Here is a 59888-nt window from a genome sequence, read left to right as displayed (position 1 = left end):
CCCAGCATTGTTCATAATGTCCAGCAGTTTCTTTAATGTCCTTTTCTCTGCCACTGTCACCAGAGTGTCCAGCTTCATGCCGACCACAGAGCTAGCCTTCCTGATCAGTTTCTCCAGCCTGGATGAGTCCCTCTTTGCTGTGCTGCTCCCCCAGCACACCACAGCATAGAAAAGTACTCCAGCAACCACCGACTGGTAAAACATCCTCAGGAGCTTCCTGCAGATGTTAAAAGACCTCAGCCTCCTGAGGAAGTACAGTCGAGCATGAATCAAGACGTCTTTGCATCCTGCTTACCACCTATTTGACCTGCTGCCCTCCGGTCAGCACCTCAGGTCAATCACGTCCCATACCTCCAGACTTACAACCGGCTTCCTCCTCTGGGCCATTTGGACTGTTAGTATAAGGTGTCCATTTCCTGACTGAGATTAGTTGGAGGCTGCACACAGGATTTGTAACAAGTCTGCAAAAACCAAGATGTGGTCCAATCTACCATGTGTTGGTGAGGCAGTAGCTCTATAAGCTTCTTTGACAATGAAGATGAAGATCAAGGGCTTCATTTGATCTCGTAGGACAGTCAAGACGTGTGAATCCAGTCAGGTAGGAGGAGAGAATTTTATGTCAATAGCACCTTTAGAATTATACTTACATATGCATGAATGTATGTGTGTGTGTGTGTACACACACACACACACACACACACACACACGTCAGAATCACTGTCCAGGATGAGGCAACGAACATCCACAAATACATCAGGAAGATGGACACAACTTACCATGTTCTTATGGAAGGACAGGCCCCCTGCACAGTGTGTAACACCAGCAGACAGAGGAAGTGGCTCACATTCACTAATCATGGCAGCATAGGAAGAAGCTTTTATGTTTAGAGGTAGGGGTGTACCACAGCAGTTAAGACCCCAGGTGCAGGCTGCTCTAGCAGCAGGGTGAAAGATGGTAGCAGGAAGGGCATACATGGCACGCCATATCCAAGTGACTGACGTAGTATACAGAACCATCTGTGCCTGGAAATCAAAACTTCAACATGGGTGGTCGAGAATGACAGCTAGGATTCTGTGGGACTTCCAGATACAGACATACAAACTGGTGACGGCTAATCAACCGGACATAGTAATGGCAGACAGGTAGAGGAAGACGGCCACAGTGAAAGATGTAGCTATACCGAATGACGATGATAATCAGGAATAAGGAACACAAGAAGCTGATGAAGTACCAAGGCCTGAGAGCAGAACTTGAGAAGATGTGGAGGGTGAAGTTAACAGTGGTGCCAGTGGTAATCACAGAACTCTTTGTAGTGACCCCCAAGCTAGGCGAGTGGCTCCAGTAGATTGCAGAAACAACATCCAAGATTTCTATCCAGAAGAGCGCAGTCCTAGGAACAGCAAAGATGTAGAGCAGTGGTCCCTTTTTTGCACCACGGACCGGTTTATGTCTGACAATATTTTCCCGGACTGACCTTTAAGGTGTCGTGGATAAATACAACAAAATAAAACCAGTACCAGAAAACCCAAAATTTATTCACAACACACGGGAATAAAACCCAGGGAAAACGAGTTAACGATTTAAAAAAAACCCAAAAAAACGATAAAAAGCAAGCACCCTGAAAACCATAAATATCACGCCCGAGCCTCAAGTCTTGCGGCCCGGAACCAAACCCGGGGGTTGGGGACCGCTGCTGTAGAGGATACTGGTAGAGGACCTGACCTTGAAGGACCGATCACTCTGAGGGGAATTTTTATAAGGACTTCAGTTCATCACACTTTATTAAAAGTTAATCAAACACAAATTAATCTAATGTTTTGTTCAAAGCTTACTAAATGAAACGATTTTGAGACAAATTGATCACTAAAAATATTAACATTAACTGCAATACTGAAACCACTGAACCCAACATGTCACCATGCATACTATTAATACATTAAAGAGATTATTTGTAGTTAATAGTTACATTACTTAGCAAATGAATACTGCAGCCCACCAGGCTGGAAGTAAACAAAGTTGAGAAATATACACGTGTAGCTTATCACACAGCAGGCAGTTACGCACAGCTGAAATACACAGAGCTTCACATAGCCATTTGTCTAACCCTATTAATTTCAGCAGTATAATTAAGTTTCATAGGACACACTGGAAAAAAGAATTTATTTAAGACCAAGTAGGTGCTATACTGAAATACTGACAAAGTAAACAAACAGCAAAAGGAGTTACTCTATTTAATGACTTGATATATTGCAAACATTTTTTCTTGTCACATATGACCTGTGGAAAAAAATAAAAATCAGCAAAATTAAAACTGATTTAATTTTCTTTACATAATCGGTGATGCTACATCATGTGTTTTAAGAAGATGGTGGACAGACTGACCTTCACAGACACCTGTTCAGGCTGAACATAAGGTCAATAATAAGAACCCAACTTATACTGGCCTATCACATGTTTCTATTAGTGTACATTTTGTTCGATATGAGGAAACATGAAACTTTTTCCTATTACAGGACAGACATGGAGATAATTAAGCTTAATTAACATGAGATAAATTATCACACAATTAGTTTCAAATCCATTTTGTTCACATCAAAGTTGAGAATTAAGTGAACCACTTATTTTCCCTTTAAAAAAAAAAAAATTATAATAGGCCTTTTTAGTGTATTACAGATTCAAAGTATCAAACAGCAATAGTCTACAAATAAAAGTTTCCAATATGACCTTTTTGTAGCAGTTCATAAGAATACAATACGCCAGAGAATACCTCCTCATCTACATGACACATATCCTACTTATTCTCCTGCTTTTCTCTAAACATCTCAAAGGCTCAATGTATAATGTAGGTAGTAAAGAAAAACAAACAAAGTAACTAACTGATACTTATTTTATCTGGTGGTTTTAATAATAGTGGTTAGTGCTATAGACAATTAAAAAATAAAAATAGTTATTTGCATATAACCAGTGGTGACTCTAATCAGGGTCAAAATTCCATAAAGTCACATGGTTCTGAGTTGGTCTTTATTGTCATCACATGTGAAATAGGTGATTTTAATATTAATGGTCAAAAGTTTTGGAACACCCCAATTATTTCAGTTATTTATTGGAATTCAAGTTGCTTAAGTCCAATGAATAACTTGAAATGGAACAAAGGTAAATGGTGAACCGCCAGAGGTTTACAAAAACAACACCAACACCACCCCTACTCCAAACTGAAAAATAAGGTACATTTCAGAGTTATACAAGAGGCCTTTTTTCAGGAAAACAAAAATGTGTTAACAATTTAAAGCTGTTCTACAGCAATGGTGGTTTATGGAGCCTTGAAAGCTGGTGCTACTAATTCCTACAGGTGTTCCAACTTTTCTGGATTACTTCCAACCCCTCTGTCTGCATAAAAGCAGTGTTGGAACACATTGTGTTACCATATTCTCGTGAGCATCAGTTGAAAAAGGCATCGCAATGGAAGAGAGACGGACCATCAAAATGTATGTCTTCCTACAGAGAAACTGCAAAGAAAGGCGTCAATGAGTACAGTTTTCTCCACCATCAAAAGTCACTCAGAAACTGGGGTAAACTCTGACATGAAGAGGTCTGGCAGACCCAAAGCCACAAATGAATCAGAGGACAAGTTTCTGAGAGTTAACAAGCTTGCATGATAGACGGCTCACAGGACAACCCAACCCTTTCGAGCACAGCTTAATAGTGATCGTAGCAGGCAAGTCTCAGTTTCAACTGAAGACTTCAGGCTGCAGGTTTGACAGGACGAGTTGCAGCAAGAAAGACACTGCTAAGACGTCAGAATAAGAGGCTTGCCTGGGCCGCGGCTACCACAACATTCTGTAGCGCCATGCAATAGCCTCTGGTATGTGCCTAGTTGGTCAGGGGTTAGCACAATCTCCAGACTTAAACCCCATCGAGCTGGTTTGGGTACCACACATTTATGGGAACTTATTTAACACATATGGGAAGAACTTTATGAAGAATATTTGATTTCTAATGTAGAAAGAAAGCCATGGGTATGTTCAGCTGTTATATCTGCCAAAGGCTTCTACTTTGATGAGTGAAAAATTTAGAATAAGTCCTTATTTGTACAAGGCTTTCATTTCAGAGTGCAATGAGACATTAAACTGAATCATTTTCAACAAAAACTGGAAAAATTGGGGTATTCTAAAACTTTTGACCAGGAGAGTAAAATTCTGTACACACGTTCCATAACCAATGTACTAAAATAAAACTCTTTGCAATATTATACTTTTACTGGAGCATCCATTTCTGATATAACACCAATGAAGATGAAGGAAACGATGAATATAGCTATGATATTGTTGAGATATAAGGACTAACTATCAGTGCTTTTTAGCTAAAATGTGTGAGGTTTGCTCAATGTTACTCATTCAGTGAAAAGATGTATCAATAAAACATCTATATGCATGCAAAGTAAGGTATTAGAGTATGGTATAAATAGAAAATCTTGATGTGAATACTCCACACAGTGAATATTAGCTGTAGTCATGGTTCTGTCGGGCAAGCTGCTACCTCACAGAAAGAGAAGAAGTGGTTTACAGAATATCTACAGCAATTAGGAAGCACAATAACAACCTCAAAACACAAAAGTGCACTCACAGTCACACCAGTAAATGGCAATACATCTAGAAAACAATGAAAAGCATTTCCCCATCAAGAAGACAAGCTCAACAACAAAACTTAAAGTCACAGTTTTCTTTTAAATTTCTGACACCCTAAGGTGCCTTTATGGTGCGCTTTGATTCAGAACAGTCCATGTCATAAACGAAAAAGGCAACATGACTGGTGTGAGATCCAACAGAAGTCCTCCATGAAAAAAGTACCGTGTGATCCTTTTATCTTATTTCTAACAAGATCTTTTGATGGGACAAGGTTATTTTTTTTCCACCACAATACGACACTTGACCATTTTTCACTTAACAAAAATGTATTTTTGAAGTCATTCGAGTGAGATACTGAAGTATCTCGATGAGCATAAAACGTGTTTTCTTGTCCCAGCTCTGCAGTGTAGTAGTTCGAGTCTGACTGAATTCCATTGTTTTCCATTTCAACAGCACACAGAGGGCCTACAACATGTCCCAGAAGTTAGAAAATCCACAATTTTCGTTGGGAATCTTTCTTTTCATTTACAGATTGAATATCCCCGTTGTAGGTATGTTCTCAGTAGTTGTGTGCACTTCTCTCCGGCTGCTGTCTATAGTGTGGCGATGACTGTTGTTCATATAAGAGATGCTTAGGCCTCAGAACTCAGAGAGGTCCGTGTTGGACTTGGAGGGAGGCGAGCCGCTGCACTATGCTCTGTGCGGAAACTGTAATCATACTTACATAGGGAGAGTTGCATATTATTACTAATTAGTATAGTCTAACAAATTTTCTTATTGTTCACTAAAATCATAATTTCATTTACCTATCTGCAAAATACAGTGTTGATTAACAATCATATACAGTAATTTATTAATCCTCTAGTGGACAATCTGTACTTAAGCAAATACTACTTCATTATTCATCTCTGGAGACCATAAATTATACTATGAGAAATGTAACAAAGTCTTATGTCTACTCACCTCCTTTTCAATCTCAGCCAGTGATTTAATTGTAATACCCATCAGATCCACCTGCTGCAGCTGTACATGGAGAACAGGAATGCTGAGATGTGTGAACAAGCTCAACTTCAAGCATGTTGCAATTGTGTGAGAGTAGTGTTGGGAGACTTGTATTACTACAACGTGACTTATTTGAAGGGTTAATTTGAATAAAAGTTTGCCATTTTTCTAGGTGCAGTCTGAACATTGTGATAGAGGCTCAACAAATTTATCAGCTCATCACCCAATAAAAGGTTTATGCCACAGCCGCCTTCAATGAACAGAATTGGTAATTTAGAGCAATACTGGTAACACTGCTATTAGCAAAATCCGTTTTTATGTTTCTGTAATAATTGATCTACCAGTATGCCGAAGGCCTTTAAAATATTTTGAATGCTAAAATATATATTTATTGCTACTATCCAGTCATTTTCAAATTTACCATTTCATAAATAAGCATTAAATATATTAAAGCATGTTACATACTAAGAAAAATTTAATTACTTTTAATTTGAATACCATCTGTCATTATGGAAAATGTTACTTAATACTAATCTCTTCCCAACAAGATGCAAGAGTTAATTTGTGCTAGCTAAGCAATAGTGGTATTGACAGTGTACCCTTTAGTGCTTCACTGAGATTTGGCTGAGTGAACTTTGAAGAGGCTCACTCATCACTCTGGATGGCTTGCAACGGCCACAGGATATCACCAGAGAGTGATGAATGAGAAAGGGAGGAGGAATAGCGATGTTTGTGAATGAGAAGTGAAATAACACTGGACAACACTTCCTGAGTGCTGATTGAATGAGGAAGAAACTACAAAAAAAAAAAAAAAAAAAAAAAAAAAAAAAGCTCAAGACCAGAAAAGCTCCCCACTGCTCAGGGACTGTGCAGACCAGCTCTGTGATCATACGCATGTTTATCCGTGGGAGACATCCTGTGTTGTTCCAGTACTAACCATTTCACACTTGTAATCTTAACTTCCCACCTGATGAAGACAATTAGGGAGGATTGTCCTCAACCACCTCGAAACTCTAGTAAGCATGCTGCTGCCAGACCCCTGTAGTTCACTTTACTCTACTTTTGGTAGAGCTGGGCGATAGAACGATAACGATATGTATCGCGATATAACTTTTTCTCGATAGAAAAATTAAACTATCGCGATAGACCTCGCCACTCTTGTCCTCTTAAAAAAAAAAGAAAAAAGAAAAAAAAAAGAACAGCCAATCCAAATTAAGTAGCGCAGAGCCGAACCAATCACAGCCGCAGCGTCACGTCACGTGACTTGTTACGTACAGCACAAGTGCCAAGCCGCACGTGTGTTTGTTTGGGAAGCAGCCAGCCACCGTACCGCCCGGGTAATGTAGGAAATGAGTGTGCCGACTAGAAAAATCAACCGAGCGTGACCGAAGGGAAAACAGATGATGGTTCCAATGCCGGAGAGATTGTCGAATGGAAGAGCCATAGAAGTTCCGTAGTGTGAAGGTATTTCGGCTATTTCAAGTCTGACAAAAAACAGAGTAGTGTGCACTGTAAATTGTGCCGAAAGCAAGTCTGGAAATACAATAAACTGGTGCATGCGCTACGTCCACACGTACCCGGGTATTTTTGAAAACGCAGATTTTTCTATGCGTTTGCACCTTTCGTCCACGCGTAAACAGCGTTTTTGGTCACTGAAAACGAAGATTTTTAAGAACTCAGTTTTTGCATTTACGTGTGGATTAGAAAAACGTAGAAAACGCAGCGTCAAAGGTGTGCGCATTTTTTGACGTCACACTGTGCGCCACGTTATTGTTTCGGTGAAATGAATTTCTACAATACTGTTAATTGTACTCTCTGCAGTGTTTAAATGCTTACATATACACACAGTTACTGTCCGTCCACACATACGACTCTGTTCTGCTTCTATGCCCCAGCTTTGTTTACTTTTTCCCACCGAGGCTTCTAGACTTCTGATTGGCCAACATTTCTGCACGGTTAGGAATCTAGCGCCACCTGCTGCTTTGGCATGTTCATAGCAGCGTTTTCCTTCATTTCTGCCTTTATGTGTGGACGGGATTATTTTTTTAAAACGAAAACGGAAAATCTCAGTTTTCAAAAATACCCGTGTACGTAGCCTCAGTCTCTGACTGGAAGCGCTAATTCGTCATTCGGCTTTTGTCAGACTAAAGTAACTGTTAAAACTGTTTGAAAAGCTAAGCTATACAACAAGGAGAGATTGAGAATTTCCTTTTAGTTCTCAGTTTATTTGATATTGACAAAAGTTAGTCAATTTTGTCTGTTCTTCTGTAAAACAAACTAAGATTTATTTTTAGAATTAATATTTTGTTTCTAAGTGGTATTGACAATTTAGTCTGTTTTGTTTGTTCTATTTTGAAACTTAAACGCTTTAGCGGCTGCCTTTTGTGTAGTTTGCAATATTTGCCTTTATTTATCTGAAAAAGTCTCATGTTCCTTAAGTACATCTACCCTGTTGAACTTATTATGGGAAATAAATATTTAAATAAAAACAAGCTGCTGATTATTTCACATTTTACTTGTGAGCAACGGCACATTTAAATCTTACAAATATAGTTATTTGGCTTATATCGTGATAGATATCGTTATCGCCTGAAATGAAAAAAACATATCGTGATATGCAAAAATCTTATATCGCCCAGCTCTACGTCCTGGAATTGAGGTGGATGATGCAAGCATCTACCTCAATAGATTACTGTCATGCCTAAGAATACTGGAAGCACTGTGAGGGTCATGTTTTTTGACTTCTCTAGCACTTTCAATACAATTCAACAGGCACTGCTAAGATTGAAAAGCTGAAAAGGAGCAGGAGTCGACCATAACCTTACTTTATGGCTATCGGGCAATTTTTTTTAAAAGCGGTTGTCTGATGGGGAGGTGGCCGCACGGAGTGGGACGGGAAACAGGTTAACAGTCTGAAAACGTGGGCCAGCTCTTTCCTGGCCAGTCCCCTTGACCGCATAGAAGAGGTGGGTGAGAAAAGGATCTAATGGGCATTATGAACAACATCTCTGACCCCCTAAATAAGATTATAGAGGTCCTGAGCAGCTCTTTCAGCAGTAGACCGTTTCAGCCACAATGTAGGGCGGAGCTCTATTGTAGGTCTTTCATCCTAACAACACAGGATAAATACTGTTTAAAAACAAATGTGTATTATTACCACTCTCACTGCACTTTAAGTACATATGAAAATCTTGATGTATTTTACTGTATACAGTAAAATACATCAAGTATACTGTATACAGTAACCATCTATAAATAGTATAGTATTTTTGCTTTTTTGTACACTACTCTTACTTTTTCATCTCTAATTTTCTTTTTATTACTTGTGCTGCTGTAACAAGTTATTTCCCAAGAGTTTGGGATTAAATAAAGTTTATGCCTATTTTTACTGTTACTCAGTTACATTCCTGAACAGAAAAAAATTGTTTTTTTGGTTTGTTGTTATGCTTGATTAATTTCTGACTTCTCAGTGTCCTGGCTTAAGTTTGGGGAATAAAAATATGAATTCATTTAAGTTAATTCTGTACTTTTTAGTTTTAAACAAGCTTTTCACAGATTTCTAAATTGTGGGTATTTTCTTGCTTTTATGACATGTGGGTGTAATAAATTTGTTAAGCACTGTATCCCTTTCTTGCAGGGTACAGCAATCTCAACTAAGAAATATATGTAATCTGATATTCACGTACCAAATACACATCAGACAATGTAATGAAGCTTAGTGTATGAATGTAAGGCTACTTACAGCTTTTGGGCAAATACTGTGGTTGTTGTACTCTTTTTGAGCAGAGATGTTAAAGCAAAACACTGGAAATTGATACAGGGGGACATGTTGGCAAAGTCACTAGGATTAAAACTTAAAACTTACATCAGATGAGGCACAGGCAAACTTCTCAGAGATCATAAAAGGCACCCCGTCCATTGCTGAAAGAGAAAGGTCAAAAAAACGTTACATAATTTCATCTCGTAAAAGAGATCAAGTAGTAACCCATACAAACCATAAACTGAATAACAGCAACGACTTGAGACTGTTAAACAAATGACAGTGTCCACATATACAGAGATGTGGACACTGTCACCTTCAACATGCAGTCTATTATGAAGAGAGAGCTTGAAAGCACACAAAAGTGAAGCTGTTGATGTGTCATTAGGGTTAGGGTAAAGGGCTAGGGAAACCATTATGTCAATGAAGGTCCTCACTAAGATAGTTGAACGGGGTTGTGTGTATATGTGTGTGTATTCATCTTTAAATCAACAAGGGCGACTGAAACTGTAAAGACCTGACCTGTAATAGCATACAGGTTGGAGTTCTGGTGCTCATAGTCTGGTCTGGTAGTATTTTTTCCTCTGAAGCTGGCAGGGAGGGTCATGGAAATATGCCTTGAAACAAAAAGAAAAACATTAAGCACCTCAGTAGTTCAATATATATGTGAAAGTGAGCCAAATAGCTAAGAGTTTAAAGAAACTATCACTATCCACTCCTGCTGTGTCAGCTAGAACTAATCCTGGACTGTCAAATTGCACAGCTAAGCAAAGGAAGTTGGGTTGTACATTAGAGCTGTATCCAAATTTTTGACTATGGCTTGTTGGGTAATTTCTCTTCATCCTAGAGTACTTATTCATACATTGTTATAATGTACTTAATTTGAAAATTATCTTTGCTACAGTAGCTGAAATATATATATTTTTGATGGTGGCTCCTCCTCTTTCACGGGTTTCTGCTGTGATCAATCAATCAATAGATGAAGTGGCTGATGTCCACAAATCCTACTAGTGGCTGGACAAAAACACGCCACAGAGGCAGTAATCATGGAAACACAGGAACAAGCTCTGAGGACAAGATCCATGGAGGCTGCGGTCTATCACATCAGGCAAGATCCCAGGAGCAGGCTGTGTAAAGATGCCTCGGAGAAATCCAGCATATAACAGCAGGGTGCAAGATGCTGGCAGGCAGGGCATTAATGGAACGCCATAACCAAGTGGCCGGCATTAGTATACAGAAAGATCTGAGCAGAGTACCTGGAAGTCTTGAGGTATAAATGGGAGACGCCCCCTAGGATGGTCAGGAATGACAGAGCCAAGATCCTGGAATTCCAGATACAGGCGAACAAAATAGTGGTGGGTAACCAATCAGACATAGTAGTGTTGGACCAGCAGAGGAAAACAGCCGTAGTGATAGATGCAGCGATACCGAATGACAGCTACATCAGGAAGAAGGAACACGAGAAGCACCAAGGACTCAGAGAAGCGCTTGAAAAGATTTGGGGGGGCAAAGGTAACAGTGGTCCCAGTGGTAATCGAAGCACTCCGTGCAGTGACCCAAAGCCTAGCCGAGTGGCTCCAGTAGATCCTAGGAACAAGATCTCTGTCCAGAAGAGCGCAGTCCTACGAACAGCAAAGATATTGCGCAGGACCCTCAAGCCTCTGGTAGAGGACCTGAGCTTAAAGGACAGACCACCCGCAGGGGCGAGAGGGGATTTTTTTAATATATAATGTTGTGCAAGATCTGAGAGAGAAAACTTAAAAAAAAAAAAATCCTTTTTAAATCTGTAACGTGCTCTGCTCAATTCTCAATTGTTCCATTAATATTAAAAGAAATTATGTTACTCATTATTTTATTATTTGAACTCTTAAGCACATTTTCTATAAAAGTTTAATTAAATCGCTCCAAATGGACAACTTGGGTTGAAGGAGTTTGAGACAAAATAAAAGAGGCAAGGCTAAGTTGGTTTGGAGATGTGCAGATGAGTATAGTGGTAAAAAGGATGCTGAGTATGGAGCTGCCAGGGAGGAGAAAAAGAGAAAGACCACAGATGTTTACTGGATTTGGTAATATGGACATGGAGGCATACGATCTGGAACAATTGAAATAGGAAGATGACAAGAAAGTTAAGGAAGTTCCTCCACTGATTCATTCAAAGGTGTAAAAATAAATATCCATTGTCAATTTAAACATATCATCATAACAATTTTTGTGACATCTGAAGATACATCTTCTCTGTGTTGGGGCACTCACAAGCGAATGAATCACTACTTGCATGTACAATCCATAACCTCTAGGCAATACCAAGATAAAGTGCTAATCTGTGCAACCTGTATTGTTACAGTGCACTTGCTTTGTTTTGTGTTGTATTTCTCTTTTAAGGTTACAAGAACTAATAAGAGATACATGTGAAGACAATTACATACAAGTACTAGCACATCATTAGAGTGAATTTACTTAAGCATGGGAGCTGGTGGGGCTGATCCTGAGCTGGAGGAATTCACATTCTGGGTGTTGTTGATGGTTTGTGTGTGTGTGGAGTCCTGGGCCCGAGGCACATTTCCCATGCGATACCAGATTCCCATGTTGTTGAGCTCTCTGTCAAACAATGTTAGAAGCATTATTAAGCAGAAAGCGCTGACACTAGTTCCAAGGTTAATGTAAACCTGCTAGTCAAAACGTGTGTGTATTAAATCCATGCCCTCCTTTCCCCTTCATACATTCTCTAAGCAATTATCCTAGAAATGTTTTGGGGACAAAGGTTTTTTTTTTTAATAAACACTTTGCCAGAAATGATTTGGATTCTTTAGCTCTCATGTGGAACACATCTGACATACTGGAAGTGTCTTTTCATGTAGAAAACTTTCTGATAGAAATGCCCTGAACATTCCATCATACATTAAAAATGTAAAAAAGATTAATGTGACTTGATTTCTGGAGTAAGTGGAAACTGTTATGCCAAATGGAGTGACTCCATTACAGTACAAACAACTTTTTTATTTATAAACTATTTTCTTCTGTTTAAAAAAAGAAAAAAAAGAAAACAAAAAGTTAAATTTGACTGGAAGTTGCAATGCTCACCCTATAAAGGTATACTGAGGAGGTGCCTGCTTGGAGCGTCCCAGGATGCGGATATCACAGATGGCTGCCTCTGTGGAGTCCCGTGGAATAAATTTGATGCAGAGTCGCCTCTTCCTGAAGGCCTGCTCCTCTGTTGCAGAAAAGACAAACTGACGGTCATTCCACAACAAGGTGGTTCATGAATAACAAACAATTCTTATTTCAGAGGTTAAAAAGATTAATTATTTTCACATATTCTTACCACACATTGAGGCTCTAAGTGTCTTTCCACTTGAGATAATAACTTACGAGTATCAACAGTTTCCTGGATTGGGATGAAACCCACAGGCAAAGTGTCCTTTATATCAATCAGCTTCATGTCCACAAGAACATTACCTAAATGGCTCTGCAGAGGAAAGAATAGAGTACAAGAATATGGTATTGAGAAAGGAGATGTTTATTGGAGAGGGGGTGGGACACTTATTTAACTGTTGAGGAGGTAAGTAAACTTACATTTTCTTTAGAGAAAACTCTGGTGAAGCAAAGGTATCGGGTCACCTTGGATTTGAAAAGTCCGTCTTTCCACAGGTCAGCATCCAGGCCATCTGTTGTTGTTGAGATCTATAAGCAGAGGGGGATAGATTTTCATTATTCTGAGACAAGAATAACAATATCCGTGGATGATCTCCTCAATCTGTACACTCCTTGCTGAGCTTTAAGACCATCAGGTCAATTACTCGTGGCCCAACCTAAGTTTAGGCTGAAGACCAGAGGTGATCGTGCCTTTGCTTCAGTTGTACCTAAACTTTGGAATAGCCTCCCTGCTTCTATTCGTGCCACAGACTCTATTCAATCCTTCAAATCAAGATTGAAAGCTTACTTATTTAACCTGGCTTTCCCGACCATTTAATACCCTTATTAAACTTATAAATAATTTTATTGCTGGTTTTTAACTTCTTAGTTGATATTTTGTATTCATGAACTGACCTTCCTCCCGATTTGAGGTTCGATACCTATTTTACTTAACTCTTCTGGTCTATTAGTGCATGCCTTCTATCTGTGCTAGTGCCCAATCTGTACTTTGTTAATTGATTTACGTTGATTCTCTGTATAATCAGGAAGCACTTTGGTGTGCCTTTGGGTTTTTAAATGTGTTATATAAATAAAACTGTATTGTATTAACAAGCTAAATTCCTGGTAGGTAACAGAAATTCAAATTTGGTTGATTGCAGTTGTGAAGGTAATAGTTGAAAAGATTTTCCTCATGGCCAATTTTTTAGTCAGCTAAACGAGGGAGAAAAAAAAAAAAAAAAAATCACTAAATCACTTGAGAAACAAAAAAACAAAAAAAAAACCTGTAAATTTAAGACACTCAAATATCAAGTTAAATTTGAGAACCGTTTAACGGCCAATGACAAAAACTCTGCAAACAAAGGCATTTGAAAACATTAATCACATTCTTCAATTATGAATCATGCTGCTTAACCGTGCAGGACCTCACATTGTGCATACTGACCACATTACACTCCAAACAGAAAACGAAGACGAAAATAAACCGATGTTAAATAAATAAATATTAAATATTATAATATAAACTTGCTATAAAAGATGTTCACGTATTATTAAAATATGACAAATTAACTTTTGAGAATCTAATGAATTGCAACTGAAAACTGTGGCACAGTGTTCCCGTCTATTCTGGACGATGCGCGCTGTTCAGAAATGCATAACAACTACTTCAATAAAAGTTAAAATCTAACAACATAGCACCTTAAACACTAAGTGAGGAGGAGGGACATCTTCCTGTATCCCTTAAATAACAAAACAAGAAACAAAAAAAAACGGGAGTCAAGAGGCGGCTTGTAGTGCATTTTGACTCCATTCTGCTTGTTTGGTGCAGCATTTGTTACAAAGACGCAGGCATCCCCACACCCACTCACTCACCCACTTTGTTTTTGAGTTTTTTGTCTCTTCTTGCCCCACACCACTTTCTCCTCTTTTTTCCTCTCTTGCCAGTCTTGCCTTAGACATCGTCATACTATACCATATATAACGTAATATGTGAAATAACACAGGAATAAGACAGGACAAGATATTAAGAAAAAAAATGAATATCTAAAATAGTAAATCAATAAATCATCCAGCAATTTTATTCCGCCTATCTGAAGTTGCAGGGGCAGGAGTCTAAGCAGGGAAGCCCAGACATCCCTCTCTGCAGCCACCTCCTCCAGCCTATACTGAGAAATATCGAGTCGTTCCCAGGTCAGCCAATAGATGTAATCTCTTGAGAGTGTTCTGGGTTTACCTCCCTTACCCTCCCGGTAAGAGAGGAAACACCTTTATCTTACACCTACACTGGCTCCTTTCATCAAGGAGCAGCAGCTCTACTCTGAACTAGGGCTGCCACAAACGATTATTTTGATAGTCGACTAGTCACCGATTATTTTTGCGATTAGTCCACTAATCAGATCATCATCCATTGGACGTAAAACTACAGCTTATTGCACCAGCGGCATCTGCTCTTATATAACTATCATTAGCTTACAGCTTTAAGTGTTTAAGGTATGTGCTAACTAAAAATAAAGACAAGATGATAGTTTATTAAATTTTAATGAAATTTGCAGATTGTTTCGGTGAAGTTTAATAAACTCCTTGCTATCTAAAATATAACAGGACACCGGAGTAAATTCTCGAGCATCTCACACTTCTGATAATCAGCTGTCTGCTTGACGTTTGCTCAGCTGTGTAAAAACTTTAACCTCAGCCAAACAGATTTACTCAGGAACAAATAAAATACTGAAAAAAGCCAAACAATAACACTTTTAAGTTATCTAAGTGACTTATATATGTTTAACATGAGTAGCGAAAGACGGCGGTGGGTTTGAAAATGATTTGCCGTGAGTCTGGTGTTCTCACGGGCTCTAGTGAGCCTTGCCCCCGGCTAGCTATCGAGCTAGTGGGCAGTGTTGGGAAGGTTACTTTTAAAATGTATTCCGTTACAGAATACAGAATACATGCCCCAAAATGTATTCTGTAACGTATTCCGTTACGTTACTCAATGAGAGTAACGTATTCTGAATACTTTGGATTACTTAATATATTATCGTGCTTTTTACAACAACGTGAATGTACTATTGCTGTGTGATTTATTACTATTACTGAAGGTCCGCGACTCCGAACTGTAGTAAAGGGACCTCTGACTAATACGGCGGGGTCCCTGTCGGCTCATAGCCGAAAAATAGCTTTACTTTGTTGTGTGGGTCAATTTTTCTTGCGAGAGACAGAGAGAGGCGTTGAAAGACTGCTCCAACGGAACTTATTGTTTTCGGAGGAAAACAGGAACACGGTGTACAGTCGAGTCTTAATAGCTTACTTACAACTGGGCTCGTCAGGCACTCTTCTTGGCTGCAGTGGTTATTATTATATTTACATGCTTCCAGCTCCCGTTTTTCCTCGACGACAACTCGTACCTTTCCACTCGCCTTTTTCTCCCTCCTCGCGCTCACAGACACATAACGTGTATGGCAGTGCATTCTCCCTGCAACACGGACTATACTGCCCATGATGCTACATTCTTTAGAGCTATGCTTGTAGCATTCTGCCTGTTAGCTTAGCACAACAACAACAACAAAAAGGTGCTCTCTCACCCAGGAAACACACAGTCGCAGAAAGAGAGAGAGAGCGTCGCCCTGTAACCATGGCAACCGTAACGCTGCCGCCTGGAACGAAAGAACGTAGCTGTCAAACAAAACCCAAACAGTCCTGACCCGCGACAAAATGAAACAGGAAAGTACCGCAGTGTAATCCATTTATTTCAACAAAGTAACTGTATTCTGAATACCACCTTTTTAAACGGTAACTGTAACGGAATACAGTTACTCATATTTTGTATTCTAAATACGTAACGCCGGTACATGTATTCCGTTACTCCCCAACACTGCTAGTGGGTAACAGACGTCTCCGAAAACGTTGGAGCGCTTTTGAAAATATGTGGTGTCTTGATAAACCGAGCAGATATTTGAGGTTTACACAGCTACATTCTCGCCTGAAAATATTTTAAACGTTTATTTTGTGGCCCACATAGAATAATAAGAGTAATGTTAAAACTAACTAGCTACTGCCATTGTTGGAAACTGAGCAAGGCCGCGCTATGAATTCTCGACTATTAAATTAGTCGTCGATGATTTTGATAGTCGACGTAATCGTGACTAGTCGACTAATCGTGGCAGCCCTACTCTGAACCCCACACAAATAATTGAACTATTAATCTTATTCTAACGGAAAGCCCATTTTCGTTACTCGTATCCTCAATCTTTTCCTTTCACTTATGAAAGAACTAACAACAATACATTAGCCCAAAATTAACAGATTAATGGAGTTTCTCAACAATGATGCCACAAATGGCAGCACATGGCTGTATAACATTTAGGCACAACAATTTACCATCACTTCGCATCAATTAAAATGATAGCAATTAGGTTAAATGATTACTACGTCTTGTACTGACTAGTGACAATAGCAACGATTAGTTGCTTGGTTAACAAGTCATGCACATCCCTTATTTCACAGGAAAGAAGGATAGTGATTCTGCTCCTCTTTAACTGTAAACTACCAGGTAAAAAGTTGCTACAAATGCTAAAGCAGCTGCTACTGTTGGCAAACACACACTGTCATCCACCTAATACATGAAGACTAATTCACAGCAAAACACTCTTAAGTCTGGGCTATCATCATATACACGGAGAATAATACATGTGTTTTTCCATAGACATTTGGAATTGGGTGAACAGAAAAAAAAAAGACAAAAGAAAAAAAATAAAAATAAAAAACAACCCAGAATCACTATTGGCAAGTTTAAAAAAAAAAAAAAAAAAAAAAAAAGGAATTTGTGCATCACTGAAGTTCAGTCACTGCTTATATTTTCCTAACAACCAGCTAACCATTTTGCTAACCAGAATGTGCACCAAATCAAAAACAGGTTTGTATGTCAGATGTTGGAGTTTATCCACGAGAGAAGCCCTCACTGGGAACACATGCGATTGTTGCTCAATTATTTTTGTCACAATAGAATATTTAAGAAATTAAATTAATTTAAGAAAGCATGTAAGTGCCTCCTTTCATGCGCACACACAAGTACATAAATGTGCAAATTAGATATTTCTGTTACTGCAAAAAATAAAATCTAATAGTGTGGGAAAAATTCTGGTATTTGGCAATTCTGACCAATCATTCTTGAGTTATGTTATGTTGCTTACCACATCATATCCAGTGGGTGCTCTATTTCTAGAGGCTACTACTCCGACTCCAGTGATTGGGTCCATTGGCATCTCTGGCAAAGCTTCAGAAAGGTCCCGAACCTCAGGCATCTTTATAGAGATCTGCAATAAAAATCCCCACAGATGACATTATTGGAAAACAGAAAGTAGGACAATGGGAGAACGGGAATAAACATCAGGATTGATTGGTAAGATAAGACATGTACTTTTCTCTGCTGTTCATACAGGGGAAATTTTTTTACTCTACTTACTGAGCTCCGATCTAACCGTTTTGAACTTATAGTATGGAATAATTTTTTGTACCATAAGTCACAAAGGGAAAAAATATAATCCGAGCAAATAATTTAATTTCTTGGGCACAACTCTGATGTGAATCCTGCTTGCTTAAATCATTAGATTTGTGACTGTTTGGAGGGGAAGCCCAAAGAAAGCAAAGAAAGTGTCCTAATGTGACTGGTCACTTTCATGGACAGCTCAGGTTACTGCATTAAGTGGAGTTACATTGTTGCAGCATCCGTTCCCCAAAAAACCCCACTGTTTTAAATCATATTTGCTTGGAAAATAAAGTTTTCCAATAAAGAAAAAAAAGGAAAAAAAAAAAAATCCAGATTCTTAAGTATCCATAGGATAGTGCCAAAAAATTATACGGAAAATGATAACATCAAGCGATAACAAAAGTCAATTTCAGTGAGAGATAAAAACACACATATATACAATAAGATGAGGCTAATAGAATATATTCACAGAAGTTTTTGTGATGGTGCAGTTTAACTGAACACTGCACTTTCACAAAAATCTAAACCTATGGGCTCAAAATGTGGTCATAAATATTTTGTACTTGTAAAAAAGATTTGTATGTGTAAAAAAGATTTGTGTGTGCATAAAAAAGAATTTGTGTGTGCGTAAAAAAGAATTTGTGTGTGCGTAAAAAAGATTTGTGTGTGCGTATAAAAGATTTGTGTGCGCGTAAAAAAGATTTGTGTGTGCGTAAAAAAGAATTTGTGTGTGCGTATAAAAGATTTGTGTGTGCGTAAAAAAGAATTTGTGTGTGCGTATAAAAGATTTGTGTGTGCGTAAAAAAGATTTGTATGTGTAAAAAAGATTTGTATGTGTAAAAAAGATTTGTGTGTGGACTTAGAAAAAAAACCCCTGCAAGTTACAAGTACGGATTTTTGACCCTATTTTTCTTCCCTTCATCTGATTGGTCAATGTCATGTCAATCACAAATGTAACAATCCAATCAGAGAACAGATGGGTTTGGCTGTCGGAGGGGCGCTTTTTTGAACTGCAGGTCCTTGAAGGGTGATACCGTTTGAAGCTGGAGGATCGCTATATAAATATCCGATAGCAGCTAGGTCCCCTAACTTTCAGTAGCTGTTGAAAGGAAAAAGTTGTGGTATATCAGTGGTTAGAAATAACATTATTACTTTAGGATTAGTTTAACACAAAGTCAGGGCTGACCCAGGACCATTGCTGTGAGTCACAGTGCGCAGCATAAAAGTCCTTTCACATCGGATGCAGGATACGCTGCTAATGCTAACTGCTAACTAAAAGCAAAGGATCCAGAATTTGTTATGCTGGCTGCTGGGCTCTGTGGGTTTTTGCAGCAGCTCTACCTGTACTAGATGCACCTGCTCCTTGTCTTTTCTATCTCTGACTTTATGTCCTCTACAAGAGTTTGTTTTTTTTGCTGGTTCTTCAAATGTTCAATAAAAACATGTATGCTAATTCATAACGAAGAAAGCTTTGTAATGAAGACTGTCATTTCCAAAACACTGCCCGCCCCCACCCCGCGGTCCGCAGCGCTGTTGAAAAGGCTGTGGAAGTCCCTGTATTAAACACGTAGACCTGTGACACAAAAATCACCAAACTTGGACGACCACAGACTGTTTTCCTTCGTGGTGATGAAGGAAAACGCTGGGTTGGCATGTAAAAGGGCATTTATTCCCTTCAAAGACCTGCAGTTCAAAAAAAGCGCCCCTCGACAGCCAAACCCATCTGTTCTCTGATTGGATTGTTACATTTGTGATTGACATGACATTGACCAATCAGATGAAGGGAAGAAAAATAGGGTCAAAAATCTGTACTTGTAACTTGCAGGGTTTTTTTTTCTAAGTCCACACACAAATTCTTTTTACACATACAAATCTTTTTTACGCACACACAAATCTTTTTTACAAGTACAAAATATTTATGACCACATTTTGAGCCCATATAAACCCTCGTATTACTGTAGTATTGTATCTTCTGGATGAGGTAGATGTGTGTTCATGTGTACATTTTTCTGCATCTGTGTGTGTTAGTGAATGAATAAGGCTTTAAGAGTATGTGGGGGCTCCAATGAAGAATAGTGAGCATTTGGACATTTACCCTGAGCTTTGATGCAAAATTTGGTGGGCTGAAAACAGGATATTACAATGGCGTAGATTTTAATAATGAATGCTAATAATTCACAGTGTCTAATATAACAGCCCCAGGTCAGTGACTGAGTTTTACTATCCCCTGTACATTTTTATTGGCCTGCAAAAAACAAAAACAAAACAAACAAATCCTTTATATTTTTAAATATTAACATTTTATTTCACTTCACTTTAATTTTGAAAAATAATTATTAAAAGACTGGTCTAGCACACCCCCTGCCCCTCTTTAAAGTCCCCTCTGCTTGCTGCAGGTATCACGGCGACAGAAAGTGGAATGTCAGCCGTCAACAAGCTGCGCATTTTAAACATGGTATCAAGGGAGTTTTTCCTTCCCACTGTTGCCAAAGTGCTTGCTCATAGGGGGTCATATGATTGTTGGGTTTTTCTCTGTATCTATGAAGCGCCTTGAGGCGACTTATGTTGTGATTTGGCGCTATATAAATAAAATTGAATTGAATTGAATAGAATATCAAGTTAACAGTTCAGCTGCATTTTTTAATGCAACTTCTGCAGCTTTACCAAGGAGGTTTCCTGTATAAAACAAACAATTGTGGATGGAGCAACTACAAAGTTCACTTTTCTTGATGTTGGAGTTTGTTGATTAGGTGGTTTGATGAATCCAGCCAACAAATATCTCCCCATTAACTGCAGCAGACCAATCTCCGCCTCAACCCAGTATCACAGAGAAATGTGTAATAGACACATCTCACTCCCACTTTTTCCCAGTAAAGGTTTTAATGGTGATTACAGGAATGGTTCTGCATGCTAGGAAAAAAATAAAAAACCTCTTTCTAATACACATGTACTTAAAGACTATTTAAATGAAGTAGTTCAAGCTCTGTTGAAGGAAAAGAGACAGAGTCAGTAATTAAAAAATTCAATTCAATCAGGAGGACACATTTGCTAGCTTTTGACCTTCTGTTGGATTCTGGTCTTGGAAGCTGTTGACGAGCTGCCCTCCATGGATCACTCTGCAGGTCATGCCCTCATATGAACCCTTGATCATAATAATAATAATAATAATAATAATAATAATAATGATGAATAATAATAATAATAATAATAATAATGGATTGAATTTATATAGGGCTTTTCGAGACCCTAAAAGCGCATTACAATTCCACTATTCATTCACTCTCACATTCACACACTGGTGGAGGCAAGCTATAGTTGTAGCCACAGCTGCCTTGGGGCAGACTGACAGACTGTTGACCATGTTGGCTGGGATGCTATAGTATCAGAGGAGTTTCTCGGTCCACACTGTCAAACACAACTATGACGCGTAGCACTGCGGTCTAATCTGTGCTTGATCAATTCTGTCGGAAGCCTGCTTGCTCATCCCACAGTAGCGACCCGATAGAAGACCTTGTCGTTCAAGGTTCAGCAGCTCACTGCTGAACGACATTTCAGACACTGAGATTCACCCTATAGCTGTCAGCGATCATGGTCCTGTATCTTTAACACTAATGCACAAGAATAATACTACGCCAAGAAAAAACTGGAGATTTAATATATCACTACTTAAAGATGAACACTTTATTAAATATTTTAAAAAAGAGTGGACTTCATATTTGGACTATAATGACACTCCCGAAACATCAGCTTCTGTTCTATGGGAAGCAGGGAAAGCTGTGATGAGAGGTAAAATAATTTCTTTCTCATCACATAAAAAGAAAAAAGAAAACAAAAATATTCAGGAATTAGAAAAAAAACATCAAATCACTAGAAGAAGCCTACGCGTCCCACCAAGATCAGGAAACATTGAACAAAATACGCAAAACAAAACTAGAATTAAATGAGATAATTGATAAAAAAAACCCCAAAATTCTTAGTACAAAGACTACGCCTACAAAATTATGAACATGGTAATAAATCCGGTCAATTTCTAGCAAACCAGCTAAAAATAAATAAAGAAAAAACAACTATATGTGCTGTTCAAGATTCATCTGGGAACACAATATATGATCCGATACAAATAAACAACATTTTCAGGGATTTCTATAAAACGTTGTATTCACCACAAATAAACCATCTAAAAAAGAAATTGATCAGTTTTTGGACAACATAACTCTTCCAAAATTATTGGACACTCAAGCAATGGCACTGGATTCACCACTGACACCAGGTGAACTCCAGGAAGCCCTGATAAGTATGCCCAATAATAAGGCTCCAGGTCCAGACGGCTTTCCTGCAGAATTCTACAAAGAATTCTGGTCGATTCTAGCACCAGTTTTCTACAGAACGTTGTTGGAAATTAAAGAAAAGGGCAGACTTCCATCAAATATGAATTCTGCAAACATTAATCTCCTGCTTAAACCAGGCAAAGACCCTGTATATCCCTCAAGCTATCGTCCAATATCCCTTATAAATGTAGACCTTAAAATAATCTGCAAAGCTCTCTCAAAGAGACTGGAGAAAATAACCCCCCTCTTAATTCATCCTGACCAAACTGGTTTCATAAAAGGTAGGCACTCATCAACAAATACACGTAGATTACTTAATTTGATAGACTACTCATACAGTAAAAACCTAGAAACTACAATATTCTCTTTAGACGCAGAAAAAGCATTTGACAGAGTTAACTGGAAATTTCTATTTGCAAATTTACACAAATTTGGTTTTGGATCCTCTTTCATAAACTGGTTGAAAATATTATATAATTCCCCAACAGCTTGTGTTAGAACAAATGACCAGACATCCTCCAGCTTCTGTCTCTTGAGGGGCACCAGGCAGGGATGCCCACTCTCCCCTTCACTGTTTGCAATTTTTATTGAACCCCTAGCAGCAGCAATTAGACAGAATTCAGTAATTAAGGGCATAAAATGCAAGAACGTGGAACATAAAATCAGCCTTTATGCGGATGATGTGTTACTCTTTCTCCAAAATTCACAAACCAATGTCTCTGGGGTGACTGAATTGATAAACTCTTTTGCAAGAATATCAGATTACTCAATTAACTGGTCAAAATCTACAGTCCTACCGATTAATTGCTCCCTCCATAATTCCTCTTCTACACCACTGCAATCGGGAAATATAAAATATTTAGGTATTAATGTTTCTCCCAAGCTTGCAGATCTAACTAAATTAAACCATATCCCAGTTTTAAAGAAGGTAGAAGATGATCTGGCTAGATGGAAATGTCTACCCATATCACTCATGGGAAGGGTTGCCGCTATAAAAATGATGGTCTTACCAAAAATAAATTATTTATTCTCAATGATCCCAACTAAACCGCCACAAGATTGGTTCAGATCTCTAGATTCATGTATGTCCAAATTCCTTTGGAAAAATAAACCCCCACGTATAAGCTTAAAAACACTACAAAAGACCAAGGATAAAGGAGGACTAGAACTGCCTAACTTTCAGTACTACTTCTTAGCCAACAGGCTTCAGTTTATCTCAGGATGGCTAAAACATACCCTCTTAGATGAACCTTGGCTAGATGTAGAACAAGCACTTTGCAATAATCTAGAGATCTCAGACCTACCATTTATCAGCTCAAACATCCAACGACATGAATGCTTTAAAAGCATCAACATCAGCTCTTCTCTGACAGCATGGTGGGAGTTTCTAAAATTGACGGCGTCTTCATTAATCCCATGCAAACGTACACCTATCTGGAACAACCCTGACATATTACAAAACAATAATATGATAAACTTTTCAGATTGGAGTGGTAAAGGAATCAAATATTTAGAACATATACTAGAAGGAACAGAATTTATTTCATTTGACGGACTAGTTACACAATATGGGATCAACAAGAAAAGATTTTTAGAATATCAACAAATTAAATCCATAGTAAAAAAGAAATTTAAACCGGGTCAAGTTGAACTACAAACACCACCAAGTGTGGTTCAATTTCTTACTCTTAAAACCCCCAAATTACTATCCAAAATATACAGAATGCTTTCTAAAACAGATGAATCAATATCACTTCCTATTGCAAAATGGGAAGCGGATTTATCAGTTAACTTAGACCAAAACTTCTGGTCTCAGATTTGCTTAAAAACCTTTCATCTAATTAGAAATCCCAGTCTTCAATTAATTCAATACAAAATATTACATAGAGTGCACTATACAGGTCATCGGATGTTCAAGATGGGCTTTACGTCTACCAACAACTGCTCACACTGCCAAACCAATTCACCGGACAATTATATCCACGCTCTTTGGTTCTGTCCACCAGTTCAGAAGTTTTGGCGCGAGATATGTGAAGACTTATCGAAGTGTCTGAAATGTAACATTCCAACTTCCCCCTTAGTGTGTTTGTTGGGCAGCTTAGATAATGTCACTTCAGAAAAGAATATCGCCCATATGGTTTTCACTGCCCTATGCATAGCCAAGAAAACAGTCCTCATGAACTGGAAAAATAAAAATAATCTTAATTCTAACCAATATAGAAATTATCTATTAGATTACATTAGTCTTGATACAGCCTCTGCCACCACATCAGATCAATTGCTCTGGACTCCTTTGATCAGCTCCATCACCTAGTGGGGGTGGGGGGTCATAGTTTGGTCCCGCCTTCACTGTTGTGATTGGTGTGGGGGTAGGGACAGGCTTAGGGCGTCGGGGGGTTCCCCGGAGGCATCTTCCTTGGGGGGCTCAACCCGGGGTAGCGGTCATGTCCGGTTAGGGGCTCTGTTGGCTCTCAGGTGACTGTTTCCTCGCGGCTGCGTGCAGCGGGGCTAGGGGAGGGTCTGTGCTGACGGACGTGGGTTACTGACCTGGTAGCCTGGCTGCCCCTGGGTGGGTCCGGGATGGGCGTGAGGTTCTGGGGGCGCTCCGTCTCTGGGCTGGGGCCCGGGCCAGGCCTCGGGGGCTTGGGTCCTGGTTGGTGTGTTGCCGGGGTTGTGGGTGGGTGGGTGCATGGGGGCCCAGCCCTGGAGCAGGGTGCCGCCGGTGCATCGAGCCACCTGGGGGGCTCTTCAACTGGTGGGGAAGATCGTCACATCTTGCAGGAGCTTTCCTCTCCTCAGGAACTCTCTCTGCAGGAGGGGGAGATACAGGAGAGGTGGAGGAAGATCTCAGCCTGGGTGTTTATTGTCTTATGTAGTCTGGAAGATGAGTGGATGGTGGGGTGGGTGCGGTTTTCTCTGTGGTGGGGTTGGGTGGACTGTCCCGGGCTCTGTGGGGCCGGGAGGCGCTGCTGCGCTGGGCCCCAGTCTGGATGGGCCTGGGCCCCCTTTCCCTGGCGGGTCGCGGAGTATGGGGGTGCCTACTGGGGTCAGCGGGGGAGCTGGCCCCAGGGAGGGGTCACTTGCCCCCCCCTTCCTTCCTCCCCATCTCCAGCTGCCTCCCTCTTCCCGCTCCACCACAACCACCCACACATGCAGGACCTTGGAGTAGGGGTATGTCACCAGGGGGGTGTCTGTCCCCACGTTGAAGTGAAAATAAAATAAACAATAAAAGGTGAATCAAATGGACCATTACGGCAAGGCTGGGATGGTCAATTTGGTAAAGTAAACCCGTTGGGCATCTTTCTTTGCCTTTAGACAACAATTCTGATGGCAAAAGAGCCAAACGGGACAGGCAAAAAAAAAAAAAGAAAAAAAAAGAAGACCTTGTCTGTTACTGACAGGAGTGCGATGGCCCTGTAGTTGTTACAGCTGCTGAGGTCACCCTTCTTGGGGTGGTTACTCCTCTTTTTCCCCCAGAGCTTCTAGACGAGTGTATACAGCAACTCCACTGGTGCTTCCAAATCTGCTTTGGTATATCGCCAGGTTCAGCAGCCTTCCTGTTCTTCATTAGGGTGATGGACTTCCTGATCTCTTCTCTGGTTGGTCTGCTGCAGTTAATGGGGAGATATTCGTTGGCTGGATTGATGTCTGGTGGATTTGGTGGTGCAGGTCTCTTCAGGAGATCCTCAAAGTGTTCAGACCATCTTTTCATCTGCTGCACTAGTCCTGTGATGGCCTTTCCCTCCTTGTCCTTGTTCTGGCTTGCTGTGCTTCCCACACAATTTCTTGCTTGTGTCGTAGAGCTGCTTCATGTTATCATTGTATGCTGTCTGTTCAGTGTCAGCTTCTAAGTCCATCTATGTAGTTGTTCTTATCCATCCTAATTAGGGCTGCCACGATTAGTCGACTAGTCACGATTACGTCGACTATCAAAATCATCGACGACTAATTTAATAGTTGACGCGTCGTTTGAAGCTTTGTAAGATCCTGAAAGATGCAGGAATAAGTAGTAGGATTTAAGAGTGTAATAACGGACTGAAACAGAAGATGGCAGCACTGCATGTACAAGGATGCCAGCTGCCGTTAAACCCCGAAGAAGAAGAAGCTGTGTCCCACAATTCATAGCGCAGCCCTGCTCAGTTGTCAACAATGGCGGCAGCTAATTAGTTTTAATATTACTCTTATTATTCTTTCTGGGTCACAAAATAAACGTTTAACATATTTTCAGGCAAGAATGTAGCTGTGTAAACCTCAAATATCTGCTCAGTTTGTCAAGACACCACATATTTTCAAAAGCGCTCCGACGTTTTCGGAGACGTCTGTTACCCACTAGCTCGATAGCTCACTAGAGCCCGTGAGAACACTGGACTCACGGCAAATCGTTTTCAAACCCACCGCCGTCTTTCGCTACTCAGGTTAAACATGATATATAAGTCACTTAGATAACTTAAAAATGTTATTGTTTGGCTTTTTTCAGTATTTCATTTGTTCCTGAGTAAATCAGTTTGGCTGAGGTTAAAGTTTTTACACAGCTGAGTAAACGTCAAACAGACAACTGATTATCAGAAGTGTGAGATGCTCAAGAATATACTCCGGTGTCCTGTTATATTTTAGATAGCAAGGAGTTTATTAAACTCCACCGAAACAATCTGCAAATTTCATTAAAATTTAATAAACTATCATCTTGTCTTTATTTTTAGTTAGCACATACCTTAAACACTTAAAGCTGTAAGCTAATGATAGTTATATAAGAGCATTTCTTTTTTTCAGATAAGTAGAGACTGTACTGGGGCTTAGATCATTTTAGTAATTGAGTATCTATTATTGCATCAAAAATCGAATAAGAAATACTTTTGTCTTATTAATGAGCAGTAATAAATATTCAAAAGACAAAAAACAGGTCTTTTAAAATGTTTAAATAGTTCACCTCCTCATAAGACCTTAAATATCTCCAAAATATTGTATATAACCAGATGCGTATCTTAATGATCTTAAAGTATGGTATCACTGTATTAGAGCACTAACTTACAAGAGCCAAGATATACCAAATTGAATCAAAAACTGTGACCCCAAAACTGTGCTATGAACAGAACCACAGATTTTGTAAACTGATCCATCCCCAGTAGATGTCAATAATAATAATTATAAATAGTAATTCAGTGTCTCTAAAGTTAGAAATATCCTGTCTCAGAGTGACGCTGAAAAACTAGTTCATGCATTTATTACTTCCAGGCTGGACTACTGCAATTCATTATTATCAGGACGTCCAAAAAACTTGCTGGAAAGCCTTCAGCTAATCCAAAATGCTGCAGCAAGAGTCCTGACAGGGACTAGAAAGAGAGAGCATATTTCTCTTGTTTTGGCTTCCCTTCATTGGCTTCCTGTTAAATCCAGAATTGAATTCAAAATCCTGCTCCTCACATACAAGGTCTTAAATAATCAGGCCCCATCTTATCTTAATGACCTTGTAGTACCATATCACCCTATTAGAGCACTTCGCTCTCGCACTGCAGGCCTACTTGTTGTTCCTAGAGTATTTAAAAGTAGAATGGGAGGGAGAGCCTTCAGTTTTCAGGCCCCTCTTCTGTGGAACCAGCTTCCAGTTTGGATTCGGGAGACAGACACTATCTCAACTTTTAAGATTAGGCTTAAAACTTTCCTTTTTGCTAAAGCATATAGTTAGGGCTGGACCAGGTGACCCTGAATCCTCTCTTAGTTATGCTGCAATAGACGTAGGCTGCCGGGGATTCCCATGATGCATTGGAGTTTTTCCTTTCTTGTCACCTTTATCACGCACTATGTGTTGATAGACCTCTCTGCATTGAATCATATCTGTTATTAACCTCTGTCTCTCTTCCACAGTAGGGCTGGGCCATATTATACCATTCACGGTAATACCGGTATAATGTTAGGCAACGATAGGAAAATGAAATATCGCGATAGAATATGAGTAAAACGCGCATGCGCAGTGCCTTTGTTTTCATACGCACATGGCCGATTGTTGAGTGAAACAGATGAACCAGAATTGGTTTGTAAAAATGGTGCAACTTCAGTGATGTGGAACTGGTTTGGTGTTTGTCCGTCAGATACAGACAAAGCACATTTTTTTGCAGAACGTGCAAGCGGCCGTCGTTATTGTCGTATTTGTCGGACTAAGATGCTCTTAAAGCTGGGAGTAATCTGGGTCCTAAACTCCGTCTTTTTCATGTCAAACAACACTGCAGCATCACTGCGAGTTAAAAACTGTCTAAATTCTTTCATCTTTAATAAAAACAATCAGCATTGCTGCTTTACCAGGTGTAACTATGAAGTTTAACTTCCAGGCATCTATGAAAACAAAATTTATTACATTTAACGGAGTTAGAAGTTAGCAGGAAGCTAGCGGAAGTTAGCTCGCTAGTTTCGCTAGTTACCTAAGCATGATATAGCATATTCTGATGGAGAGATTTCTGAAAAAAATCAAACGTACAGCTCTGCTATCACTTCCAACATAAATGAAGACAGGAAACTAAACAGCAGTGACGTTTGTAGGGTTACTGAAGTTGGGCTAGTTGGTATATAATGATGTGCTACGTGATCGCTAGCGACACAGCTATGTTAGCATAACATAAACAGTGAAGCTGGAGGACGAACACTAACACTTTTCCACTTATAAAAGTTAACGTAAAGGTTCCTCATGGTTAGAGACAAATGCAATCGCATGGCAGGATGCTGTAAACGGACCAAACTTCAGTCAGGAGAACAACTGAGATAATCCATCCACAATACGAGGTTAGTCATTAATATACTGCAACAACATGGGAATAGAGCAGCTGCCAGAGAATTCAACATTAATGAATCAATGGTACAGAAGTGGAGGAAGCAAGAAGAATGAGTTTAATAAAGTTTGATTTATCTGACTGCTTTGTTTCGCTTAATGTGCCTTATAATCCCGTGCACCTTATGGTCCGAAAAATACGTACTGCACACTGCAGTTTAATGTTGCAAATCACCTCTTTTTAACTTCAGTGGATATTATACATGGTTATGCTCAGGATATGTCAGCCCATTTCTACTGGAAATGCCTTTTGGTTAAACTTTCAGCAAGGAATTTGCATTTGCACTGTTACATTTTTATAAAGCTTTAATGTACATAAAAACCAGCTTCTTGTTTAAGTGAAAATAAATGGAAGGTTGTCTTTTTGTGCTAGTAATGTTGTGGAGTTGTATTTTGTCTCGCATCAATTATATCGTCAGTTATATCGTTATCGCAAATTTTCAAATATATATCGTGATAAATATTTTTGGCCATATCGCCCTGCTCTATTCCACAGCATGTCTTTTATCCTGTCTTCCTTCTCTCACCCCAACCGGTTGCAGCAGATGGCCCCGCCCCTCCCTGAGCCTGGTTCTGCCAGAGGTTTCTTCCTGTTAAAAGGGAGTTTTTCCTTCCCACTGTCGCCAAAGTGCTTGCTCATAGGGGGTCATATGATTGTTGGGTTTTTCTCTGTATCTATGAAGCGCCTTGAGGCGACTTTTGTTGTGATTTGGCGCTATATAAATAAAATTGAATTGAACTGAACTGAACTGAACTGTGTCCAACCAAACAACCCTCAGGACAATGGCTCAGAGTTTTAATGGCCCATGTACATTTTTATTGGCTTGTGAGAAAAAACTTCTATTGCCATATTTTTTAAATCTTGATGCAACTTATTTTACATAAGTCACAAAATAATCTGGGGTATAAACAAACGGCTTACGTAATAAGGACATAAATTTGCTTTTTTTGGTCTCCAGTGAGCTCCTCTGCAAAGGACTGGATTTCTCTTCTACGTCCTAACACTCAAAATTCCAGTGGTGCAATGAGATAAAAAGATGTCACTCAAAAGTTCTCCTCATACAGGACAAGTTACGCATTGATTCGTAGGTTTAACACAAATTACTAACAACAGCCATAACTAAATTATTTATTGTGCGACAATAACTCGACTTCGTTTGTCAACTCTAACTGTGAAATAATAAATAAGCGATCAAGCTAACAAGCTAGTCGGGTAACATAGTGCATCTTCCACACGCCAGCTGCAACCGACCACAGACGTCAGCTATGGTTTTACTGGCCAGCCAACGGTCTGTTATCCCTTGGATCGTTTAAGCGCTTATATCACATACCTCAGTCAATTACACCACCAAAGGCAGCTTCACGTATCACATTCTTGAGAAGACACAGGATTTGCAATAAATGATAATGTTAGCAATCTAACTGGGTTAACCACTTACCGAAACAGGCTAACAGTTGGATGTGAGAGGTTCCCGAAATTTTTCCTCAGTGTTCTGTTTGGTTAGGTCGTTTCACAGCTTTGGAAAAGCTCGCATTGTTAGAAAATTGCCTTATTCATCAAACCAGTGCTAAACACAACCTATTCTGTGCATATCTGCACAACAGTTTTCCAGCTAGCGGTTTCAGGAAGATATCATTGTTCGAAAAGCGGAAAGAACTCGTTCGGATTCGGAGGAGTCGTCGCGGTCTTCTTCTTCTTCTTAATATTTATTGGTTGGCAAGTAGCGAAATTCTTCTTCTTCTTCCCCTGTTTTTTTGGCGGTTGGCAAATAACTTCTAGGTGCAATACCGCCACCTTTTAGATTGGAGTATAGCACAGAATCTATAGTACCGCCAAATACATTTCTTTTTAAAATTCCCGTCTCCTTCAAAAATGTAAAAATATCAGCAAAAACTATATGCCCTGAGTCTCTTTGAAAGTCTCTTTGTTTCTTTTTGTAGTTTATTAGATTTTGGGAACATTTTTTAAAATCTTTTGAAAGCCTTATTCTGTTGTTTAACTGCTAATGTACATTTTTGTGTCCACCATGCAACAAATCCCAAAAGGTTGATTCTTTTCATCTGGGCATAGTGTTTTCAAATCAGAAACCTTGGAATGTTATAGGTGACCGAGTTGATCATACAGACAATTGGTACACCCTACACCCAGTAAACCATATACAGACTTAGTGTAGATTCCCCTGGTATGAGATGTGGTATGAGATCCAGTCAATAGCAGTTTCTTGTTCTAACTGCTTGAGACAATCTATCACCTTCTTCCTGTAACCACTTCCTGGGTCTCGTTTCAGGGGCTCATAAGTATTTTTGTCACTGAGCAGTGACAACATTTTCTCATGATAATCTTTCTGGTGCACAACCGTGCACCTACCCTTGTCTGCCAGATAATGTTATTGTCATTATAAGTGATGTGAGTGCCTTCCTCCCCTCCATGTTGATGTTGGATGCTGGGGGCTTAGCATTGCTGAAACAGGCTCAAACTTTCGTCTGTAGTCCAACTTACTTACCTGGATGATTGAGCATGTTATTATAGCTATTGTATTTTGATAACTGTTTAGGTATTCAGATAACTATTATTATTTTTTAGACACAGGAGAAGCTTCAATTAGTACACCCAGTTATGGAAAACAAAGTGGGGTAATTGCTGCAGTTTAGAACAGGTTTTTGTGTCCCAAGGAACCCAGGATGTTGTCCGGAGCATAGAGCCATAGAAGGTCTTCAGGAGTGGGCCCATCAATCCAAAAGACCTGAGCCCCTGCAGCAGGTACAGCCTGCTCTGTCCTTTCTTGAGGTAGTCCAGTATCCATGTTGTGAGATGATGGTCCACTTCTGAATTCTCCAGTTTGTCCTTAAGGACTGTGGGAATAATAGTGTTAAAGGCACTGGAGAAATAAAAGAACATGATTCTCACAGTGCTCCCAGCAGTCTCCAGGTGAGAGAGGGAACGATGTAGGAGGAGATTGACAGCATCATCCACTCCAATGCCAAGTTGGCAGGCAAACTGAAGTTGGTTCAGTGATGAGCTCACCAGGGGCTGAAGCTGAGCCAGGACCAACTGATCCAGGGTCTTCATCAGGTAGGATGTCAGAGCTACTGGCCTGTAGCCTTTGAAGTTCTTGGGACGTGGAGTCTTTAGCACTGGTACAACACAGGAGGTTTTTCCAGAGCTGTTGAACTCTCCCCAGCCTCAGGCTCAGTTCGAAGATGTGCTCCATCACCCCACACAGTTGATCTGCGCAGGACCTGACAACCCTTGAGGTGATGCTATCTGATGCAACACCAAAACCTCCGCCCCAGAGGGCGGACCCTGGGAGCACACCAACAGACACTCTAACGTGACAAATACACATATTATACAGCTTATACGGCATTCTCTTAAAATTATGCATGTATTAATAAATTAAGCACTTTATTTTCTTTAGCAGGCTTGACGAAATCGATAAATGTACTCACATCTCTTTAATGACTTTTTGGAAGAATTTAAACATACCTTCAATCATCCTTACACAAAGGAGGATGCAGCCAAATGCTTATTAAACTATTCCAGCAACAACACTGCTGAGCTGATGTAGCTGGGAAGGGTCTGATTAACACAATGGAAAAGCGACAGATGCAAATAATGGCATGTTTATATCGTGGCTCGTTGGAGCATTTCCTTGCGGCTTGTCCATCTCCACTAAATGCTGCCTGCAATACTGTGCAGTTAACACTGTCCAATCGATTTCAGTGCAGAACAAAACGAAATGAACTCTTTCACCATAGGCTCCCCCAGCCTTTGAGCCAATTGTCCAATTACTTTTGGTGTCTTTAAAAAAAGGGTGGCACATTTTAAGGACCTGAATCTTCTGAACTCTTCATTCCAGTTTAAAAGTGGATACCCTCAGACGAAAGGTGAGATTCTACATATTATGTCCATGTCAATTATATAACAATAATTGGAATATGTTTCAGTAAACAGGTAAAAAAAACACAGTTTCCAAATATATATGGACCTCATTTTAGGTCGAAGCACATAAAATGCCCTCCCTGACTGTCGGGTATATTTTTTACAATTATAATTATAACTAAATAATAATAATAATAATAATAATAATAATAATAATAATAATAATAATAATAATAATAATAATGTTAGACTTAATCAAATTAAGTCACATGATATTTTCATAAACAGTTATATTTTAATAAAAGCGTAATAAGGATAAAAATGTTGCAAAATATGTCGATGACTGAGGCTTTCTGTGAAAACGAAATCAGTCTTTTTTTTCTTTTATCACGAAGTAACGGAACCGGAAGTATAGCCGGGTTGGTTGTGGGTTGGTTGTTAGGCAGAGCATACCAGGTTGAGTTGGTTTGTATTATGACTTTAATGTGGAACATTAGTCGTGATGAACAGAGTTTCTGACTCTATTATGATTATGCTTGTATAATATGGAGAATGGTGGATGTTTCTTTCCCTTGGTGGATACATCTAAAGGTAAGACGTCGTCTTAAACAAGGGAGGTGCAACCAAATGCTGGTCGCGTTAGCTTAAATGAGCTTGCAAGCTACTAGATTGAACCGCTTCTGGTGAAATATTTTTCCAATCCTGATACTAAAAATAAACCTTTTTGCCACTCTAAGCAGGCGGACTGCGATTTAAAAAAGTATTACTTTGAAGTCAGCCGGCTACGATGGTTAGCAAAAAAGACAATAGCTACATCACCTATCATTAAAAACAGCTACGATGAATCATTACGTGAGGTGCTTGTTGCAGGTATCAAACAGTATCACTTGGCATTACACGCCATAACACATTTCGCTTTAGAGAAGAAGACCCTTAAGCTGTCAGCAAGGACAAACCTGACAATACACTACAGCTTTTCATTAGTTGCAGTTAGCGTCGTCTAGAAGCTCTTTGCAATTACTGGATCTTCTAATGTAAGATTAGGCCCGCCGCATACAATTTGAACTATTCAAAACCTAACAATATGTTATTAATAGTTTGACGTTTGTTTACTAAAGTTACAAAAAATCTTGGTGCTCTGGTCCTGATCCTTTATTGGACGTGTTAACGTTGGTATCTCATTCAACCTAGTTTGAGTGTGGGGTTGTTTTGGCCTGGCTTACAGCTCTTATTTACATGTTGAAATTATCAACATCTTTATGTTCAGTGTTAATATCACGGACATTCAAACTTCAGTTTTTGTTTGTTGGTATCAAAGTTCAAACCCATTTAAAGAGATTATTGGCAAAATGACAATCTTTGTTTTAACTGTTGAGACTTTTAAAGCCTCTTCAGCCAAGCTGAGGGCTATACTGTGAAGCAGGAGTTGGGTAAACTATGTGTGTTCAGTATATTTAGGGTATCTCTCCATTGTCTGGATTCACATATCCTAAAATTGATGATCAGGATAACCGATCACACAAAGCTGGTTATCAAGTCACTGTGTTAACGAAGGGTCTCCCCTGTGCATTCACACGAAATGTGTGGCACTGGCAGACATCTGACCAATCACAAAATAGGCGTTTCAGGAATCTTGTGACTCTTCTTCCATAGAAGATTATCCCTCTGAGTGATACCTATACTTTAGATATGTTATCAAATTGCATTAAAAATCTTTATCATAAAAATATACCAGTAAAATGCATCACTGTTTTTAAAAATGACGAGAAAACTCTTTACTTAATCTGGTGATTTGGCGCAAGCAATAATAATTTTAATTCTACTTAACAGTTTTATCACTGAGTGGGATTTTGCTGCCATTGATGATTTTTAAGGCAGCAGCTGCACATTAGAGCTCTACATCTTTAAAATAGATCCATTTAAACATTAAAGTTTACTGTCCCACATCAAACAGCTAGCTGTGTCCTCAACCTTTGATCGGGTGTAAAACAGCCTGTTTCAGTTTAAGTGTTGTTTTCAATAAAATGCATGCTCAAAAGAAATGTTTTGTCTCACTCCCATCCCTTCTTGTTGCATGTTGAAGCTCTACTTGGAACCTTGTTAAGATCCAACCATGCAAAATATGAAAAAAAAAAAACCCCTACTTTTTTTTGCCCATTTTTCAAGTGGTTAAACTTTTGATCTGGACTGCATAAAGAACAAAAACAAAAGATTGTATAAAATACAATATTAGTCCCTTAAAAGCAAATGCTGCCTTGGCAGAGGTTTGCTTCTTGTTTTAGTTTATTGTATTTATTTATTTAAACTGTGAAAGTTGGAAGTTAAAGTGGGCTTTGGGATGTGTGAATTGAGCTTAGTTTTTAAATATATCAGTTTTAAAAGATTGAGCTGAAATCCTACTTCTAGACTGCAACATGTAATAACAATTTCTTTGCTCTCCTTAGGGACTACTTTGCCTACCTTGGACCTGAAAAAATAGTCATCAAAAGATGGAAAAGGTGACACCTCTCTTGTCATCAGTCAGAGCTGTAACACTCTCAAACAGAGACTGATAAGAAAAGAAAAGGAACCCTTTGGCATACAGGCAAGAGGGTGAGAAGATTTCCAAAGCGAAAAGACACACTTAGCCAAACAGAGGAAATGGCATTCTTGGACAATCCGGCCATTATCCTGGCTCACATCAGACAATCTCATGTGACCAGTGATGATACTGGAATGTGTGAAATGGTGCTAATAGATCAGGATGTTGATCTTGAGAAGTGCCAGCTTTCTCTGGTGCCTGGTAGCAGCTTTGGGTCAACTGGGTCAGGCCTCCTGAATGAGGGGGGCAGTAGTGTGACAGACAGTCATCCCTGTGACCTCTCTCAGTCTATGGACATCACCTCCAGCTGGGACTTTGGCATTCGTCGGCGCTCCAACACAGGTAAACTCATCTTCAGACTTTAGCTTGTTAGTTGGGCCAGCTTTCTGTCAGACCTCCCTCCTGTCATTATGGTGGGAGGCAGCCAGAAAGCCTGTTCTGCTGCTGTTTGAAGGGGTTTTGTGTGGCTAATCAGGGCCAGTGGTTTCACTGAGTTAAATTGTGTGCAGCGCATGTGAAAAGCTTGGGATTACACTGTGGTTCATTGTGCATTTAAGTAATTTATATGATGTGACATATTGCATTAAATATGGTTATGGAGATGACAAATGACACAGCAAAATGAATAATCATTGACTATGTGTCACCCAGCTTCCGTGTGCTCCAAAATCAAGTGCCTACTCTATATAAAACCAAATTTCTGCAAACATTTGATGACAAAACCATGATGACAAAAAGTGAGGGAAACCCACTACTTCAGCAAATGTGGAATTTATTTTTACATTTTCAGTTTTCATATTGTTGTTCTTTGTTGGTGTTATTACCATTACTACTGTGGCTCCAGTGGATCATGGGCATGAATGTAATAGTAATTTGGCACTTTTAATAATGTCTTTAAACTTCATTTTTCAGGATGGAATGGTGATTCAGCATACGTTTTTAATGACTTACCTAAAGACTTTTAGCGAGTTTTACATTGTCATGGACTGAGAGGATGTTGACCAATAAAGAAGCTCAACTGAAATTTGTAGCTGCCCACATGCCCAGGTCCAATGTGGAAAATATCGCTATGGTCAGACAAGACAAAGCTTGAACTATTTGGCTTGCAAGCAATTCAGCTCAATTTTATTTATGTAGCACCAGATCGCAACAACAGTTGTCTCAAGGCGCTTAATATTGTAAGGTAAAGACCATCCCAATAATAACTTAGAGTTTTAGGTCAGACTACAATAACCTCAGTTTTTATGTGAATTTGGAAGCAGAAAATCAGGTCATCCAGGTCTTTATGTCTGTAAGAAATTCCTGCAGTTTAAATAATTTATGTATATTATCTGGCTTCATGGATAAATAAAGTTGGGTATCCCTGTGGAACTCCCTAGGTAACTTTAGTGTGTAAAGAAGACTCCATTTGCATTAACAAATTGGAGTCTGTTAGCTATGATTTAAGCCACTGCACTGCAGTACCTTTAATACCTACAGCACGCTCAAATTGCTGTAATATTATATTATGGTCAACAGTATGGAATGCTGCACTGAGGCCTAGGAGGACAAGCACAGAGATGAGTCCACTGTTTGTCCACATTTGTAACCTTCACTGAAGCTGTTTCTGGGTTACTGACCGCTTAAAGGCCTGTCTTACGTACTCAAGTCATAGAGATAGGTTGATTATGTTTAAGCTTAAAGCATTAATTAATGGTAAATAATGCTTCTTTGAGTAGTCTTGTAGGAATGGGGTCTAAAAAGCACAATTTTGGCTGCAGTGCTGAAGAGAAACCTAGGATGGTTCTTCTTCACTCAGTATAGAATAGTAAGATCTTCCAGCTTTACAGAGGGCTTTTTATAGAGCAAAAAACTAATCTTCCAGGCTAAAGGATGATCTTCTAAATGAGTGAGTTGCAATTTCCTCTCCAGCTTATGAGTTATGCTTTAAGGTGTGTATTTGAAAGTAAAAGGATGTGTGTTTTGAGGAGAAAAGATGAGGCTTTTAGACCCAAGAGCACTGTTCCAACAATACTTGTTTTTTTTTAAAAGTCATTAAAAATATAAACTGTACAATCAGTCCACAGTGGAAAAAGAACAGTCCATCCATTTGGACTGATCTATTTTCTGCTAGGTCTAGGCTACCCCTGCAACCAAGGCCTCCCTTTACCTGACCACCTCCTCTAACTCTTCTGGAAGGAGTATACCAAGACGGTGCCAAGCCAGCTAATCTCTGGGTCATACGTCTCCCTTGGGGCCAGACATGCTTTGGACACCTCCTCTCAGAGCCTTCCAAGAGACCTGAATGCCTGAACAAGCTCAAGTGTCCCCTTTCAATGTGGAAGAGCAGCGGCTCCACTGCAAGCCCCTCTCAAGTGGCCAAGCTCTTCAGTCTATATGAAGGCTGAAGCTCTGCTCTGCCATGATTCATGAACAAGATTGTGAGATATTTGAAGCCCTCCACTTGGGGTGGTAATTTATTCCTGTGCAAGAGTGGGCTGAGCAGGGAAAACATTACATAGGCTGTTTTTGTGCTTATGTTTGACTAATGGTGTGTCATCGTATTGCTGTAATGCAAGAATATTCCACTATAATACTGCTACTCCTGGCATCTTGTGGCAATATATTCACACTGCGAATTACATGGCTGCCATCAATGACAATAGCTCATTGGAAAAAAATGACTAAGCTATCCTTAACTTTGTTTGCAGTAATAAATACTGCTGCCTCGAAACTGCTCTCACAGATGAAGTTCTTTCTTTTTTTTTGTTTGTTTGTTTTTTTGACTCAATAGTCTCAGAAACACAATTGCAGTAAATTTCATTGAAATAGTGTGATATAATTTTGAGGCTATATTGCCTACCCGTAGTTTCACAAATTGTGTGTCCGGATATTTTGTCCTGTGTAAGAAGTTTGTTGTGTTGTCCTTATGTGGTTAGAATCACAGTAAAAATTGTGCTAATTTAATACAGGTCCTGTCTAAATGTGCTCTTTAGTGCTCCTGCTAGCCAGTATAAAAGCAATGTATTATATAATTTGAAAAGCCACAGCTAGTGTTGTGGTATAAGCTGAATAAAAAAATAAAAAAATAAATAAATGAATAGATAAATTTCATATCATGTGTGAAATTTAGTGTGCTACCAAGCACTGAGAAACTGATGGGACAACAATTCTTCTGAACCATGCTTAAGTTCATTTGTCCTTTTTTATATTTTGTTAATTATTCAAATGGATGAGTAACACAAAAAAACAACCCAATAAAAAAGTTTTCACTCTCAGTTTCAAAATTGCTGTATTTCTACTGTTGGAAATTACATTCAGCACTATAAACAAGACCAGAATTTAATAGAATAATTCACCATTTAGATTTGATTATCTTAAAGCACATGCTCTGTTTTTGCTTGCCATTTAATTACTGTTAAGCAATTAAATGGCAAGCACCCATCAGTATTTTACACTCTTAATGCAAAACGATGATGGTGCCCTCCTAACGTATAGAAAGCATCTCTACTTGTGCTTCCAAAACAACTTTGACACAACAGAAAAAAGGGACTTCGGGGCTGGGGCTGTTCTGCTGAGTCCAGTAATGGGATGGAGGCAGTAGATCTTCTGCATCCCATGGGTGAATGGTTGGGCTTGTTGCTGAATGTCTTAGTTAATCTTAATGGGATATGAGATGAGGACCTCAGGAGTTTTGGAGGGTAGAATGACTCGAAATAATGCTGCGAAGGGTACTTGGTCTCCAGTGTTGTCTATGCGGGGACATCAGAATCCAAAATTGTTAAAATAATCGATGTAATTAACTTCATTTGACAGTGGTATTCATTTTGTTGCTGATTGGGTCATCAGGGATATCCTCAGCTGAGACTATATGCCATGGAAAAAGACTATCTGGCTTAACAGACCTCTCTAACCCACGAGTCTTGCCACCCACCAGAATACAGACTTGGTTGTGTCATGTTCTTCTATTATCCCTATAATCCTAAAGTTTGGTGTTATAATCTAATCTAATCAGTCATCAATTGAGGGTGTTGGTGTACTATATTGTTTGTTTTGTAAAAATTGTCTATAGTGAGGTTAAAGTGAGTTTGCAACTACTTTCAGAAATTTTATTTGGAAGGAAAAGTTGGTTTTGGTGAAAGAGGGAGTCCAAAGGTAGACATTGTCTCCTTTTGGCTCCCTTGACTTTTGTATTAGGTTTTGTAGAGTGACGGGGATGGTTTTGGGTTGTGGGTCGAAAGCTGCAATCCTCTGAGACTTTCAGCCTTGACACTGGATACTGACCTCTTGTGGCTCTCATCAGGACTTCACCAAGATAGCTGTGACAAACCAGTGGCTGCTGGTAAGACACGGATTAACAACCATGCAAGTTTTATTTTATGCTAGCCCTTTTTGAACTGCTATACTTTTTTGTGTACACGACTGTATTTAAAGGGTTGGTCATATTATTAAAAAGATTTACATGCCAGATAGTCAGTGTAGCTTCATGAAAACTGGTCTTTTTCTTTAAAGGCTCAATTAGCGGTACTCTATATGGACAAAAGAAGTGAGTCACATCTCTTAATTTTTTAATTCAGGGGTATAAAATTAAGCACCTAGTCATTCTGAAAGCCTTTGACCCATTTCTCTCAAAAATGTTTATTCTAAAGAGCTCACTTAATTGGTTCTCAACATGGTACTGATATATCACCCTTCCAACATTTATTACCACTATTATTGTGGACTGTTGAGCTGCCTTGGCTTACCTTGGACATAAATTGATCTCTACTGTACTAACAACAAAGGAGCTTGCCCTGCACTCATGTTAGACTACCACTCCTTGTTCTTACTACTCAGAAACAGACCACTTACAGAAAGGGACAAACTGTAACTAAGATGGTTACAGTCTGGCCAAAAGTGGCTGAGTCTACCCTTAAGTGCTGTTTTGCCCGTACTGATTAGAATCCGTATCATCACAAAGCTACCCAGGGTTCCCACACAGAAATAGAAGTATATCCCTCTTCAGTATAAAAAGTTGCATAGTCTGTCACAATATAGAACTTAATAGACGTATACCAAAATAAGAAAACTTTGAATAAAGTTTGGATAAAGGATGACGTTTGTCTCTTGCTGATAGACGTACCTTGCATTTAGATTTGGCGGCACTCTAGCCCACAGATGCAGGTACAAAAGAGCACTGCAAAGAAAAACTATACATGACAAATTGATAATGCCCTCCTATAACACAATCACCTACGGAGCCCGTGGCAAAGAATATGTGCAATAACTGATCACATGAGCACAGACAGTTCCCGTATTGTCCATAATGCTTCACTCCCTGATGTATTAAACCATTTCTATGCCAATTTTGACAGACTCAATACAGAGACTCCCATCAAAACCCTGCCACCACCAGATGGCCATGTACCTCTGCCCTCTGAGGTCAGGTCCTCCCTAAACAGAGTGAATTAACACAAAGCTGCTGGCCCTGACGGTATACCAGAACCCGTGATCAGAGCATGTGGCAGTAAGCTGGCTGAGGTGTTTATTAACATCTTTAACTTGTCCTCAAATGCTTACAAGTCGATGAAGGTTAGAAGGGTGGTGGATCAGTTCTCCAGCTAGTCCAGTCTTGGGAAAGATCCTGAATCCCCAAGTTGTCCCCGATGCAGTCATCAGAGTGCGACTGTTAGAAAGTTAAACATTTGTAGATATAAAGGTGTTTGTTTGTTTTTTGGTTGTTGTTTTTTTATTTAACCTCTGTTTAACTAGGAAGATCCCATTTTGATTAAAAACCCTTGAAACCTTTCAAGGGAGACCTGGCCAAGATGGGCAGCAGCAAGTATCACGCAGTTACAAAAATGACACAATTAAACACACACAACAACAACAAAACACACATACACAAAAATGCAAATGAAATTTAATTAAAATGACAAGCAATCTAATTGAAACAGTTGCATGTTATGGATTAAAAACACTTAATGAAAATAATTTTGTCATTTTCCAGTCATTCTGCAGCTCGTTCCAAGCCAAGGGTGCTAAATGGACAAAAGCTCTTTTGCCAAGTTCAGTTTGTGCAAATGGAACAGAAAGCAACAAGTAATCTTATGGACGAAGAGAATAACGACCAGCATGTTTCATTGCAAGGAGGGAACATGTATATAGAAGGCAGCAATCCAGTTATTGCTTTACATCTAAAGCTATATCAATAAGAGTTAAAGGTTCTATCAATGTGTGAGAGACTTGTGGTAAAAAGCTCAGAGTAAAAACGTGCTATAGAAGTAGAAGTAAATTTACTTCACTTTGCCCTTAAACACTACTTAATGATTATAGCTCCGTACCATTACTACCTCTTTCCTTTCTAAGCTGGTAATGAAATTATTTCACCTTGTCCAGCAAATGCAGAGAAAACCCGGTTTTCGTCAACTGCAGAAACTGAACAGGCAACAAGCTTTAAATTCCTTAATCTATGTCATTTTCTATAGATACACCTTCTGTCTAATACAAAAATGTCAATAATCCCTACACTTTCTGAGGAGGTTGAAAAATACCTTGGTAGCATCTCCTACTGCACTGTACAAAGCATTATAACATCTTGTATAACAGTGTTGTATGGTAACTAGGCGACCGTTGGTCAAAGGGCCCTGCAGTGGGTAGTAAAAGCAGCTGAGCAGTGTTAATAGTGTAACTGTCAGCAACTTGTCATCAAAGACATCTAAAAGTGTTGCATCCGACATGAGTGTAACTCTGTCTCTGACCATATTTCGTAAGTATTTTATCAAATGGACTCTATTAAACACACATTCATACACTATATTATACACAATGACTGAATCTGAAACTGTGATATGCCGCCACTTCAGCAATAACAGACTAGCAATAAGTTACTAATCCTATATTTTATATACATCTTATTCTGTATTTTATTGTATGATATTGTAATGCATTTGAATTTCCCTCCTTTTTAAATCTTTTATCTTATTCTGTGTTTTATCTTACTTTGCTTTCTGCACAGTAACATACAACAACATATTGCAAATTTCATTATACTGGCTATGCTTGTTACATGTGTAATAAAATGGTAAAGTCAACTGAATCAAACTTTTGGAGAGCAATGACATCCTCTGTGGTTGGAAATAATGACTGTTCAATGATCTACATTCTATAGAATCAGTTGTTTACAGGAATTTACAATAATTTTCATGATGTGTCGTAAATGATGATCTGTTGTCTGTTTAACTAAGTTTTAGTGACTCTGTTTTTGTATGCAATGAAGTTAATGACCAGCTGTCCTTTCTTTGTAGCCCAAAGACTTGAAAGACTAAGAAAAGAACGACAGAACCAAATCAAATGCAAAAACATTCAGTGGAAAGAGAGGGCGTCCTCCCAGTCAGGTACTGTTCCTAGTCATTTCTAAATACCTTTACTTTTTTAAATTTCACATTTTACAAACTTTGTAACACCATGTTTTACAAACGTTGTTTTTGCTTGTCATTTATATCCCTTAATGTCATTCTGATTACGTAGTTTGCTGAGGATCTGCATGTTCAAATGATTTTGTCTAAAATATGACATCAAATATTCTGTTGCCACAGGGCACAGACCACTTCATTAGTAATATATACTGAAGCATTTATGGAAGAGTATCTTAACATTTTAAGTAATCAAAGACAAAAATCTGTCTTTATTGAACCTGAATCAGTAACTGAACCAGTGAAGTGAATGGCACTTCTATACAGTGGTGTGAAAAAGTGTTTACCTCTTTCCTGATTTCCATTTTTTTTTGTATGTCACACTTAAATGTTTCAGATCATCAAACAAATAACACAACACAGATAACACAAGTAAACAAAATACAGTTTCTAAATGAATGTGTTTATGGCAGAGTTCTAAGACGAAAACCACTGCTGAGCAAAAGGAACATAAAGACTCGTTTCAGTTTTGCCAGAAAACATCGTGACAATCCCCAAGACCTTTGGCTAAGTGCTCTGTGGACTGACTAGACAAAAGTTGAACTTTTTGGAAGGTGTGTGTCCTATTACAGGGTGGTGGATCAAAAAGTCATACACAGTTTCAGAAAAGGAACATCTTACCAACAGTAAAATATCATGGTGATGTGATGGTCTTGGACTGTCTTGCTGCTTCAGGACCCATAAAACTTGCTGTGGTAAATGAACCATGAATTCTGCTCTCTACCAAAACATCCTGAAGGAGAATGTCTGGCTAATTGTTCCTGAACTCAGGCTGAAGCACAATTAGGTTCTGCAGCAGGACTATGATCTAAAACACAACAGTAAGTCCACCTTGCTGTTGTGAGACTTTGGAGTGGCCTGATTCCAACTGAGATTCGGTGGCCATAAAAAGGCGGTTCATGCTCGAAAACCCTCCAGTGTGGCTTAATTACAACCACTCTGCAAAAATGAGTAAGCCAAAGTTCCTCCACATTGCTGGAAAAAAAATCATTGTCAGTTATTGCAAACATTTGATTGCAGTTGTTGCTGCAAATGCTGTTGTTGTGTGGCCCAACCACTTATTAGGTTTAGGGTGCAATAACTTTTTCACACAGGGCCATGTATGTTTGGAATTGTTCCCCGCTTAATAATAAAAACCTTCATTTAAAAACTGCATTTTGTGTTTAGTTTGGTTATCTTTGTCTAAGATTGATATTTGTTTGCTGAGCTGAAACATTTAAGTGTGACAAACATACAAAAAATAGGAAATCGGGAAATGGTCAGATGTTTTTTCACACTGTATCAACACGAGCTGTTTGATAAAATCTCCTTAAATTCTCAGCAAAACCTCTAAGATAATGTGTTTAGATTCAGACACAAAAGCTCTTTAGTTGACAAAACTCCATCAGTATACGTTAACTCTTTTTTTTTTTTTTTTCTTCTTCCTGTTTCTGTGTGTTCTGTCCAGTGGAAGATCTGGGGTCTCTGTTTGAAAAGCGCAACTTTAAAGACAGGCCGCAGACAACTGGAACAAAATCCACTTTATCACTGAGGCTTGAGCAGTGTCCCCAGCAGCTCAATAATCCCTTCAATGAATACTCTAAATTTGATGGCAAGGTGAATTATTCAACATTTTATTTAGTTTTATTTGGACATTAAATAATAGGATTTGAATCCAGTTTTGTAGAGTGGGGAAAACCTTTGTCTTCAATTTGATTTGCACATGTGATGTGACAATAAAAAGTGATTTGATTTGATTTTCTTCAAGAATTGATAAGCTTTTTCTTTGTATAGGTTTTTCCATATATCATGATAGTCAGGACAGTACTCAATTTTCACTCAATTCAGGTTGAAAATTTTGTTTCTAACTAAATAAGCAGTTATAAATTTTATTGAAGTTATTACCCAAATAATCACAGCACAGTTTCAATCTAATTGTGTATTTATTTCTCCTTTGGCATTTGATGGTAGAATGCCACAGTAGAAATAAATAATTTCATTTGTCTGGTAGGACTTATAGGATCAGCTTTGTGTTTTGAAGTCTGCCTCAAAGGCATATGGTGCTATCAAGCATTCGCAGCAGGTGAATCTGCGCAGCCACAAAATTGACAGACATACGAACGTGCTTGTGCTAATGATCTAATCTGATGACAAAATGTACATCACTTTGACCCATGCTGACTCTAGCAGCCTTGTGGATGTGGAAACTATAACTTGCCTGTTAGTGTTTATTTGAAAAACAATAAGTTAATATTTGTCTACGTTTTGTCTGTTTGTTCGATGTAATGTTTTGTTTTGTTTTTACTGCACAATCCTCTCTTCACTTTTAGGGCCACATCGGCACCACAGCTACAAAAAAGATAGACGTCTACCTATCAATGCAAATGACTCAGGAGAAAGTACATCCAATGACAGTGGTGACCATCGCCAATGCCCGTGTCCATGACCTCATTGGACTTATCTGTTGGCAATACACAAGCGAGGGACGAGAACCCAAACTCAAGTGAGCACAAAATTGCTAAAAAAATAAAACTGCTACATTTCACAGGATGTCTTTTTCTTTGTAACACACTTTTTCTGTCTCTCTATATCCAAATCCTTCCACCGCATATCCAACAGTGAAAATGTGAATGCTTATTGCCTTCACATTGCTGAAGATGATGGCGAGGTAGACACTGACTTCCCTCCGCTAGACTCCAATGAGCCAATACACAAGTTTGGTTTCAGCACTCTGGCCTTGGTGGAGAAATACTCCTCCCCTGGCATCGCTTCCAGGCAGTCACTGTTTGTTAGAATGTAAGTATGAAATGAGTGATATATCACTTATAACAACAAATGGTGGAAAGCTGATAGAGTTGTCTAATTATAGATACTTACATAAGTCTTGCTAGGACTAAGATAATGATTTCCATCTATGAATAAAACTACATTGTTGGGACAGCACAAAATGACATAAACAACCAGTTTGGCTCTGTAGGTTCACAGTCATCCAGGTAATGGTAGCCTTAAGAGCTAAACAGGAAGGCAACTTAGGTTTTTTTTTTGTTTGTTTGTTTGTTTGTTTTGGTTTGGTTTTTGTGAAGACGATTCACCTCTCAAACAAGAGGCTTCTTCAGTTTTAAAAGTTGACAGCCAATATATTTAAACAGTAGTTGGGTTGTCCCATAGGAGGTGATTATTGACCCACTATTAATCATGTGCATAATCACATAAGTTGTGAAAAAAGGCATGGGTCATTAGCATCAGGATTTTGGGTAAAACCACTGTGAGACCTTGCCTTGTCCTGTCATGTGACCTATCAAGGTCACCTAACGCAACTTGAGTTTAGAACAACGGTTAGCATCCCCTTTTTAGCTGTTGGCATGGTGATGTTTTGTTTTTTATTTAGAGATTTAATGACCTTTTCTTCAATTGTGATGTTGGATGGAGATGGTCTTGCACTGGAGAGGATAGCTGAAAGCTTCATCCTGATTTCCTCCGGTTGTTAACAACAGAAACAACAATAAGTATCATTAAACTATGAGGATAACCACTAATTTTCTGTTCACAAATTTATATAAGACTGAGGTTATTGTACTTGGCCCTAAAAGTCTTTGAAATATGGTATCTAACCAGATGCCGACTCTGGATGGCATTACCTCGGCCTCGAGTAATACTGCGAGGAATCTTAGACCCTTTTTTTTTTTTTTTTTTTTTTTTTTTTTTTTTTAAATATGAGCATGTCATTCAATGCTTATATTAATCATGTCTCAGAGTGATGCTGACTTCTTTGAATTCTAAGCTTGACTACTGTAATTTCTTATTATCAGGATGTCCTATAAACTGATGTAAAAATCAGCTAATCCAAAATGCTGCAGTAGGAATACTGGCGGGGACTAAAAAGAGAGAACATATTTTTTCCTGTGTGGGCTTCCCTTCATTGGCTCCCTGTTAAATCCAGAATCAAATTTAAAATCCTTCACCTCATACAAGGTCCTGAGTAAACAGACCCCATCTTAACCTAATATTCTAATCACACCAATTAAGCCCTTTGCTCTCAGACTGCAAACTTGTTGTTCCTAGAGTATTTAAAAGACGAATGGGACGTAGAGTATTAACTTCCAGGCCCCTTTTCTGTGGAATCAGCTTCAAGTTTGTATTTAGGAGATGGACGCCCTGCCTGATTTGGCGCTATATAAATATTTCCAGTATTAAACGATGTTAGGGTGTGGACAAGTAAATTTTTACAGGCTGATTATTTTGTGCTGCATTTAAATAAATATTTGAATATTTGGCAACAGGAAGGCATTTGTATACAACAGTAATACTGTTTAATTGCTAAAAGTAAGGTCTATGATAATAATTTCTCCAAAAACTATTTAAAGTAAAATGTTCCAAATAAGGTAGTTGAGATTAAAAATACATGAGGTGGCTATTCAAAACAAACAACATATTGAAACTTCCTGCTGTTTGCAAATTGAAAGCAGAACACAGTAGATTATTTATTCAGATTACAATCTTGTCTTCGTGTCTTCAGCTTAGCAGTTTGTGCTAGCACAAAAAGCAGTACTCTGATACTCGCATCTTATTGCTATGAAACAATCAGAACCATTAAATGTTGCTTAATGCATTCTTAATTATTTTCTATTTTTCTATTTTAGAAATGCTGCTCATGGTTTTTCTCTAATTCCGGTGGACAATTTGAAGGTGACTATGAAGGAAATTCTCCAGAAAGCTCTCAAGAAGAGGAAAGGTTCACAGAAAGGCTCGGGTAATGATGTTTGCACCATTTATTCCCTTCTCTCTTTAATGCAAGGAAGACGGTGTGCTGTCTTTTTATGATCTGTTAATCATAAAAGTGTGCTGTTTTCCTTGAATTATCCATAAATATAATCCATAAATATAATCTCTTTTGGATACATTGGGCATAATTCTACATCTTTGTATTTTGTGTCTGAAAATAGTTTTTGGCATGTTTTACTATATACCTCACATTGCTAGATAAGGAGTGATTAACCTACAGACTGCCTAGATTGTAACTTGACTTTCCACTCCGAGTGCCTTGTACAGATACAGGCCCTTAGCAAGCAGTGGCAGTTATGAGAGCTGAGTGTCAGCCATTTTCCAGGCACTTCCCAGATGCTGGGAGTCCTCCCTCCTTCTCCTGGGACATCTCTGCTTTCTACTATGAACACACTTTTCATTAAGTTGCAGAATGTTACCAAGTGTGTGTATGTGAGGATAGCATGTCAGTGATGGAAATAACTATCTCTTTTCATCAGCAAGAGTTTTGTTTCTGAGAGACAGTAATTTTATTAACTGTGTTTGATCTAAAGAAGTCAAACCAAAGAAGGTTCACATTACAGGAATTCAGAGGAGACAAAGGGAATGGCTAGAAATTTAATAATACATAGAATATCTTGGCTCTTAAGAGGGAAGTTTGGTGGAGTAGAGCTGCAGTGACCCTAATGACACTGGTCTCTAATTAGTGACAGCAACCAGTGGTTGTAGAGCCTAAAACGTTTCACTTTTGACACATGAATGAATATGCATTTGACAATTTGACACATGAGACACGCAGACTTCAGGAGGAGTTACAGTATCTGATTAGTCCGAAAGTCACGGGCAAAGGAGAATCCCAGATTATTTTGGATATGCTTCTTTTTTTTAAAAAATATATATTTACATATCTACAGTTCCAGTTGTTACCAGTAGCTTTCCTATTAGTTAACATTTCATTCTACTTGAACAACTGCAGCACAGTCAAACAATTAGTCTGGCACTAGTTTGAAAGTAACAACTAAAAACAAGACCCAAGTTGTTGAAAAATAACTTTCTCATAAGAGTTTTGCAATATCAATAAAAGTTGTCAGTGCTGTGTTGATGTAAATACTCTCATTCTCAAACAGGGCCCTTGTATCGTCTCGAGAAGCAGACCGAGCCAAATGTAGCAGTAGACCTGGACTCCTCACTGGAGAGCCAGAGTACCCTGGAATTTTGCCTGGTCAGAGAAAACAGTAAGTGATCTTACAATGACTGTTGTCATGAGACCTCTAGACAGCAAACCTCTTGCATGGACTAAGTAAGGTACATAAAAAAGTTATTATGTTTGGAAAGATAAGTGTCTGGACTTCTTTAAGTTTCTTGACGACATTTCACCTCTTGTCTGAGAAGCTTCTTCAGCTGGCTTCTACACACCTTGGCTTGTGTGATTAGGCAGAGGACCCCAAGAGGGTCCATAACCCTTTTGGGGACATTTCCAAATAGGGCTTAAAATCTGGGACTCTCCACCAATTGCTCTTAGAACTGAAGAAGCTTCTCGGATGAGAAGACCTCTTCAGGAAACTTAAAGAAGTCCTGACGCATATTCTTGATGCCAGAATATGTCAGGTGTGTTGTACAGCTTGCTTTGTCCTTTCATATGATATAGTACTCTATGTGGTTTCTTTAAAAATAATTACACGGCCAACTTTGACCTTGGGCACTAACAGGAAGGTCGAGGTCAGACGCTTAGCCAACCTAGGTACTCATTATCCCCCAAGTCATACTATACTGTGAATTTTAAAGTCAATTCATGAAAAAATACAAAATGTAAACTGATTTTCTGATTTGGTGTGATCTTGATGTTGACCCAATTTTCACCTAAATTAAAATACCTGGAGTTGGTGTGACCTTGACCCAGTTATTATCAAAATGAAATCAGCTGGAGCTATTATTGGTATCTACCGTCCCACAGAATAAAAAAAATGATATTTTGAAAAATGTGGACGCTAGACTGCAAACAAACAAACTGATTACATATTTCCTTCCTTCTGGAAGAGCAACATCAAACTTTAAGTATAGCCCTTGCCCTTCAGGGGTAGTTGCACTCTCTGAGTGCTCTTGTTTTCTTTCTGTCTTCAGGCTCCAGAGGTGAGGAGAGTTCAGAGGAAGACCCTCCTATTGACATCACCACAGTCCAAGACATGTTGAGCAGTCATCACTACAAGTCCTTCAAGATCAGCATGATCCACAAACTGCGTTTCACCACAGATGTCCAGCTAGGTACAAACTGCTTGATGCACGTTATCCGCTTACAAGTTGTAGTCAGTATTTTTTTAATTAAATTCATTGTGTGCAGCTTACAAAGAATTTTTTTTTTTAATGGATTTTTTATGATTATTTATACTTGAAATACAATGGATCCCTATTTCTCCACAAAGAATGATGCATCTCATTTTTAGTGATTTTTGAATAGCAGCTGTATTTTTTTTTTAAACAATGAATTTAAAAAAAAAAGTTTTTTGTTTTTTTAAATTCATTGTTTAAACCTTAATATTAAAACAGTTTTTAAAGAACAGTCGAAACAACTAGAGGTAACAAATAAAAAACAAACAAATGGATTGCAAGAATTTATTGCAATTATGCAATGCGTGGCTACTGCAGCATTCGGCAGCGCCAACAGTGAATGTGTATCATGTATGAAATACATTGACCATCATGTTTTACATATGGGTATCTCATCAGGGATTTCAGGAGAAAAACTGGAGATTGATCCTGTCACCAATCAGAAAGCCAGTACTAAGTTCTGGATTCGGCAGAAACCCATTTCCATTGACTCGGACCACCTTTGTGCTTGTGACCTTGTGGAGGAAAGAAGCCCTAGTGAGTGGAGCACAGAAACATTAGGTCACCCTGCACATGTCAACACACTATTCATGTACTTAAACTTTCGTTACCTTTAAGGTTTATTTTGCTTTTATCCATTTATCTACATCTACACTACTCAAAAATTAAAGGAACACTGAGTTCCTTATCCCAGAAGTCAGTTAAACTTCTGGCATATTGATCCGGTCAATTTAAGTAGCTTACGGGGTTATTGATGCATTTCAGCTGTTTTGGTGTTAATGAAATTAATGAAAGGTGCACTAGAAGGCCAAACCATACTGACATTCTTGGTGACATTCAAATAGTTTCATCTCCTGCTCCTATCCTGCAGTCAGCCCAGAATGGTTGTTGGACAAGTTTGTTGTATCATTTTGGTCTAATGAAACATGTTTTTCCTTTACAGGTCATGCAATATTTAAACTCACTTATCTCAGCAATCATGACTACAAGCCTCTCTACTTTGAGTCTGATGCTGCTACTGTCAATGAAATAGTGCTGAAGGTGAGTTTGAGCTGAATGTCTGTGCTGGAACACATTTCTGTGAGGACAAAGATTTAACAGTTTTGATTTAATACCTGCTAAATATGGCAAAGCAGGAGTGGCAAAAGAGACTAAGCAGATCAGAACAATCTCTGTTATGTTAAAAGAACGAGTGTTTACGCAAGTACAGTTTAATGTACGCATTTCCCTTGATGATTTTCCTTTTGTTGGTCAGCTTTGATTAGATTGCAGTACCCTTCAACTCGTTAAAACAACTGCGTCGTTTTTATTTTTAGATCAGAACGATGGAAAGTAGCTCTGTTCCAATGTGTCACCATCAAATGTGAATGTACACCATGAGTACAAAGAGACTCGCATGTCTGTAGTTGCTGATGTGTGACACTCTTTGCAGAGATGCTGCACACAGGCAGTGCTTCGAAATATCATGTTTCATGATCCAACAGGACAAAACCAAAACTTATATCCTCGTGCAGTCGGTGAAATGGCTCAATGAGGTCCTTGCCAGTGCGCTCGAATGGAACATCCATTAATAGGAAAGGCTAGTTGGTGCTATTTAACATTCTGAGCAGGATGCACACAAGCAGTGCACATCTCTTCAGATACCCAGCCACTAGAATTGGGTCATAATTTGGTCCAAAGTTTTAGCATACCACAATTATTTCCCATCAAAAACTGTTCCTTTTCAGTGCGAGTGTCAGGACTCAGTTGATAAAGTCTGTCCCTTGTCTCTCCTGTATCTTTTGTGCTATGGACACTACATATTCATAGCTCTTGTTAGTACACCTCCAAACATTGCTCTACCAACCTATTAAACCTGGGTCAGTCAACTAGGAGCTATTTCTGTTAATTTTGCCCGTGTTTTATGTCCACATCACCATGGGATATTTGTAAACGTCACCACGTACGCTTCAACCCACTCTGCTTCCGCCAAAGCCCCAGGGCAAACCAGGTTCTGTTAAATCAGCGTCTGTGTACAGCTCGAGTCAGTCAATGCCGGTTGTGTTATACGGCTGACCACATGGATCACCCAACCTCCTCAGGTGGCTGTCTGCATTTCCAACACTCCTGGACTGATGTGTGCGTGGCTTCCTAAGAGCTGGAAGAAGTGCTTGTAACCTGTAGGTTTTGAGGAGTGAAATGCATGAAGGGTTAACGAGAGTGCCGTTTGGTAGCTTGGGTTGGGTTGATGGGGCAGCAGGTAGTTTTCTCTTTGGTGCTGGCGCTGATTCCTGCAACCTTCAGCCTTTTAGCATAGGCAAAGGGTCAGTCCTCTGCTTCCAGCCTAGAGCTGCTGAAGCAAGGGGGAAATAGCTGAACCAGTCCAGCAGATCTGTCCTTGAAAGTAAATGTTTACTATGACTGCCTGTATTCTTTCCATCTTGTTCGTGCCAAAAAATGCTTTTTTGTGACTGTGTGATTGTTGGGATTTGAAGAAATGAGAGCAAATTATGCGCTTTTGTTTTATGCCGCTAGAAACAAAGTGCGTTAAGATACAATTTTAAAATGGATTCTTTGCTAAGTTGTTTTGTGACACTGTTTAATCCCCTGAGTTTGAAACACCTTCAGCTAATACTGAAGACCAGTTATTAAAGAAAGAAAGAAAGAAACAGCAGAAAGTCTGGATCCTTGGAAAGAAGATGTAAAGAAAAAAGGGGTGGCTCAATAATTTTTCACAGTACTGTAGTGCAGTGTTTGAAATGCAAATGAATGCATCACACAAATCTTTTAAGTCAATTCATAATTAATGCCAGTTTTTCCCAATTTTTTTCAGATAAACTACATCTTGGAGTCCCGGGCTAGCACCTCCCGTGCTGATTACTTTGCCCAGAAACAACGAAAACTGAGCCGCCGGACCAGCTTCAGTTTCCAGAAGGAGAAGAAGACTGGGCAATAGACGGGCTCCTCTGCCACCTGTCAGTTCATTCTCTCTATATAGCCTTGTATATGGAGAGCATCAACCTAAATCTACAATCCCTATAAAGAAGACTGGCAGAAATGCGACAAAGATGAAAATGAGAGGAAGAGAGCAATGGTTAGAAAATGGTCCTGTAGGATGTATGTCTGCTTCAGCAGAGCAAGGTGGAAGTTTCTGAAACTTCACCAGTGTCAAGTCATTCTTTTTCTAACATTGAAAAAAAGACTTGTTTTGGCTGTTGTGTTTTTGTCAGGTTTTTTTTTTTTTTTTAACTTTTTGTTCATTCATTGCCTCTGAATCTAAGCTCTGTCCTCCAGGATGGATATGTAGAGCTTCAACAAGTTGGCAATGTGCACCAAAAAAAAATCAAAGCTACAGACTGTATTATAGCTTTTGCCCTCCTCGTCTAACAGATTTAACACGATGTGAAAATAAAGGTTTCACATTTTTAATGTATTGTACAGAGATATTTTTTATTTAGGAAATGAAAAGGTGTCTCTGGACTGTGTTGTTGGGTTTATCAGTCTAACATTAAAGCATTTCATTCAGGCATATATTTAAAAAAAAAAAAAAAGTTTTAATAGCAAATATTCTTCATGCTTTTAGAAGATCAAACACTTTTAGAAATTAAAAAAAAAAATGTTAATTTGAAAGTTTTAAAGGGATAAATGGACTGGTTCTTATCTGTGCACTCAAAGCGCTTCATACAACTTGCCTCATTCATCTGTACAAGCACCTTTTTTCCTCTGATTTTTCTGCTGAAGTGCTTTTTATCTAACATTCAGATACATTCATACTTTGATGGATGCATCAGAGAGCAACTCAGGGTTAGTATTTTGCCCAAGGCTACTTGGCATGCAGGCTGGAGCAGACAAGGATCAAACCACCAACCTTCCGTTTAGTGGATCGCCCGCTCTACCTCCTAAGCCACAGCCACCTCCATATATAAAGATATGACATTTGAATGTCAAACTTTTGATTGCTGGGTTAACTCTTTATCCCTGCTCAATTAACACGGACTGTAAAACAAAGCAACAACTTGCCAGGATAAAAAAATGAAATTCCTTATCAATTCTCATTGCTCCACTTTGAGAACCTATGGAAGCCCGTTTCCGCCACTAAAAAAAAAAGAAGCTAGTATCCATAACTCGAAATTTCGAGTTATATTTCTCGAAATTTCGAGAAAATAACTAACTCGAAATTTCGAGTTACTTTTCTCAAAATTTCGAGTTAGCTCTGCCAATCAAAAATATACGTGAATGAGGTCGCTTTCTTGTTACACGGAAGCATATGGCGCAGGACCGCGCACTCAAAAACGGATCCCAACAAATTAAAGTATGTTTGCTGATAGTAACACCATGTGATTCAGCTAATAACACAGGGATTTCATCATTTGTGAAGCCAGGCTGAAAACACTCAGCAATCTGTGCATTCACGACTGGATGTAATACCGGTAGCTTAGCTGTAGCATTTGTAGCTGAGGGCTTCAGCTTCCGGGTAACATGGAAATGACGTCATTCACGTAGATTACTGATTGGCAGCGCGAACTCGAAATTTTGAGTTAATATGTCGAAATTTCGAGATAATAACTCGAAATTTCGAGATAATAACTCGAAATTTTGAGTTATGGATCCTTTTTTTTTTTTTTTTAGTGGCGGAAACGGGCTTCCATAAGAACCACCACCGTCTCTAAGCAGGATATCAAAGACATTACATTCTTGCTGAATTCAGGTGTTTGTTTATGTTGGAGGTATTTCCCCTCTTTGTTGTGATCAGTGTTCATTACTAAAGTAAAAAAGTTGTTACACATATACAAAGAACATTTCTCTTAAAAGTAATGCAGCACGTTGATTAATTACTCCCAGGAAAAAGACATTCGTTAAACTACCTTTATAACTACTCGTTACATTACTTCAATCTTACTCTGTATAATGATCTTAAACACACTCTCATAATTACCAATTAAGAATATAAACCTACAAACTACAGCCCCACACACCAACACAAATCCCTAGTACAGCTGGTACAGCGTCCACATCACTACAGCCGCAGCACCAACCCGTCTGTTGATCCCCCCTCCCATTAACTCATGAACAAGACCCCGAGATTCTCCTGCACTGGGGGCAGGAATTCATCCCAAACCTGGAGCGGGAAGTCCACCCTTTTCCAGTGAAGGACCATGGCCTCAGGTTTGGAGGCGCTGATTCTTATTCTGACCGCTTCACATTTTGCCGTGAATCGTTTTAGTGCGAGCTAGAGGCGATCACCCGATGAAGGCAACAGAGCTGTGTCATCTGCGAAAAGCAGAGATGACCACCCAAGTGAGAGCCTTCCAGCACTTGACTACGCCTAGAAATTCTCTCCATAAAAATTCCAGCCATGCAGCCCAATTTCAACACTGTTAACAGGAAAAGGCAGAACCAGGCTTGGGGTGGGGCAGCCATCTGCTGCAAATGGGTGAGGGGAGGGAGACGAAGCAAAAGTCACATTGAAGAAATCCAGAGATTAATAATGATTAATCATTAAATGTGTGGTGTATAAACGCATTGTAGAAAAAAAGGTGAGTGAAGTAAAAAGATGAATCATGGGAAACGGCCAGTAGCCTAGCAGCACAACTAAGAGATGATTCAGGCTTACATAATCCAGCCCTAAATATATGGTTTATCAGAAAGAACATTTTTAAGCTTAATCTTAAAAGTATAGAAGTCGTCTGTCACCTGAATCCAAACTTGGAAGCTGGTCTTACAGAAGACTTCAGCCTTCCAGTATCCTAGGAATCACAAAATTCTGTACTGTGAGGTTTTAAGATGGAGCCTGGTTACTCAGGACCGATTTTAAATTTGATTCTGGATTTAACAGGGAGCCACTGAAGAGAAGTCGATATGGGAGAAACATGCTCCTTTCAGTGTTTTTACTATAGTATTTTGGATCAACTGAAGGCTTTTCAGGGAGTTTTTAGGACATCCTGATAATAACAAATTACAATAGTCCAGGATAGATGTAATAAATGCAGGAATTTTTTTTTCAGAATCACTTAAGACTCAATGTTTCTAATTTTAGAGATACTGTGAACGTACAAAACAAGCAGTGTTACATACAGTAAAAGGAGTATTGAACACGTCACCAATTTTCATTATGACAGTTCTCACCAACAAAGGCTCTTTATCAAGTATTAATTACATTTCAGTAAGCGTGTTCAATACTTTTCCCTGTGTAATTTGTCATTATTAGACATAATTTATGGACATTTTTGGTGTGATTACTTTGCATGTGTAGACGTGTTTTGATGCGTTCAATACTTCTTTTACCTGTTGTATTTGTATTTGTAATATGTGTATCAAAGGACACATCCTGTTCAAAACTGACTTCCAGGATTCCTCACAGTGCTACTGAAGGCCATCCAGGGTAAGTATCTAGTTAGACACCATGTTTCTAGGATTTTTAGGACCAGGTACCATCTGAATTTAGAAGCAGAGAATTAGAAGTGATTATTAGTGGTAAGACTACAAAGCTGAAGGGATTAGGAACAACAGAAATCAGCCACAAAGTGGTAGACCCTTTAAAAATGGGGTCAGCAGATGCTGAAGTGCATAGTGTGCAGAGGTAACCAACTTTCCATAGTCACTACAGATGAACTCGAGAACAGTTCATAAAGTGCTTTATTAAATGGTTTCCATGAACAAGTAGCTGAATCCAAGCCATACGTCACCAAACATATTGCAAACAAGTGTCGGATGCAGTAAATGGACTGATTCTTATATATTGCTATTCCCGGCGTACTCAAAGCACTCTATACAACATGCCACATACACCAGTACTGTCTTCTGTGCTGTTAAGTGCTTACTGACTATCATTCACACTCTGATAGATGCATCGGAGAGCAACTTGGGGTTAATATCTTGCCCAAGGATATTTGGCATGCAAAATAGGGGGAGACAGGGATCGAACAACCAATCAGTTGATGACCTGCTCTATCTCCTGAGCTACAGCCACCCCAAAGTGTAAAGCATACCACGACTGGACTCTAGATCAGTGAGAGACATTATCCCTGGAGTGAAAAATCATGCTTCTAAGTCTGTCAATCTGATCTGAGTCTGGGTTTGGCAGTCGCCAGGAGAACAGTACTTGTCTGCTGCATAGTGCCAAATGTAAAGTTTGGTGGAGGGGGGATTATTTAGTGGTTTTTTTTCCCCTTTCCTTTTCAGTGGTTCCACTGAAAGGAACTCTTAATGATTCAACATGCTAAGACACTTTGTTAGAACCGTTTGGAAATGGCCACTTCCTGTTCCAACATGCCTGTGCACCAGTGCACAAAGCAACGCCCATAAGACATGGTTCAACAAGTTAGATGTGGAAGGACTTTTGACTGACCTCAACCCAACAGAACACCTTTGGGATGAGTTAAAGTGGAGACTGTAAGCCAGATCTTCATTAGTGTCTGACATCGCAAATATACTTCAGGAAAAACTGTCAACAGTTCCCATAAATACATGGTTGAAACTTTTGTAAAGTCTTCCCAGAAGAGTTGAACCTGCAACACCTACATACGCATTCCAACCAAGTTACCATATTCCCTGCAAATATTAGCAACAGTGTGGTAAAATATAATGCAGATGGCACTGAATGTGTACAAGGTGAGCTGGAAAATGGTAAGCTTAATCATTTTTTGTAATTGTTTGATTTGAAAAAAAAAAAATCAAACAATCTTGGATTCCATTTTGCCAAGTCAAGTTGATAACCTGTTAAAGGCAGTTTGGTGTCTGCACATCTTGCAGCTTAAGCCTTAAATTCTCTTTTTCGTTTATTGTGGCTGAAATATCTGGATTTGTCGATTAGGTGATAAATTGTAATCTTTGGCTCTCTTCCACAGCGTGTCTTTTGTCCTGTCTTCCTTCTCTCACCCCAGCTGGTTGCAGCAGCTGGCTGTCCCTCCCTGAGCCTGGTTCTGCTGGAGGTTTCTTCCTGTTAAAAGGGAGTTTTTTTCCCCACTGTCACAAAGTGCATGCTCATATGGGGTCATATGAATGTTGGGTTTTTCCAACATTTGTATTATTGTGAGGTCTACCTTACAAAAAGTGGCAGTTAATTCTTCCTTAACTAGGTTCATTAACAAAAACAGGATAACTGATAACAGAATAGCTGATCAGTATATATAGTAGTTATATAATGTGTTACAATCGGCCCAGTTGCTGGCACAAAACGGGAGGTCCTAGAAGCAGACAGAGTGAACTCAGCAATGATTACACAAGTGATTTATTTATTGATGGCAGTGAATAACGACACCTAAACCCTCAACCTAATCTGGTGACAACTATTTACAAGAATCTATGTTCAAAAGGGAATGTGCAGGGCTCCAGGAAGTTTCTCTGGAAACACTGGGGATGTGGGGAAAGCACAAAGGACAGGTTTTTCCAAGGCGGGGAGCACAGAGTCTCTAGGATACAGGGAGAGCAGAGTAAGTGAAGGAAACAAAGGCAGGGAGACCGAAGAGTTAATTAGTAGGTGTTGCTGCTTACTCGTGCTGATCCGAGTGAGTGGTTTTGTGACAGGGAAAGAAGTCCGACCTGTGAGTCCAGTACATTGAAGCAGACGGCAGGCAGAGAGAGTGAAGGTAATCAGTCAAGACTGAGCGGGATCGGTGGCAAATGATGAGGGTTCCCAGCTGCAGGCTGCCAATGGAGTGAGTATTGAAGCAAGCTGTGAGCACAAGGAGAACACAGGTAAGGCCAACGTTGAGACACAGAGATAAGCAGCCTGTTATCACCGTGAGTAGCTGACGGATTGGTGAAGGAGAGTAGACCAGGCCGGGTTTAAATGCAGCCTCCACATTGCAGCTGATTAGTCCCAGGTGCGGGAGATTGCCTGACTCCGCCTCAGGGAGGACCCCGGAAGACAGCTGCCAGCCCCGTTGCCACAACCACTGCAGCACTTAATGAAATGCCAGAGCAATTTCCTAAAATTTTGATATTAAATACTGAAGGATGAAGGGAAATCAATTTAGTAACAGTGTTACTTAGCTGATGGTGAGAGTCAAGTGCAAGAAGAATGTTCTTCACAATTGAGTTTGAGTTTTTGACAGCAGTGTAAAATGATCATTTGATTAATTGTTCAAAATGGAAATATGAACATGAGTAAAATTCCACATCAGGACAGCAGTATCAGCAGAAAAATGGAGATACCTGGAATAGCTGTAGTTTAGCTGAATTTGTGAGCCTTTGAGCAGAGACGTCCAGTTTAAACACTTTGAAGTTCTGGTAGGTTGTCATCTTCACAGCTGAACTCACTTCCTAAATGATAGAGTTGATTAGCTCAATTCAATTTAATTCACTTTTATTTATACAGCGCCAAATCACAACAACAGTTGCTTTATATTGTAAGGTAGATCCTATAATAAAATTCAGCTGTGCTCTCCGGAGTCTTTGTGTGCAGACCCTCTGGACTGTTTTCCCTGGTGTTCCCTGAGTGACAAGTGTTTGCGTGGATTCGTGTTTGGAGAGAGATGAGAGTGTTCACCTGGATTTCCCCCGGAGCCCTGCCCCTCTCACCTTTTGTAGATAGCACTGCCCCGCACCTTTTGTATATGCATTCATTGGATATTGTTCATTAATAAATTCTCTTGTGTGCATCAATCCCCGGAGTCCAGCGCGTGAGTCCACCTTGTACACCGTGACATTGACATTCTGCTGGTACATACCGAGGGAACAAGCTATATGATCAGAAAGTTACTGGAATTAACCCAAAGATAATCTGGTTCAAAATTGATCAGTATCCCCTTCAAGACTGTCACTTTTGCTTTCCAGCATGGTTACATTTTGGGGTGTTTTTTT

General features: G+C 39.2%; 2 protein-coding genes across 2 annotated transcripts; one reads left to right on the top strand and one right to left on the bottom strand.

The window, feature by feature from the left end:
• Positions 1 to 2143: 2143 nt before the first annotated feature.
• mvb12ba (multivesicular body subunit 12Ba) lies at positions 2144 to 30842 on the bottom strand. The gene is made up of 10 exons (XM_026172713.1): positions 30583 to 30842; positions 17703 to 17825; positions 12961 to 13068; positions 12757 to 12853; positions 12469 to 12598; positions 11845 to 11985; positions 9910 to 10004; positions 9493 to 9548; positions 5589 to 5648; positions 2144 to 5344 (listed from the first exon to the last, which is right to left on the bottom strand). Exons 2-10 carry the CDS (start codon positions 17811 to 17813, stop codon positions 5258 to 5260), a joined length of 885 nt encoding a protein of 294 aa, XP_026028498.1. The 5' UTR covers positions 17814 to 17825; positions 30583 to 30842; the 3' UTR covers positions 2144 to 5257.
• Positions 30843 to 33426: 2584 nt separating this feature from the next.
• mapkap1 (MAPK associated protein 1) lies at positions 33427 to 53513 on the top strand. The gene is made up of 12 exons (XM_026172712.1): positions 33427 to 33617; positions 35471 to 35949; positions 42873 to 42962; positions 44488 to 44636; positions 45350 to 45522; positions 45639 to 45815; positions 47660 to 47769; positions 48908 to 49015; positions 49902 to 50042; positions 50505 to 50642; positions 51049 to 51146; positions 52918 to 53513. The coding sequence occupies exons 2-12, from the start codon at positions 35667 to 35669 to the stop codon at positions 53038 to 53040; spliced, it is 1590 nt and encodes a 529-aa protein (XP_026028497.1). The 5' UTR covers positions 33427 to 33617; positions 35471 to 35666; the 3' UTR covers positions 53041 to 53513.
• The last annotated feature ends 6375 nt before the right edge of the window (positions 53514 to 59888 follow it).

This window comes from Astatotilapia calliptera, chromosome 7, assembly GCF_900246225.1.
Source record: "Astatotilapia calliptera chromosome 7, fAstCal1.2, whole genome shotgun sequence".
Classification (NCBI taxonomy): domain Eukaryota; kingdom Metazoa; phylum Chordata; class Actinopteri; order Cichliformes; family Cichlidae; genus Astatotilapia; species Astatotilapia calliptera.
Note: the sequence above shows the minus strand (reverse complement) of the source record. Positions and strands in the feature narration are given on the sequence as shown.

Excerpts from the sequence above, each read along its gene's own strand:
- mapkap1 (XM_026172712.1), top strand. The coding sequence starts at position 35,667 with ATGGCATTCTTGGACAATCCGGCCATTATCCTGGCTCACATCAGACAA. Across the intron at positions 42,963-44,487 it reads GAGGGCGTCCTCCCAGTCAG|TGGAAGATCTGGGGTCTCTG; the intron begins GTACTGTTCCTA and ends TGTTCTGTCCAG. Across the intron at positions 49,016-49,901 it reads TTGCCTGGTCAGAGAAAACA|GCTCCAGAGGTGAGGAGAGT; the intron begins GTAAGTGATCTT and ends TTCTGTCTTCAG.
- mvb12ba (XM_026172713.1), bottom strand. The coding sequence starts at position 17,813 with ATGCCTGAGGTTCGGGACCTTTCTGAAGCTTTGCCAGAGATGCCAATG. Across the intron at positions 12,599-12,756 it reads CCAGGAAACTGTTGATACTC|AGGAGCAGGCCTTCAGGAAG; the intron begins GTAAGTTATTAT and ends TTTCTGCAACAG. Across the intron at positions 11,986-12,468 it reads CCTCAGTATACCTTTATAGG|AGAGCTCAACAACATGGGAA; the intron begins GTGAGCATTGCA and ends ATTGTTTGACAG.